Source organism: Mus caroli, unplaced genomic scaffold (genome assembly GCF_978045245.1).
Source record: "Mus caroli unplaced genomic scaffold, Mus_caroli_1 scaffold_13, whole genome shotgun sequence".
Classification (NCBI taxonomy): domain Eukaryota; kingdom Metazoa; phylum Chordata; class Mammalia; order Rodentia; family Muridae; genus Mus; species Mus caroli.
The window spans coordinates 33,581,702-33,652,946 of record NW_028227268.1 but is presented as its reverse complement, the minus strand read 5'-3'; the positions used below and the strand labels follow the sequence as shown (position 1 = coordinate 33,652,946).

The window sequence follows — 71,245 nt, the reverse complement described above, 5'->3', positions numbered from 1 at the left end:
CTTCATTTTCTTTTTTGTTTGTTTGTCTGTTTGTTGGAGGCGGAGGGGGTGGGGGATCGAAGCAGAGTTCATTTGTATAGCCCTGGCTGTCCTGGAATTCACTTTGTAGACCAGGTTGGCCTTGAAGTGCTGAGATTAAAGGCGTTTTGCACCACCACTGCCCAGCCTCTTGTTGTTTCCTTTTTAGATTTACTTATTTTTATTTTATCCAAATGGGTATTTTGCCTACATGCTTCTGTCTGCACCATGTGTAGTTGGTGCCCTTGTAGGTTAGAAGACAGCATCTGATCCCCTGGAACTGGAAATCCGAGCTGCCATTGTAGGTTCTGGGACTTGAACCTAGATCCTCTGTAGGAACAACCAGTCCTCTCAACCACTTGAGCCATCTCTCCAGCTCCCAGTATTTTCTTTTTAAAAAAAATGTTTTTAATCTTACGTGTATGAATATCTTACTTGCTTAGGTCTACGGGCACCAGGTAGATGCCAAACCTTCTTGAAGGCAGAGATTTTGAATGGAAGCGTCTGGACCATAGGAGGCTATCACAGTGGCAAGGAAATACTCAAAGGAGTGAAGTTTCAAAACACTGAGAAACTATGGAGGTGGCCAGCTGTCATGTGAGCCAGAGAACTCAACAATCTTAACTCTTATCCCAATCTACTGGTCCCTTTTCAAGTGACATGGACTGAAAAGAAAGAACTCAACGCCAAGCCCAGGATGGCCAGAAAGGACCTGGATCCTGTCTCCTTTTTCTCTTCCTACAAAATCCTAAGGGATGGAACTGACAGAAAGCAATGCCAGACAGGTGCAAGGAACCCTCATGTGACCCAGGGAGACCTGGATGATTATTGGCATGGGAGGTTCCATCCACTCTGAGCTGTGAAGAGACAATGGAACCACTGCGGATGGAGTAGGGCTTTTCTCGAACCCTGTGGGCAGAGTGTGGAACACTCACTGCAGAGTGAATAGGCAAACCCCAAAAGCCCAGACTGCACTTCATCTCCTGACCCGTCACCCTTTCCACAGGCTCTGCTAACCCCACTCTCAGATTCTCATATGCTTGGTGAAACATCTGTCCTCAGCTAGAGGGGACCCTCCAAGGGCTGGAGCAAGGACATAGTAGATTAAATGTCTGACACAGAAACCGGAGGGCTCGAGTTCAGAGTTCAGAGCACCAGTGTCCAGGTTTAAAAAGAAACATGCTGGTGAGATGGGAGAGGCGGCTCATTGATTGAGCGCCGATGATGCTCTCGCTGAGGACCGGGGTTCAGTTCCTGGCACCCAGATTAACATGACTCATGGCCACTTATAATTCAGAAGACAGGACACCATCTTCTGGTCTCCACAGACAACTGCATGCATGTACAAACATCTCCAAATGGACACACACAGGCATGACCGGATCCCCCCGCCCTGCCCCCCAGAGCTCACCAGGCTGGCAGTTCAGTCAATCAGAGAGCCCTGAGCTCAATAAGAAACCATGACTAAAAATATAAGGTGTAAAATTAACGGACACCTGAGGTCAGCCTCTGGTCTCTCTGTATACACGTGCACACATGCACCCACATGTGCACACACTTACTCCGTAGGCACAAAAACAAACACACACACACACACACACCTCAATTCATTAAGACCTAAAATGTCCCAGTTGCTCAGACTTGGCTTCTGCCAATGATGTCATCTGTTCTAGACCTAGGTTCCTTCCTCCTGCCTGGTCATTTCTCTGGCTACTTATGTCCCTGGCCTGAAGCATCTCTGTTCTGACTGTTCACCTCTTTGGTCCTGTCCACACCCAGCTAAAAGATTAGATTCACCCTTCTCTCTTCCCCACCCAGCACTCAGGGTGCCTCTCTGCCACAGTCCAGTCCTTTCTTGCCTTTTCCCTACCAGTGGTTAACAAGACTGCCTTTATTTACATTGATTAGCCCTCCAGGGAAGCTTCCCACCCCTGTAAATTAATGGGGCCAGACAAGGTCACAGATGTGGTCTGCAACAGCCCACAGCCCTATTTAGAGCATACAATATTTCTTTTATTTAGGTGAGTATTTTAAATTGGGAACGTCTACATTAAAGCCTTGAGCTCCATCTTCTCCAGGAAACCAGGGCAGCTTGGTGGAGCTGATGCATAGAGAAACGTTCTTTTTTATCTTCCTAAGATGGTAAAGCAGCAGTCACAAGCGTCCCTATTTCTTCAGTAATGAATCACCAGATTACAGTTCATCTTCCAGGGATGGAGAGATGGCTCAGTGGTCAAGAGCGTGTGCTGCTCTTGTAGAGGACCTGAGTTCTCTTCCCAAAGGCCAACTCGGGCCACTGACTATTATTCCAGCTCCAGGGGGATCTGTTGTCTCTGGCCTACCATGGGCATCTCCACATCCACACAGACACACACACGCACAGACACACACACAAGCACACACACACTTAAAAAAAATAAGATCTCATCATTGTAGGACAAGGGTGTGGCTCAGTGTTAGAATGCTTACTTATGCCAAGCTTACCCACTGGCTCACACCTTTAATCCTAGCACTCTGGAAGCAGAGGCAGACAGGTCTCTGTGAGTTCGAGGCCATCCAGAGCTACGTGGTGAAATCTATCTGGGGAAAAAATGTTTATTCATCATGAACAAGACTCTGGGTTACAAAGAGGGAGAGGGAGAGGAGGAGGAGGGAGAGGAGAAGGGAAGAGGGAAAGGAGGAGGGAGAGGAGGAGGAGGAGGGAGAGGGAGAGGAGGAGGGAGAGGAGGAAGAGGGAGAGGAGGAGTGAGAGGGAGAGGAAGAGGAAGAGGAAGAAACAGAAAGACTAGTTAAAGATCTCACCACGCTAGGACAGGGTGTGGCTCACTGGTAGAGTGCTGGCCTAGCCTGGACAAGATGCTAGGTTCTGTCCCCAGCAATGGGAGTCATGCATGGAACTGGAAAAAAAAATTTTTTTTAATCACCCTTATAAATAATTAACACCAGTTTTCTAAAAAGCACTGTTGCTTTTAGATTCTACCTAGAGAGCACCTCCCTCTCAGCAGTGAGCCGGGGACAGCAAACGCCAACGTGGAAAACACATCTGCAAGGTAATCCAACTGAACGTTGACTTCTGAACAGCATCATGAATACCTGAACAAATCCTGCCCACCTCCAACCATTTAGGCAATTTCCAACACATTTCCCATGCATAATTATGTGAGGACCTTGGTCGTAAAACATGCCGCTGAGAACTTCGGTGAAATCAGCGCAGATTAGTATTTGTAAGAAAAAGGCCTCCTTGCGAGGTAGGCCCGTCAGCCGCTTCTCAATGGGTTTCCAGCGTGCCATTTCCCACCTACCCAGTGGGCTCCAATCAGCTCACCCTCGGGTCTCTGGAAAAGCCATACAGAGCAAGCATCCAATCCCAGAAGGGAACTCAATTAGCATCTAGCTGGAACGGAGCGGAATGGCTCCCAAAGCTCAGGATTTTGAACTTGAAAGCAGAAGTCAGTATGAGACTGAATATTAGGGAAAGGGGTCCTTCATTTTCCTTCAGGAACCTGCGCCTGGCCTCACCTCCCTGGTGATAAGGAAGGTTCAGTGGTTCTCAGCTACCCCGCACGTTAGTACATTTAGGGGCTTTTAAGAAAAATGCCTGTACTTGGACTATTGAAGACCAATCCAGGCAGATCTTCAGAGAGGTCCAGCTGGCATGGTGTGGTGTGTGTGTGTGTGTGTGTGTGTGTGTGTGTGTGTGTGTGTGTGTGTGTGTGTGTACATGCACACAGGTGCATATGGAAGCCAGAGTTGATGTCAAATGTCTCCCTCACAAGATGTCACCCACACAAGTGACTCATGAAAACACCATGATGAGACCCAGTGTGTTACACAAGAACCTTACATTTTTTATTTAGACCCACTGAGATGGCTCAGTGCGCAAATGCACTCGCCACCCAGCCTGACAACCTGAATTGTATCTACAAGGATCCACACGGTGGAAGGAGAGAGCCAAGCCCCACAAGCTGTCCTCTGACCTTCACACGCCATGACACATATATAAAATAAACAAAATTGATTTAAAAAAAAAAAAAAAGAACAGCCAGGCTCGTTGGTGCACACCTTTAATGGCTGAAGTACTCTGGAGCCAGAAGCAAGCAAATGTCAATGAGTTCAAGGTCAGCCTGGTTTAAATAGTAAGACCCTGTCTCAGAGAGAAAGGGGGAAGGGGAGGGGGAGAGGGAGGGAAATTGGACAAAAGATATGGTTTCTCATTCCATTGGCTCTACCCCTTGTGTCATGTTAGGTATTTTGTTTGCTTGTTTCTTTGTGACAGATCTCATGCATCCCAGGCTAGCTTTGAACTCAGTAGGTAGCTGAAACTTTCCTTGGACTCTGGATCCTCCCACTTTCATCTCTTAAGTGAGAGAGAGAGAGAGACAGACAGAGAGAGAGAGAGAGAGAGAGAAGAGAGAGAGAGATACACACAGGAAGACACACAGAGAGAGAAGGTAGGCTTAAGGTAGGAAGATTGCTATGAGTTCTAGGCTAGCCTGGGATACAAATCAACATTTGAGTTAAAAACAGAGTCAGGTAGTAAAATATGTCGTAATTGGGCCTGGAGAGATGCTCAGAGGTTAAGAGCACCGGCTGCTCTTCCAGAGGACCCCAGTTCAAATCTCAGCACCCACATGGCCGCTCATAACTTCCTGTAACTCCAGTTCCAGGGGATCCCAGACCTTCATGCAGACATACACGCAGCCAAAACATGAATGCAAAACATGAAATAAAAATAAATAATTTTAAAAACAACGTCATGACTCAAGTCGCTAAATACCTATTCATGTTTGGTCTTTAATGTAAGTGAGGCCTGTTTTCAGAAGCGATGCTCACATGCACATACTTGTATAGGCACCTGCATCTACACACTACACATGCAGACAGCCAATAATAGGGGCTCTATGCAAAAGCCACATGGCTCCTGGCTAGGCCCACTGGAGTCCAGTTCAGAGCATTATGCTGCAGGCGGTGCACGTAAGAGCTGTAGGACTCTGTGTGCGTGATATCTTCTGATCCGTTTTCCCTGACAAATGCAGGGTTGAGAGAAGATGGGAGAGAATGAACGTTAGACACCTGGCACAGAGGCATAGTCAACACCAGCAAACCCAGAGGCTTCTGGGACAGAAAGCAAGCCCAGGAATGTGCTTGGACATAAGGGAGCAGCCCTAGGTGCCCGCTGAATGGAGCTCAGAAGCCTGAAGGATGGAGGTCTACATGTATTTCCCAAGGTGCACAGGGTGTTGCTGTCCCAGGGGGACACCCACTCCCTCATGTCTCCCTCTGCCTCATTCTTTCCTGGAGTAGCTTCTTTCCTCAAGACTTCATTACAAACCAGTTAAGCCTGGGCACATGAGGCTCGTGAGGAAAGAAAGGGTCCTCAGTCCCTGAAACTCCCTGAAGACTCACATGGAGTTTTCTTTCCAGTCCCCATGACATCCTCTTCAAACTCTTAAGACCTCAGAAAATAAAATAAAAACTTGACAGATCTCTGAAAAGCCACACATGCACAGAGCCACACACATGCATATAAGTAAACATAAAACTGTCTTGCAACAGGAGATAAACAGTCATCCTACAAGTTTAAATGCATATATTCCATTGCATCAGAGCTTATTATTACTCCATGCAAAACGGCAAATGTGTGCACAGATGCCATGGACCAGAAGACAAGTCAGACACAAAAGAGTATACACTGTCTTGTCCCATTGATGTGAAACTTGAGCAGGCAAAACCAACCAGTAACAATAGCAGCCCTAATGTTGTTATGTGTTGAGAGGTATGGGTGCTCAGAAGGGACAACGTGAGAAGATGGCGTGAATGCCAGAAATAGCCTGAGCTAGATAGTCATAGCTATCTATGTATATGTGTATGTATATAAGTATATGGTATGGGTATATGTATATTATAGATATATATGTATGTATATATACATACATATATATGTATATATATATATATACACACACACAGATGCAGACATATATACAAAAATATACTAAATCACTATACAAATCAATACTTGTTAAGCAAGCAGTTGAAGAGCTGGTTCTGTCGGAAAGGGCTTGCCATGCAAAGGGTAAGGACCTGAGTTTAGACCTCCAGCACTCAGGTTGGGTGTGGCAGCCCTTCTATAATCCCAGCACTCAGGAGGCAGAGACAGGAGGGTCCCTAAGGCTCCCTGACCAACAGTCTGGCTGATTCACTAAGAGATTCATGGGGAGTGACCAAGATGGCTCAGCAGGTAAAGGCATTAGTCCTACAAGCCTGGCAACATCCCTTGAAGGTAGAAGGAAAGAACCAACTCCACAAAGTTGCCCTTTCACCTCCATATGCGTGCTGTAGAAGAAATACACGTGTGGCCACAGAGACACACAACAGTTAAGAAACACTCTAAATGAAGTGGAGAGAAATGAGGAAGACATCTAGTGTTGACCGCTGGTCTCAGCATGTTCATATTCACACGCATGTGCAAGCAGATCCACACACAAACGTATATACACTCCAATTTTTATTTTTTTTTTATTATTTTTTTTTTTTTTTGGTTTTTCGAGACAGGGTTTCTCTGTGTAGCCCTAGCTGTCCTGGAACTCACTTTGTAGACCAGGCTGGCCTCGAACTCAGAAATTTGCCTGCCTCTGCCTCCCAAGTGCTGGGATTACAGGCATGCGCCACCACTGCCCGGCTCCAATTTTTTATAGAATAAAATTTAAACAGCGGTTCTTGCATTTTGACTTCCCAAAATGCAATGGCTAAACAGCCACGCATCTAGTTACAGCACAGCTCCCTGGGGGGTAAGGCATGGAATTCAACTGCTTGATCTCCGTGCCTCAGTTTCCAGCCAGTCCTGCAGAGGTAATGGCAGGACCACCCAGAAGGTGTTTAGAGAATCCAACCAACCCTCAACTCTGGGCTTGGCCCGTGGCATGTGCTTGTCGTGACACCCTGCCTAACCACGTGGTGAAGGTGGGTTATAGAGGTAGCAGCCTAGCAGTCCCGGGCTTCACATTCCAAGGGGCCCTGGGATCAACTCCCCTCACCCTGCTCATTCCCTCTGCAGTGCCCAGTCTGACACCAGCTGCATCCTTACACCCCTGGAGAAGTGTGTCCTCTGCTCATGAGAGCCTAGCCCCAGCCCCCAGCCCGCAGAGAGGGCCTGAAACGCTAGAAGGTAATACATCAGCTATGAGCTATCTCGTCCATCTTTGATTTGGGGTTCACTGAAGCATGGCCGATGTCTGGTTATCTTGGGTCCTGTAAGGCTCTCCGGTAAATAGACTTCTGAAGAAAAAAAAAAAAAGCCTGTCTTGGAAAAACTGAAAGAAATCTCACTACAGCGAGAGTGTATCGTCTCTGTAGCCCTTCCCAAAAACTTGGATGGGCTGGGAAATGCCAGGAACAGCCTGGTGGCTCTTGTTTGAGCTTTCTCTTGAGTTCAACTTTGGGAGCCCCAGTTTGTGCTCCTAAAAACCAAACTGCAAGTCCAGCCCCTACAACTGTGGTGTGGAGTATAGACATGGGGTGTGGGATGAGAAAGGGTGGGGTGATGCACATGTGTGCACGCACATGCGCGTGAGTGCATATGCATGCACACATACACACACACACACAGAGACACATACAGACACATACACACACACATACCAGCGACCTGGACAACAGTCTGGGCCGCTCTAGAATCTGGCATCCTCTGTAACTAAGGACAATGGTTCCCACCTCAGGGACAACCTAAGATGGCATCTGTGGCAATCACAGGACAGTACCTGGCTCTTAGTAAGTTCAGGAGACACTGCCTGCAGATCCACACAACAAGCATCACACCCAGGTATCTCAGACCCAGAAAAGCAACAGCGCCAGCTGTGTTACTGTTATTTAGTTCACCCCAGGGAGTGCACAATGGATGCAAACAGCTTCCAGAAGTTGGAGATTCATGAGCCGCACCAGTGGGAAGTCAAGAGCTACAAAAAATATGTTAATGAACTCATCTCTGCCCATCTTCCCCAAGCAAGGAAGATGACCACAGACCTCAGGGTCACTTTAACATGACAGCCCAAGAGGAACGTTGTAAGTCGGTGAGTTCTAATTGCACTGATATGATAGGAACTCAGTGAAGGCAAGTGACCTGCCCAAGGTCACACAGTAAAACAAGAGCTGAGCTGAGAAGAAGATGGCTTGGGGCTCTCGGCTTTGTGCAGCCCTGCCCCATCCTGCTACATCCCCTTCCCTCTTCTGCACCGATGGACTTTCTCCCAGGTTATAGGCTCATCAGACTCTTGGCCACGTTCTACCAGAGATCCATTTTTCTTACTGAATCAGGCCGCCATTTGGTCCTGAAAGCCTCATAAGTCTTCAATGGATGAGCAGTCCCCTTAATCTATTATCCCAGAGTCCTATTTATATATGTTTATCCATATGGCTATATAAATAGGGCTCTGAGACATATACGTGGCAGGTTATTGCTGTAGCGTGGTTGTTCTCCCCAAGAGGAAAACAAAGATGATGTACGGCAAAGGCTCCTTCCCGGCGCAGGCTCCTGGCTGATTTATTAAGAGTTAGGTCACAGTCACATGCTCTGAAGTACAGAATCCATTGCGAAGGGATGCAGGAACAGAACGCCCCAAGCTCCAGACACTAGGAAAACACAAGTTTAGGATGAAAGAAACAAGGAGCCTGAGAGCAGCCGCTCCTTAGCACCTGTCACTCCCAGGATACAAACCCATTGTCTTTTGTGTATGTGCACACATGTGCATTTGTGCATCAACATGTGTGTGCATGAATGGGAAGAACATCTGGTATCTTTCTCAATTGCTCTCCATATTTTTTTTAACTTTTTAAACATATTTATTTATTTATTTATTTATTTAGTATATAGTATTCTGACTACATGCCAGAAGAGGGCATCAGATCCCATTACAGATGGTTGTGAGCCATCCTGTGGGTGCTGGGAATTGAACTCAGGACCTCTGGAAGAGCAGCCAATGCTCTTAACCTCTTCTGGTGTGTCTAAAGACAGCAACAGTGTACTCATAGAAGTAAAATAAATAATAAATAAACCTTTTTTTAAGTCGACAGAGGGATCTGGGGTGTATGTGAACCAAGGGCAAGACTGGGGCTGATTGACAGTGGCCCCAACCCCTCTCACTTCTGCTTCTCTCCAACCTCAGTGTCACCTTCCTGCCTCCCTCCATGTGAACAGTTTCCAGGTGAAAGGTAACATAGTAGCTGACAAGTTCCTAGCTTCTCCAAGCTTCTCCCAAGAGCATGAGGCAGCATAATAGATAGGGTTTGTTGTTTTGTTTTGTTTTGTTTTGTTTTTGCTGTGGTCAAATACCTGCCAAGAAACAACTTCTGGAAGGAAGGGGCATCCAGTCTATCATGGCAGGAAAGGCAAGACAGCAGGAGCTGAAGGCAGCTGGTCACATTGCATCCAAAGTCAGGACTCAGGTGTCTTGGTTACGGTTTCCACGGCTACAACAAAACACCGAGACCATAAAAGAAAGTTGGGGAGGAAGTAGAGGATTTATTCAGCTTACACTTCCAGATCAGAGTCTTATCACTGGAGGAAGTCAGGACAAGAACTCAAGCAGGGCTGGAACCTGAAGGCAGACACAGATGTGGAGGCCATGGAGGGGTGCTGCTTACCGGTGCGCTGGTCATGGATTGTTCAGCTCCACCCACCATGAGCTGGGCCCTCCCCCATTGATCACTAATCATGCAGGCATTTCCTCAACTGAGGCTCCTTCCTCTCAGATGACACTAACTTATGTCAAGTTGACACACAAAACCAGCCAGGGCTGGAGAGATGGCTCAGCGGTTAAGAGCACTCACTGACTGCTCTTCCGAAGGTTCTGAGTTCAAATCCCAGCAACCACGTGGTGGTTCACAACCATCTGACACCTTTTTCTGGTGTGTCTGAAGACAGCTACAGTGTACTTACATATAATAATAAATAAATCTTTAAAAAAAAAAAACAGCCAGTACAACAGGAGTTGAAGCTGGGCTATAAAACCTGAAGGCCCACCCCTTACTTACTCATATCCTCTATAATAGACTCCACTTAAAGAGATACTAGAACCAGAACCTTCCCAAATATCACCACTAGCTGGGGTCCCTGTACTAGTTAGGGTGTCATTGCTGTGAAGAGACACAATGGCCAACACAACTCCTATAAAGATCAATATTTAATTGGGGCTGGCTTACCGTTTCAGAGGTTTGGTCCATTATCATCATGCCAGGAAGCATGGCAGCATCGGGGCAGACAGAACTGAGGGTTGTACATCTAGATCAGTAAGGTTGCCAGGAGGAGACTCTAATTCCACCAACCTCAGAGACCACCTACACAGTGATGCACTTCCTTCAACACGTCTGCTTGAAGAAAACCCTACCTCCTGATAGTGCCATTCCCTTTGGGCCAAGCATTCAAACACGTGAGTCTTTGGGGGCCAAACCTCTTCAAACCACCATAGTTCCTGTGTTCAAACACTTGGACCTTTGGGGGATGGTTCACATTCAGACCGGGTAATAATGACCTGGGCTCAGTCACTGCCAAACGTGGACTGTAAGGTTGGGTGCTGAGGAGGAGGGGATGCACGGCATGGGGCTGGGGTGTGCATCCACATATATAAAAATCATCAGGGGTTAGCTGGAGATGAGGGTACTGACCACAGACTCATGTAACACAGTCGTGGCAGCCAAGGCCTGTAATCCCAGCTACTCATGAAGCTAGAGCTGGAGGGTCACAAGATCAAGGCCAACCTAGGCAACTTAACCAGACTCTCTTAAAACAATTATTGAAAGGGGGCAGGGAATATGGCTCGGTAGCTAAAAGATGCTTGCTGTGCAAACCTGACATCCTGAGTTGGAGCCGAATGATGGAAGGAAAGAAATGGTTCTTAAAAGTTGACCTCTGACCTCTACATGGCTTGCATGCCCCACCCCAACATGCATATACAGATACCTAAGAATTTAGAATTTTAAAGTTACATTTGTGTGTTTGTGTGTGTGTACATGCACCTGGATGTCTTACAGCCAGCACCATGTTGAGGCCAAGCTTCAAGAATCAATTCTTGCTTTCTGACGTGGGGTCCTCACTGTCCAGGAGTACCGAGCTTTCTGCTCCTGCCTCCACAGCTGCTTCTGCAAACCCACCCTTGAAAGCCACAGTGCCGGCCTCCCCTGCCCAGGACCCTGAGTTTAAAAACTGCTGGAGTTGTCTCGTGCTGTCTGGATGTACACTTTCAGGGGCGGGCACTTACATCTACTTGGTGGCCAGGTGGCCCCTGAAGCAAGGAATGCCACTTGGCCCAGGCTCCAATAGCGCACATGGTCATCGGCGTCAGTAACGCCTGTTGGGGTGCAGTTGTTCTGGTGGACCCCAAAGGGAAGACCTACCGAGTTGTTTGAAAATACCTGCAGTTCATTGGTGTCTCCCATCACTGGCTGCGCAGCAGACAGACGAGCGTTGGCTTGGTGGATATTCTTTGCACACACAGGCAAGGATGCACTTAACTGTAGGATATCCTGAGAAGACCGTGAAGATATGAATGGTCATTCTTTGGCCATGGATGCTTCTGGTTTAACCCCTCTCAGGTTATAAATGGGGCAAATAAGCCCCCTGGAAGCAAGCATGGTTCTCTGTCTTGTCCAGGGAGGGTATGTGTAGTTCAAGTTATACTGAAAGATAATGTTTTGAGAACATATTTAAATGGGATAAATGATAGGTCAATAACGAAATAAACTTTTTTTTTCTTTTCGAGACAGGGTTTCTCTGTGTAGCTCTGGCTGTCCTGAAACTCACTCTGTCGACCAGGCTGGCCTCGAACTCGGAAATCTGTCTGCCTCTGCCTCCCAAGTGCTGGGATTAAAGGTGTGTGACACCACTGCCCGGCAACTATTTTTTAATAATAATAATAATAATAATCAATTCTCTTCTTCTACCACAGGGGCTCAGGTTTTCGGACTCAGGTGTAAGCTCTTCTATCCACTGAGCTATATGGCTCACCCCCCAAAATAACTCTTTAATTAAAAAAAATTAAAGAGGGGCTAGAGGTACAACTCAGAAGCGGGTGTCAGACACTTATCATCTCAGCGCTCGGAAGATGGAGCAGGAGCATCAGCCATCCTCAGCTATGTAGTGACCTTATGGCCAGCCTGGGCTATGTGAGGCTGTCTCAAAACAAAACAAAACAAGTCATATCTCAAAAACACGTTAGCCAGGTGGTACTGGCGGTGCACCCCTTTAATTCCAGCACTCAGGAGGCAGAATTGGGCTGGTCTGAGTTCGAGGCCAGCCTGGTCTAAGGAGTGAGTTCCACAACAGCCAGGCCTACACAGAGAAACTCTGTCTTGAAAAACCAACAAAGTTTAAACAATTTTAAAACTGTTAACAGGCACACACGTGAGCACATACACACACACACACATGTGTGTGTGCCCCCGTGTCCTTAACAAGTGTCAACCTGCAGACTTGCACTGCCCTAACATAGCATCTACTGCCCTTTGTACTGAGGACAGAACTGCCTCAGACCACAGGAAAGAAGCTGTTCAAACCTGCCGCCATTTGCAAAGGCCTGGTCAGGAGAGGCAAGATTTCTCTCAGTATTATGAAGTCAAGGCAAGGGGTAGCAGTAATTTGTTGGTTGAAGAAACTCCCTGCCATCCGGAGCCAGACCCTTGGAGCTTTCTTTGTCCGTTGGTGAAATCTATTCATGGATGTCATAAAGACTTGGAGAGAAAGCTTTTCTTGGTAGTGATTTCTATTTACAGAAAAGTGGCAGTTTCTAAGTGAGCTTCCCGGGCATAGTTTCCTCCTGACATCGCCACTGACTGTAGGCACAGCACAGCCCTCAGGGCTGAGAGCCATGGTCGGTTGGTCAGGCGAGCGGGCGATGCTGAGACAGGAACTAACTCCCTCATTCCTCAGGTTTCACAGCTTTCCCGGTGAGGGTCTTCCTGTTCTCAGATCCAACGCAGGCCATCACGTCACATTTAATCCATTTTATGTTTTCATCTGCCGCAATAATCTCCACCTAGTAGGTATATTCCCATACACATCAACATACAAATTTGTTTTATTCTTAACTTACTTTTATTTGCTGTGGGCTGAGGTCAAACCTCATGCGTGTTAGGTGAGTGCTCTTCCTCTGAGCTATACTCTTAGCCCAGGCATGTAAACTTTAACACAAACAAAATAGTTACCTTGTCTGTTTTTCATAACAGAGTTTGGGAAGATTTCTTGGAAGAAAGAAGGGATCCATTATACTTTTTAAAATAAATGTATTCACTGGGTATGGTAGCAAAAACCTTTAATCCTAGCATTGTGGAGGCAGAAACAGGTGGATTTCTAGTAATTCAAGACTAGGCTCGTCAACATAGTATACATAAAGAAAAGAAAAGTATAAATAATTGTATAAATAAACATAAAGTTAAAAAGTTTATTTACTGTGCTAGATGGTTTTATGTCAACTTGACAAAAGTTAGAGTCATCTGAGAGGAAGAACTTCATTTAAGAAAATGCTTCCGGGCAAGAGTGCCGATTGCTCTTTCGAAGGTCCAGAGTTCAAATCCCAGCAACCAGGTGGCCTATAACAAAATCTGATACCCTATTCTGGAATGTCTGAAGACAGCTACAGTGTACTTACATGAAAGAAAGAAAGAAAGAAAGAAAGAAAGAGAGAGAGAGAGAGAGAGAGAGAGAGAGAGAGAGAGAAAGAAAGAAAGAAAGAAAGAAAGAAAGAAAGAAAGAAAGAAAGAAAGAAAGAAAGAAAGAAAATGCTTCAATGCCGGGCATGGTGGTTCACGCCTTTAATCCCAGCACTTGGGAGGCAGAGGCAGGCAAATTTCTGAGTTCGAGGCCAGCCTGGTCTACAGAGTGAGTTCCAGGATAGCCAGGGCTACACAGAAAAACCCTGGAGAGAGAGAGAGAGAGAGAGAGAGAGAGAGAGGGAGAGGGAGAGGGAGAGGGAGAGGGAGAGAGAGAGAGAGAGAGAGAGAGAGAGAGAGAGAGAGAGAGAGAGAATGCTTCCATAAGACTGAGATATAGGCAAGCCTGTAGGACATTTCCTTAATTAATTAATTTCCTTAATTAATGATTGATGGGGGTGGGCTCAGCCCATTGTGGGCGGTGCCATCCCCAGGCTGGTGGTCCTGGGGTCTGTAAGAAAGCAGGCTGAGTAAGCCATGGGCAGCAAGCCAGTAAGCAGCCCTCTTCCATGGCATCCACATCAGTCCCTGCCTCCAGGTTCCTGGCCTGCTTGAGCTCCTATCCTGATCTCCTCCAGTGATGAGCAGCCCTCTGAAAGCATGAGCCAAATAAGCCCTTTGCTCCCCAGGTTGCTTCTAGCCAGGGCGTGTCACCACAGCAATGGTCACCCTAAGACCACACCCATCCATCTGTTCACTTTTGCAGGGCTGGGATCAGAGCCCAGGGGCTTTGGTGATACACACCTGGAGTCCCAGTACGCCAGAGGTTGAGGCAGGAAGATTAAAAGTTCAAGGTCAGCCAAGGCTGCAAACACCTTCCACTGGATTTTCAAGAGATTGCTGCCAGGCATGGTGGCACACTCCAGTAGTCAGGAATCAGAAGCAGGAGGACAAGCTCACCATTCTGATCTACATAGCAAGTTCTAGCCTAGCCAGGCCTAAATAGTAGGACCATATCTATACCTACCTATATCTACAGCTACATCTATACCTATAGCTATTATAACTATATCTATATCTATTATAGCTATATTTATATTACAACTATATCATCTATATTTATATTATATATATATATCGTCTTTATCACATATATTTATCAATATCGGTTATTCAGAGAGAGAGGGACAGAGGCAGAGAGACAGAGATTGCCGCAGGCCAGGCTAGCTGAAAGCACCTCTAATACCATCTACTCAGGAAGACTGAAGCAGGAGATTCTTTGTTTGAGAACAGTCTGGGAAATTTAGCAACAATGTCTCTTAACAACAACAACAAGAAAAACTAAAAACGAAGGGCATGAGGCTGCTCCCGCCAGCCAGCAGCTGCACAGAGCCTTCTCCTGGGTCCAGCGGCCTCTCCTTACCCATCACCCATCCCAGCCTTCTCCTTTCCTACTCCCCTTCCTGTCCCCTCCCTCCTTGCTGCCCCTCCCTACGGGATCCCTTCTTTTGTTCCTCCAGCGCAGGGGTGTCTTGCAGGCCTAAGCTCCCCTCCTAAACTCTCAAATGCTTGATAGAACAAAAGGCTAACATGGAAGGCAAGCCAGGACTGCTAATGCTGTTTGGTTTCCTTGTCTTTGGTCTCCCACACAGCAGGTCTCTAAGTAAGTGGAGTGCGCCTGTCTCCAAGTGTATTTACATGCACACTCCCCCCCCCCCCACCCCCGCCCCCACCACCACGAGAAGCAGGGCCTGAGTTGAGGCTAACTCTCTTGTCCCCTCCCCTGCTTCCCTTCCTCACCCCACTCCCTTCCCCTGATCTCCTTCCCTGTCCCCTCCCCTCCTCTCCTTTCCTCTTCTTCCCTTCCCACTCCCCTCCCTAAGCTCATGATCCCAGTCCTGGTCCCATGGCCCTGGGAATTCCTGTCTAGCGCCCTCCTCCTCTGAAGTGTCTTACTTCCTGTCCTAAACTGTTGCTCTGAGTCCCCACGCATCCCCGTGCTTTTGCCTCGGAGGGCCTCGTTTCCTGACTAAGTAGCAAGCCAGCCAGTACAAAGGCTGAATAAACAGTCAGTAGAAATTAACTTGAATGTTCAGGGAGAAGAACAAAGACTTCCGACGTGAGCCAGGGAAGGAATCGTAATTGCCAGAGAGAGAGGGGCGGCCCTGAGCTCAGACTTGGGAGACTTGGGAGCGCGGATGTTGACAGTGGCGGAGACAGGCAGGCGCGATGCTGACTTGATAAGTGGAAGAGTGAGAATTCTAATTCAAGGAAGATGCAGATAGAGAGGAGCACGGGAACAGAGAGGAGGGGCCGCTGAGGGGTCCAAAGGCAAAAGGCAAGGTCCCCCTGCTCCCGGCGGGGTATCCTTGCCTGGGCTCCCAGCCCAGAGTAGACGTTCTCATGGGGACACCAACAGTAGCCAAGTACGCATACAGGGAGACTCCAGGATAGGAGAAAGGCAGAGGCAACTGGCATTGTGTTTCCAGGGTGAAAGAAATGACGGAGTCCTATGGACCCAGAGAAACAGAGAGGGCCCCACCCTAGGCCATGGAAGCAGACCCATTTAAGAGACTTCTACAGAGAAGCAGCTGGCACGACCTGTCCTTACCTGACCCCGCGTGGCAGCTTACAGAGGGGTGTGAATGCTCAGAGCGATGCCCTGGAGGAAGGCGTTGCAGGGTAGCATTCTGAGGAAGTGCACCTCGGGAGAAGGGTCCTAGGAGACAGCCTGCGATGAGAACACAGGCCTCTGTGCCTTGAAGGGAAGGAAAGGGAGAAAAGGAAGAAAAGGAGGCGGGAGACCGAGGAGGCTAGATAGATGCCAGGAGACTTCCGAGGGAGGGGAGACTGGTTGGTGGTTCCAGAAATGGGATAAAGGGGAGTTTCCTGGAACTTCTTCCCTGGCAGAAAGGAGGCAGCTCCCAGGACCCGTGGTTGGGTCTCTCAGCCGAGTCTGCACAATCTGAAAGGCAGCGTTTGCTGGAGAGAGACTATGACAGACCACCCAACCTCCAGAGGCCACGAGGAGGGACAACCGGGTCCCTGCTGCCACTGGTGTGGACACAGCACATGTTTGTGGCTGGAAAGCCAAGTGACAGCACAGAAGCCTGGGAAGGATCCAAGCAGGACACCAGGCTTCCATCCTTGAGTAACTTGTGCCTCTCAATGCTAAGTCAAAGCCCCCAGGAAGGACCAGTCCTTTGAAAACCCCTAATTCAGCTGGGCGTGGTGGCGATCGCCTTTAGTCCCAGCACTCCGGAGGCAGAGTCAGGTGGATTTCTGAGTTCGAGGCCAGCCTGGTCTACAGAGTGAGCTCCAGGACAGCCAGGGCTACACAGTGAAACCCTGTCTGGAAAAACCAAAGCAAAGCAAAACAAACAAACAAACAAAAAACACCCCTGATTCTTTTAGTTGTTTGGCAAAAGACATCTCCATGCTCTGTGGCCTCTTAATTTCGTAGATGGTGAAAGGCAGAGAATTAAAGAATCAATGGGCAATTAAGGAGGTACTGGCAGGTTCTGGCCAAGAGCATATTATTTATTTATTCAGCCAGCCACACTCATTTTTAAAGAGCTAACTTCCATTTTGTTTCTGACACCAAAAATAAATCAAACTAAAAACTGTATACATCATAACTGAAAAAAAAATACATATTTGCATGGTATGTCGCCCCTGTGAAGCCTCAGCTGCGACCTGCAAAAGGAATTTTTGTGTAAAAAATGAGAGAGATGAATTCATTCTGCACTGGCCTTCCCTGAGGGTACAGATGGGATCGAAAAGACAAAAATAAGGTTTTAATTCACTAGTGATTTTCCCACCCCATCTCAAGCTTCTTTTTGATTCTTAGCATCCATTTTCCTGGGTCGTCTTGGGAGGGTTGCAAGATTTCAATCCATTAACACAGTAGTAGGCTGGTGAAATTTCAGAACAGGCTGAGACGAACAGCCACAATGAGGACACAGCTGCCCTGGGGCTCCCGGCAGAGAACTCAGACAGCCTATGATTCAGCTCCTAGCCCACGATCTGGCGCCCTAAGGGAGGGGATCTCTTTGAAGAGCCCTCTTTTCTCTCCTCTACTTCCCCTTACCTGACTTGGGAGAAAACCAGTCTTGCCCCCTAGTCCATATCAGCTCTCAGATTTTGGAGCAGCTCCTTGGCACTAATTATACCTGCACCATTGACTGTCTTCCACCCTCCCCATCCCCCCTCCTCACCAATTCCCCTCCCCGCACCCCACCTCCTCATTTCCTCCCCTGCAAGCGCTTTTGGCGTCCTCCAGGTATCTTCCCAAGCTACCCCAAGGTTGATTCTAGGACAATGGCTCTCAAACTTAAGTCTGCATCTAAACTACGTGGACAGAGTGCTACACGGTTCTCATTCAGTAAGTCTCCGGTATGAGCTGGGGGTTTGCATTCCTATTAAGTTTAATACTGAGACAGTGCTTGGAGAACCTGTTTTCTGGGATGAGGCAAAAGGAGGGGATACCCGTAGTCGCTTGTGCTGTGGTGCCATCTAGTGGACATAGACCACAATAGCAGCAGTCTGCCCTGTGTAGTGCACAAGACTTCATTCCACACCTTTAAACACTTCAAAAACACATTCTCTTTTACGGCTCTACTTCCTAAGGTGGGCCTTTTACTGTTTAAATGCTCTCTTTCAACCCTCTGAATAAGACCATTACAAACTATGCCCTGCCTAATATGGATGAAATGAAACAGGAAACTGGGTGTTTTGAAACTAAACTGCACACCCTCATTTTGATAACTGTCCCTCAGATACATCTGACCTAAGGCACGACACGGCATACATGGCAGACAGCAGGCCGTCACCCAGATTACACAATAATTAGCTCTAACCCCAAACCAAGTCACCACAGGACCCAAGGATTCCATGTTGTCTCAACCCAGGGGGGAAGCACACCACTTTAGAAGTAACCCGACAACCCTGAGGACGTGGCTGTTGGGGAGAACTTATCAGAGCACACTCGAAACCCTAGGTTCTCTCTCCAGCATGACCTGAACTGGGTATAGTGGTCACACCTGTAATCCCAGCCTGGCAGTTGGGAGATCGAAATGGGAAGGTTGAAAGCTCAAAGTCAGCCAGGCGGGGGCTGACGGACAACTTTAATTCCAGCACCAGGGGAGCAGAGGCAGGTGGATCTCTGTGAGTTTGAGGCTAGTCTGGTCTACAGAGCAAGTTCCAGGATACACAGAAAAACCTTGTCTCAAAAAAAAAAAAAAAAAAAGAGAGAGAGAGAGATGATGGAGAAGGAAGAGAAGAAAGGGAAGAAGAAGAAAGTTGTTTAAGGTTATTCTTCTAGTTTAAAACTCAAAGAAAAAGGAAAAGACAGGGTCACAAGTTCAAGGCCTGTCTCAGCCACCTGGACTATGGCTTGAGTTTAAGGCCACCTTGGAAAACTGTCTCAAAATAAAAATGTAAAAAGGGCTGGCAATATAGCCTCGTGATAGAACACGCGTGAAGGCCTGTATTTGCCCCACCCCAGGATTGAAAAAAAAAATGTAGGTTTCAAAGTCATTCTTAAGAATCTCTGGTTCAGCCGAGCGTGGTGGCGCACGCCTTTAATCCCAGCACTCGGGAGGCAGAGGCAGGCGGATTTCTGAGTTCGAGGCCAGCCTGGTCTACAGAGTGAGTTCCAGGACAGCCAGGGCTACACAGAGAAACCCTGTCTCGAAAAACCAAAAAAAAAAAAAAAAAAAAAAAAAAAAAAAAAAAAGAATCTCTGGTTCAGTGGGCCTGGGCCCAGCCACTTGCAAGCATTATAAATAAACTGTAGCAAACACTTGAGCCTCTACTGTGAGACAGCCTGCAGGGCGGTGACCTCAAAACCCTGTTCCCTACCTAGCACTATCCAACAGAAACAGTCTGAGCCATACTCAGACTCGTGACAATACATGTTCTGAAGAGGTGCCACAGTGGTTCAAAACATCACTGGCTGTACTTCCAAGGGGTTCAGGTTTGAGTTCCCAGAACCTACATGGCAGCTGCCAAGCATCTGGAACCCAGTTCCAGGGGTTCTGACTCCCTCTTTTGACTTCTTCAACCATCAGGCAGGCATGAGATACACAGATTATGCTCGCAGGCAAAATACCCATCTACAGAAATGATCATTTTTGTGGCAAAGGAGGAGCCAGGAATGTGGTTTGGTTAGTAGAGAACTTGCCGACCATGGAAGAAGACCTAAATTTGGCCTGTGGCCCTGCGTAGCTGGGCATGGTGGTAAATGCCTATGCTCTGAGCACTTGTGAGGATGGAAAGATCAGAAGTTCAAGATCACCGCTGGCATGGGGAACTCAAAGCCAGCAGCGTAGGCTACGTGAGATCTTATATTGAAAACTAAACTAGACTGAACAGGGCACAGGGGACCTCTAGGACCCAAGATGCATCCTATGCTCACCTTTTGAAGGTCATCTGGGATATGTGCATATTCGAGAAGGCATCACATTCTACACTCCAGACTCCCATGCATTTATTATGATCTAAAGGTAACAATGGGGAGGTAATAGCCTAAAGACAATAATGCATGTGAGTGCTGTGTCCTCCGGGGCCAGAGACATCAGACCCCCTGGAACTGAGTTTCAGGTGGCTAAGAGCCACCTGATGTGAGCACTGGGAACCGAACCCAGGACCTCTCCAAGAGCACATGATCTTAACCGCTGAGCCATCTCTTTAACTCCCACGCCAGATTTTTTTTTTTTATGTAGATTCTGAGGTTGAGATTCTCATGCTCGTACAAGCAGTAACTTTACTGAGCTATGTATGTAGCACATGCACACCCCCAAATACTAATCTTTTAAGATATGGATCTTTATTCTGTGTGTCTGTATGTATATGTGCATGTGAGTAGCCTCAGGGGCCAGAAGCATCAACCCTTCTGTAGTTTGGGATTACAGGCAGTTGTTAGCTGCCCAGCGTAGGTGCTAAGAACCTGACCCCAGTCCTCCAAAAGAGCAGCATTCTTTTTTTTTTTTTTAAAGATTTATTTATTTATTATATGTAAGTACACTGTAGCTGTCCTCAGACACTCCAGAAGAGGGCGCCAGATCTCGTTACGGATGGTTGTGAGCCACCATGTGGTTGCTGGGATTTGAACTCTGGACCTTTGGAAGAGCAGTCGGGTGCTCTTACCCACTGAGCCATCTCACCAGCCCAAGAGCAGCATTCTTAACGCTAAACAATCTCTCCAGCCCCCAGATGGTAAGAATGTTTAATCATCTCTTAGTGAGTAGCTTCATCAGACCAGTTAAGTCTGCTCAATTTGGCCGATCTCAAGTAAGTGTTAATACACAACCAGGGTGGACCATCGAAGCCCCGGGAAGGACCTCAATCTTTGATGAACAAAGGAACAGACTTTGAGTGATTAAAATGAGGATCAATATCCAGGTACAGTGGCTTGTGCTTATGTGGCCCAAGTTACTTGGGAATTTAGGCTCCCAAGCACCCAGAGAGAGCAGGGAGCATGGATACCAGAAGACACAGGTTCAAGGCCAAGTTCAGCCTATTGTGAGCCTAGTCCCTCCCTCCTGAGAGTGAAAGACTCCAAAACTCCCAAAGGGAGGCACTTACTCAAGCCTCGGGTCAGCCGCGCACCCAAGAAGACACTGAGACCGAACTTAAGATGTATAGAGAGCAAGATTTAATACAGCAACAGCAACGACAAGAAAGCACATAAAAGCACATATACCAGATATCTGGGGTCGAAACTCATGCAAGGTGCAGAGGAGATTCGGCAATTAGCCCAAACTTTTCACAAGCTTTTATAGGAAATAGCCAGGTAAAAAGTACAAGTTTTACGTCACCAAGGTGTTCTGCCAAGGGGCTTTACATAACCAAGGGGTCGTGTCCTATATTTTGGCAATGTACTCGATCTATTGGAACATTCTGGGACAGTACCAGGAGGCCCCTATCTCAAAAATGTTCTTGGCATAGTCTTCAGTTGGGAGGGGTAGGACTAGGTTTTTTCCAGGAGACCCCTTATCTAAAAAATGTTCCTGGAGCAGTTTCCAATTGGGAGGGGGTACCTTGGGGTAAAAAGTTCAGGAGTGCTCCGGGAACTATCTCTGGATGGGAGGGGTAAGAGAACTCTGAGCTGAAGAGTTCATGGAGAGTTCAGGTGTCCAGTAATTAACTCTTTCATTCCCCCCTTCTTTTAGGGACAAGCTCTAATCTTAGAGCTGGGTACCGGCTTCCTGAAAGACCCGATATTTTTGCCTTAATACCATAACCTGCACTGCATTTATTCTTTCTCTGATAAAAGCCACTAACTTATTAAGAATGCAGGGGCCAAAAATAAGCAAAAGCATAAGTATAATTAAGGGTCCTGCTATGGAGGAGAGGAGAGTGGTAAGCCAAGGGGACTTATTAAACCAGCTTTCGAACCATCCTTGTTGGCTTTCTCTCTCTCTTTTACGCATATCTAGGCGTTCTCTAAGTCTGGCCATAGAGTCTTTGATTACTCCTGAATGATCAACATAAAAACAACATTCTTCTTTTAGGGCAGCACAAAGTCCTCCTTCTTTAAGGAACAATAAGTCTAATCCCCTCCTATTTTGCAGCACTACTTCAGACAGGGAAGTTAAAGATTCTTCTAATTTAGTTATAGACTGTTCTATAGTTCTAATATCAATGTCCATAGCTGTACGTAATTCTTCATAGTATTGGGGGGTCTGAATTAAGGCAGCGGTCCCTGTACCTACTCCTGCTGCTACTCCCAATCCCAAAAGTACTGCCAGGGTTAAGGTAATGGGCTCTCTTCTCCAACGGACCCGATGATCAAACTTATTTAAAAAGGAGCTATCATCATGATACAGGAGTCTAGGAATAAGCTGAACCAAAATGCAGAAGTCTTTGGAACTATTAAAAACAGATAGAGATACACAAGGAGTGAGACCGGTATTGCAAGCCCATACTGTGTCTATGGGGGGCACCAGATACTGACCACTTTTGCTAGGCTGGATGTTCTGGGTCTGATTACAAAGGTGCCGTTTATCCTGAGGCGCCTGGCCTAAACAGAGTCCACTTCCTGAAACTGCTTCCAGAGTCAGCTTTCTGTTTTCTCCCCAAAGGCATTGAGAATGATCTGAAGTAGTATTATAAGTCCTGATCTGAGCAATTCCTTCATAATAAGGGGGCCTAGAGGCATAGCATAACCAACATGATTGAGTCATATTAGGATTAGTCCTATTCAACACTAAAAAAGCTCCTTGAACTAGACTGACCAGACGGCTTTTTGTATCTAGGGGCGGTGGGGAAACTAAGGTCATCCTCATGAGGGAAGTATTAGTCCCTAGGGAGGGTCTTGCTGTTCTGGGCCGTGGAGTTGGTGGAACTGGTACAGCCGGGACTTGTGGGGGAGCTGGTACTGTTGGGGGACCCTGTTCTGTCACAGTCAGCCTGATTGTAAAAATGAACCCAGGGTCTCTCGGTGGACTGGATACACGCCAACCCCACTTATTTCCTTTAAGCCAACTTAAACGATTTTGTTTTCCTTTTTCAGTGAATTTTATAAGTAGGGGGTTGCAGTATTTACCTTTGCATGGTCCTGGGGGGCTGTTTTCAGTAGCACACCCATAAGCTCCTATGGCGGCCTCATCTGGATGGAGGTCGCCATAGTTTGGATATTTATGGGGATCTCTTTCTCCTTGATATGGCTTATCATAACCACTACCTCGTTTTACCGTGATTAGATCCCAGTCAGAGGAAGGCTTCCAGTAGGCATCCCCTGTCGTTTCACATGTCCATTTGCCACAGAAGTAATCTGATGCCCCCCCACATTTTTGTTGAAGCTCTTTGTTTTGACCCTGACCAGGGCAAACATAAAACTGTGCAGCTCTAAGATTAGCTCGGTAGAACTGCCCTGAACACCCATACATGTTCCCTATTCCACCTGAAACACACCGCTGTTCAGGGGGTGGGTTACTAAGATCAGTATGGTCAGGGAGGTCCCAATTGGGAGATCCTGCTACTAACTTACAAATGTCAGGTGTGAGATCAGGCCACCAAGTCCAAGGGGGATGTGCTGCAGTGATTGCCCATACAATGTTTCCCTCCCCATTAAGCACTTCCCATGACTGTTGAATCGGGGCAAGAGGGTTGTCGTTCCCTAGGCTTAGGGTGGCCCCCACGACACAAACGAAGTTTAAGAGGATTGTCAGTAGTTGCCACCGTCCAGTTGTCTTCATGGTTGCCTCTACCCTGGCTAGGAGCCTTCTTGACGTGGGAGGCGTGGAGTTGTTAACAGTATCAGATATGGTCCTTTCCACCGAGGCTCAAGAGCGCCGGTGCGATGTCATCTGACAAGGACCGAACTGCTGTAGTCTCAGGTGCATGAGCTTCTTTGATCTGGTCCCAGATCTGTGTTCTGACAACCTCCAAGGCCTTTAAATGGGTAAACAGAGCAGAGGGTGAGAAAGAGTCAACACAGGGATCCAATATCCTGCTAGACTCAGTCAAAGAAGTAAAACGTCCAGGTGTGTTTCGGACTCTGAGAAGCACAAAGGGAAGGAGGGTCACCCAGTCTTTACCGCCAGTCTCAATAACTAATTTAGTTAGGGTCTGGGCATGACGCAGGTGCACGTAGATCAGATCTCTGGCTGGAACTGGTGAGATGTCCTTGGGGTATCCAGCTCGTTCACTGTAACCAGTTGTGACCAGACTTTTTCTGTATCACCTGCAAGCCCTTTTAACTTAGCATACAGAGCATTATTAACAACATAGGTTTAAACACATCATTTGAGACTATGATGGGCATAGGAGTTTCATAAAGGATCTTAAACAGAGTAAAACTGAATCAAGAGATAGGACATAGGGAAGGAACACCAAGTCCATGCCAGTCTCCACGATTAATTTTGTCAAGGTCTGTCTTAGAGTTTTAAACTAATTTTTATCTATCCTGAGCTCTGAGGTCTATACACACAATGTAATTTTTATTTGACCTCTAAATGCTTGGCCACACCCTGACTTACCTGGGCAACTATTGCTTTTGGCACTCTGAACCTTGGAAAAAAATTTTCTTTAATAGTCTTCTTGATGACTATGTGAGCAGTATCATTTATCCATATTGAGAACGTCTTTTTCTGCAGATGTCAACAGCTTTCTTTGTCTGCATATTGTTCCATACAGTGGCAAAAGCATACCCGCTGTCAGTGTCATTTATAAAGCTTGTATCAAAACCACAAGTTCAGCTTTTTGGGCTGAAGTCTCTTTAGGGAAGCTGCTGGCCTAGATCACCTGCTTTTTGTCCACTGCTGCACTGCTGTCCCCGCCTTCCGCTTACCTTTAACCATGAGGCTACTGCCATCCGTGTAGGGTAAAAGGCTTAGTCAGATCTGGCAAAGCCAGAGCGGGGGCTGCAAGCAAGGCTGCCTTTATGCTGTCAAAGGCTTTTTGGTGTTCCTCAGTCCAGGTGAATGGGACTTTTTCTTTAGTCCAGAATCTGCAAAAGCCCACCGTTCCCAGAAACTCACGTGGCGCGGGGTGGTGGGGGTTGGGATCAGCATCACAGCCTTTTCCTTGGCTTCGGTGAGCCACCGCTTTCCGTCGTCGGCACCTCGGTACGACATAGCTGAGCTTTCTTAGCCGATACCCGATATCCCAACTCACCCAGTTCATTCAGGAGCTTCTAGGAGGGCCAGAATTTTTTCTTTGTCTTTGATGTCTCTGCCTTCAGCCAACCGCAGGGCTTGGGTTAGCGCCAGGAGTTCAGCCTTCTGAGCCAAAGTTCCTTCGATGAGTAGGTGAAGACTCAGCAGGTTAGCAGGGGAAGCAAAAGTCACTTGTTCTGTCAAAAAAAGCTCTAATAATGTGTCCATCAGCCAGGGAAACAATTGAATCATGTGTCCCTGACCAGAAGCCACTATATGCAGACAAGCAGGCCATCCCTCAGTCACCAGGTCTAATTTTTCAAGTGCCACTGGTCTTTTAGGGTCCCAATTTCTGAGTAAGAACCTCTTTGGCAATACTTTTGTTCTCAGTCACATTTAGGAGTCCCAAAGTTGGGGACAACATTAGGGCAGTCTCAATAGCATCTAAGGCCATCCAAGGTTGTTCTTTATTTCTTATACGAGGGGCTGTTTATCTTTTTAATGCAGCAGAACCTGGGATCCACAGTTTGCAAGGACCTGTAGTGTCCAGGAACCTTTTAAACTTGCTTTGCATTGGTTAGTGGAGGAATATGAAAACACAGTCTCTTTTTAGTTGCATCAACAGGTAGACCACCGGTCTCTTTTAAGGACTCAGCTTCTGTGTTAGCACCCCTTCTTCTATCTCTTTATTTTTAGCCACGAACAGGTGAAGGGTTTTGTCTTGAGGGGGGGCTCTTCTTCTTTTTGTTAGGACAGTAAACACTTTGATCTTTAGCCAAAGGCTTGCTTTTGTTGCCAGGTACTAAGTTTTCTAGTCTCCCTGACTTTTGTGACCAGCATTTCATTTCTCTTATCTTTTTTTTGAAAATTTTCTGGCTCCTTATTTCTTACAGATCATCTCTAAGTGCTAGTATTATTAGCAAGTGTCACTTTGCTAGGTTCTAGTCTTTGTCAGTTATCTCTCTTTGCTCCTGTTTCTTAACTGCAATGGATCTAATTATTACATCTATATTCTGTCACTTAACTTTTTCATAGTTTACCTCTTTTTACTGTTAGGTCAGATTGTCGGGGCACTAGTCCCACAGAGACGAGACCTCATCAGAGCCTGGCAACTAGACCCGTAGGTGCTCCTTACCTTGTATGTCTCCCTCACCGGAGCTCAGAACAGACTCACTGCCAACAACTCAGGGCTGTGCCTGAGAAGAGAAAACACATGGGGCAGAGAAGGGAGTGTAGCTCTTACATCTGGCTGCACACTGATATCTCAAAATGAACACAATTTTTTCTGTTTACAAGAGACAGGATACAGGGGGCAGGAGAATGAGCCTTTCTCCCACCCAAGAGGCAGGCAAAGGCTGAAAACAAACCCTTTGATGCGAAGAGCCCAGAGCGGAGTCTCTGCTGCGCGCCGGAATGCGGTGTAAACTCCTGGGAGTGGCAAACAAACGCTGGCAGGCAGGCAGAGGCAGCAATTTAACTATTTAACTACCTGATAGACGCCCTGTGCTCTCTGCACTGTCTTTGGGGAGGGAGCACGCAGTCAGGCAGGCACAAGGGAGTGCGGGTAGACTCTGGGGGGGCCAAAGGAGGGACGGCGGCTGTAGTCGGCCCCTCCCCAGCTGTGGCAGGCTTCACGGCCACTCCGGGACCGGCAGGCGGCCGCACTCACCACCAGCATAACTGCGCCGCCAAAGCCGGCTCTGCATCTAGGTTCTCTTTTGAACAGCCTGGGGCTCCCCAGCCGAGTGCGGACCGTGCGCTGCCCCTGTCGCCCCACGATGGCCCTGCAGCAAGGCCGGCCGGCGCTGCCCGCCCGCTGCGAGCCGCTGGCACTGCCTCGCCGAGAGCGCGGTGGGCAAGACCGGCCTGATGGTTCTTTTTTCTCTTTTTTTCCTTTTTTAAAACCTTTGCTGACAAATTCTGTCCTGACGTCAGTCCAAGTCTACAGTCGACAAAGGGTTAACACACACACACACACAGTCTTGTCATGTGGCCACAAACAAGCACACTCGTCCACGCCTGGACTTACACAACCAGCCAAACACTTTTTTCTGACGGGGTCGGATTCTACATTGACTCCTTTTCCTGATAGGGGTGGGATTCCACATTCACTCCCGCTCTGGCAGAGGGAACACTCTCTCTCTTTCACTCTGCCAGGCAACAGCCAGGTCTTTTTTGACTGTTCTGTACCCTGGGCACTCCTTCCAGGGTCTCCCTTGGAACATCTCTTTTGGGGTGCGGACCGTGAGGCCATAGACAGTCGTCCTCTCACAGCCACTGTCAGAATAAACCCACAATCTCAGAATACACAAATGCAGCAGTTCCACACCTACACACCCAGCAGATTGTCCCATTTCTAGAATAATAGCAGACACGAGAGCAGACACGAGACTTAGACAAAAGAAAAAACCAAAGCACGAGGTGGGACTCGAACCCACGATCTCGCAACCTGGAGCACGAGGTGGGACTCGAACCCACCCGGTCTCCAGAGGGGTCCACTAAGCGTCCTTAGTCCTCCCCTTGTCCTCCTGGGACGTCTCCCAGGGCGCACAGACGGTGGACACCTGGACACGTCTGTCTGTCCACACCCTGCGCTCCTACCCGGAGCGCGGTCTCACTGTGCACATTGCACACTGAGCGTCTGCAAAACTGAAACCGCGATCGCGCCAGATACAGAACAGCCTACCTGGCCTCTCAGAAACTAACAGAACACAGACACCAGACCAAAGCAGAACAGTAAATCTTACTTCTGAGTGGGTCCAGGACTTCTGGGTAGTCGCGCTGATTCCCGGCCAATGCACCAAATGAAAGACTCCAAAACTCCCAAAGGGAGGCACTTACTCAAGCCTCGGGTCAGCCGCGCACCCAAGAAGACACTGAGACCGAACTTAAGATGTATAGAGAGCAAGATTTAATACAGCAACAGCAACGACAAGAAAGCACATAAAAGCACATATACCAGATATCTGGGGTCGAAACTCATGCAAGGTGCAGAGGAGATTCGGCAATTAGCCCAAACTTTTCACAAGCTTTTATAGGAAATAGCCAGGTAAAAAGTACAAGTTTTACGTCACCAAGGTGTTCTGCCAAGGGGCTTTACATAACCAAGGGGTCGTGTCCTATATTTTGGCAATGTACTCGATCTATTGGAACATTCTGGGACAGTACCAGGAGGCCCCTATCTCAAAAATGTTCTTGGCATAGTCTTCAGTTGGGAGGGGTAGGACTAGGTTTTTTCCAGGAGACCCCTTATCTAAAAAATGTTCCTGGAGCAGTTTCCAATTGGGAGGGGGTACCTTGGGGTAAAAAGTTCAGGAGTGCTCCGGGAACTATCTCTGGATGGGAGGGGTAAGAGAACTCTGAGCTGAAGAGTTCATGGAGAGTTCAGGTGTCCAGTAATTAACTCTTTCAAGAGGTTCCAGGACCCCATAGAAAAGTGGGGAAGGCCCCCACTTAGGCATGTGCCATCTGTTATAGACTCATCGGCACACTTCTGCAGAGTACTTCCTGAAGGCTCTGGACCTGTCTCAGCTTTGTAGCCCTTAGCAGGTTTGGCATACGCATACAGGCACTTGGTGCAGAAACCCACAGGAGCAGTCACAACGCCTTCCCTGTCATCCTGCCAGGAAGCCTGGAGAAAGACAAGAACTCCATCCCAGCTCAGGGAGGAAGTATCAGCCATCCTTGCCCAGAGCACCGGGGGTTTCTCCAATGCCGTCTGTCTCCACCAGATGTCAGCTGGGCCTGCTTCTCTAAACAAGCAAGCCAAGATCTCAGAGATTTTCTTTGTAAAGATACAAGTCGACCTCCTTAAGAGGAATCTTCAATTGGCCCCCGTTTGCCAGATTACCCCCAAATCAAACCTGGCAAGCCTGTTGAAATCCACCTTCACTTAAAAATATCTAGCTATCGTATGATGTGCGCCTTCACGACATAAAGCCACGTTCATGTATGCGTTCACAAGAGCAGGAGCACACGTGAACAACTTCAAGTGTTGGTCTTCATCTTCTGCCCAGAGATGGGTAGGTTTGCACACTGCCGCACCAGGCTTGCTGCCCCGGGAGCTTTCTGGCGATTCTCTTCTGTCTCCTCCTCCCTCCCTGGCACGCTACAACATGGAGCTTTTTGTGGGATCTGAGGACCCACACCTGGGCCCTCATGCTCACACTTGCCACCTTTTGTTTTTCTATTTATTTACAAATCGAGGGTTATAGGGACAGAGAGCAAAGGACTTGTAGCCAGTCAGGCAGAATATGGCGCACAGGTGGCCCTGGGGCCAGAGTGCTGATTTCCAAGTAAAGGTGGGGGCTGTGGTGGTTTGAATGGGAAGGGCCCCCGAGGATGCTTGGTCATTAGGAAGTGTTGCTACTTGATAGGGATTAGATGTGGCCTTGTCGGAAGAAGTGTGCCTCGCTGGAAGAGGGTTTTGGAGTTTCAGCTGCCCAAGCTGAGCCCCGGTGGCTCTGGGTCTTCCTGCTGCCTGCCAATCCAGATGTGAGACTCTCAGCAATGTCTCCAGCCCCATGTCTGTGTGTGCCACCATGCTGCTTGCCATGATGACAATAGACTAAACCTCTGAACTGTAAGCGGGCCGCAGTGAAAGGTTTTCCTTTGTAAGAGGTCACGGTGTCTCTTCACACCAATAAGACACTGGCTAAGACAGGGGCCTAAAGCAGCATCACTGAGCAGGTTACAGTTGACACGCAAACCTCATCCTGGTGGCTTATGACAATTCTGCCTCACCCCTACCTCCATCCAGGGTTAGCTAAAGCTCTTGTGTATTGTCTTCACTCTGAAACACGGCTGACACTGGACAGAGGACGAAGGAAAGCAGCCCACCCTCGTAACTGAAGCCCCTTGACACATAGCACCCTTACCTCAGAATCAGGAGGAACCTTAAGTCCAACAGGGCTGAAGGTCACACTTTGTGGAGTAGACAGGATTGTTGGCAAAGGCCACACCCAATTAACCAGAGATACCCAGCCAAAATAATGGTGCCTGTCAGGTCAGGACAACACACTTCTCACACTTAAGGGCTTCATATGTCCTGATCATAACAACAAATCAGACAGTCCAAAGGGAAGATTATGTCAAAACGAAAATCGCAGGGGCGCTGTGTGAGACATGGGTGTGCAGTGAAGATAGCAGACAGTTGGATCAAAATGCATTTTATAATGTTGACTGGTTTTATGTCACAATTCAGAAGCCTGAATTTCTAGCACCCAGGAATCAGAGGCAGGATTGAAGTTTGACGCCAGCTAAGTCTACATAGCAAAAACCTCACACCGAGACACTTTTAAAAACACTTCCCGCAAACATGCTTTTAAACTACTACACCTGTGTCCAACATGGGCGCACGTGCTGACATGCATGCATGCAGAGGTCAGAGGACGACTTTGCGAAGTGGTTTTTCTACGTTCACGGTGGATTTTGAATTGGGCATTGAACTTGGGTCATCAGGCCTGCACAGCTAATGTCTTTACCTGGTCTAAAGAGCCATATCCCATTCTGCAATCTTGTTTTTGACACATTACCACCATACACAGCCCAGGCTGGCCTCATTCCTCTTGCCTCTGCCTTCCAAGTGCTGCTTGTATGGTAACACCTGGTCAATCTATAGTGTTTGCAGTAAGAAAAGGTCTGTGTAAGGGTGCTGGTACTGGTGGGTGGGTGGTCCAGTGTTGCTGTCCAAGACAGGAGCCACAAGCCAGTTGCTTTCTGGGGTTTACCCCAGAAAGTCCACACCAGATATCCAACTGTGGACTTCCTCATTAATGTTTCCCTTATATGCTTTAATTGAACAATATTGATTTTTTTTCTTCTTTGGGGGCTGGAGAGATGGTTCAGAGGTTGAGAGCACCAACTGCTCTTCTAGAGGTCCTCACTTCAATTCCCAGCCACCACATGGTGCTCACAACCATCTATGAGATCTGATGCCCTCTTCTGGCACGCAGGGGTACATGCAGGCAGAACACGGTAAGTAACTAAATCTTTTTAAAAATTTTCTTAATTTCGACTTTTGGAAAACTGCCACAATGATGAGTCAGGTTCTATTTTTTTTTATATCTAAATTACTGTTGTACATGCATTTCTGTTTTGCCTACCTGTAAGTGTGTGTGAGGGCATCAGGTCCCCTGGAACAGGAGTCAGTTGTGAGCTTCCATGGGGGTACAGGAAATTGAACCCCCCATCAGGGTGCATATCTACTGTATTTCACCAGACTACCCAAAACCTGCCAATGGAGTTGAGTTTTCCTTCTAGGCCATCCTACATGAAAAGATTCATCCTTTGGCTCAAACATAAACGTCTCCTTGCTTGATTCATGTTTGACTAAAGTCTCTCCCAGAAGCAAAACCATGGATGGCCCTGTATCCCTCTTTGTTCCCCTATGATCTAAAACTATCTCCCTGGCTGACCATTTAAGTACTGGAACTTGTCAGGGGACATAAACCCAGGTGAGTGTCTTAGTCAGGGTTTCTATTCCTGCACAAACATCATGACCAAGAAGCAAGTTGGGGAGAAAAGGCTTTATTCAGCTTATACTTCATTGCTGTTGATCACCAAAGGATGTCAGGACTGGAACTCAAGCAGGTCAAGAAGCAGGAGCTGATGCAGAAGCCATGGAGGGATGTTACTTATTGGCTTGCTTCCCCTGGCTTGCTCAGCCTGCTCTCTAATAGAACCTAAGACTACCAGCCCAGAGATGGTCCCACCCACAAGGGGCCTTTCCATCTTGATCACTAATTGAGAAAATGCCTTACAGCTGGATCTTGTGGAGGCATTTCCTCAACTGAAGCTCCTTTCTCTGTGATAACTCCACCTTGTGTCAAGTTGACACAAAACTAGCCAGTACAGTAAGCAAAGTGGCTCCTTGCTTAGAAGTGGTTAACAGGGCTGGAGAGATGGCTCAGTGGTTAAGAGCACTTGACTGCTCTTCCAGAGGTCCTGGGTTCAATTCCCAGCAACCACATGGTGGCTCGCAACCATCCGCAATGAGACCTGATGCCCTCTTCTGATGCATCTGAAGACAGCTACAGTGTACTTAGATATAATAAATAAATCTTAAAACAACAAAAAAGTGGTTAACAGCACTTAGGCTGAGGAGGGGGGCTTTACGGCTTAGCTCTGCTCTGCTAAGTAGCTCAGCCAGGAAGTCTTCCTGCCTCGCTAGCGTGTGGATTATGATGGGAAGTACCCTACAGCTTTTACCTTACACCTGTGATAGCTGTGGCTCCAGTTCCCAGGAGCTGGATGCGGATCCTGGTATAACCAAAGCTGTCCTTGCAGTAGCAATGACCTAGAACCTAGGCTTCTGTAATGATCCGCCACTGAGAGACACAGGGCTCAAAGGACGCTGACGACTGCAGTGAACTGGAAGAAACTGTCACATCGAAGCCCAGCCCCCCAGGATTCCACCCCTAGCAGTTGGCTGGATCTCTTCTTCCACAGCCTGGTTCAGGTTAAAATGCCTCTGATCAGGAGTCTCAGATGAGCTTACCTGGAAAACTCCAAACACCTGCTCCTCTGTTTGAAGCCTATGCCTTCATAGTTGGCCCTCCAACCTGCTTTTCCTCCCCAATTCCCAACCACGTCCCATGGGATCACCCTCCGAGGATGAGACCTTAAGATCTGAGAGACCAAGAATCTACATCCTCCCCCAGACCCTACAGCTCTGGCCAGAGGAGCCCGCCTCAACACCTAGCCCATCCCAAGGGAGGCACTCTGGTGTCATCAGGCCTGCAGAGGCCTGAGTCTCTATCTTCTACATCCTCTCCCTCCACCACACCCAGGGTTCTCTGAATGCAGGAGCCAGAGTAAGCTGGGCTGCCACCTGGTGGGGGCAGGGGGAAGAGCAGGCCAAAATGTCTTCCAAGATTTTGGGTCTTCTCTTTCTTTTATGATGGCCCTTGGAGAGTCACAGCTGGCCACACCACTCTCAACCACCCTTAGTCCCAGCCCCAAATCTTTGTCACCACTCTTCTGAAGAAAAAATGGACTCAAGGTTAGAGTTTATACAATTCAAGATTTATGTAAAGTCCAAGATCCTTAAGTTATTCTTAAATTGCACAATGCTAAAGACAGTCTATAAAAGAGTCAACACCACTGCAAGGTAATTCAATGACATTTCTTTTCTTTTCTTTTTTTTAAATTCGTACAGGAAAAAAAAAATCAAATTCCCAAATGACAGTCTCCCACACAGCTTCCTGTCTGCACAGGAAGCACAGGGGCCCTGGCTGGAGCAGCAGGGGCGGTCGGTCCCACTCTGTGGGACGGATGGACGTCGTCGATTTCCTCGGGAAGAATGTGGAAGAGTTTTGAGTTCCCTTTGTTCTCCAGTGTGTCTTGTACAAAATATTACATTTTTTAAACATACTATTTACAGAGTTCGAACAAATAGAAAATGGTTACAAATTACAACCAGACTTGGCAAGATAACAGCTGCCCCTCCCCCCCACTCACTGGGGTCAGGTGTGACAAACTGTTCCTTATTTACAGCTATGTTTAAAAAAGTCTGAGTTCCTAGAGACCTGGAGGAAGTATATAAAAACTGCTAAACACCATCAACTCATCCAAGCGAGCTATCCAGGGAATCGATACCAATTAGTCCATGTCTCACTCCCTGAATAAAGACTCCTAAAATTGATCCTCTCAGCCAGCCCCACATCCGCCCTGGCCTGCCTGCTGCAGTGTGGGGTTTGGGTGGGGAGAGGGGAGCGGATGGAATGGGGATAGCCTGGCTAAGAGGCCTTCCTGCAGCTAAGCCAGCTGGCCGGTGTAGCGCCGCTCTAAGGCTTTGAGAGAACACATAGGTCCTCCTGGGGAGGACCCCCTGCTCCACAGGACTACAGAATGGGGAAAGAAGACTCAGTGAGAACAGTGTGTGTTACTCTGCTCTTAAATCTCTGTCCTGGGTGCCAAACCCACTCTCAACAGTGCAAAGAAGACCAAAGCAACTCAGGAGCCAAGGTCAGAGGCTGGCATAGTAGCTGTCGACCCACTGTGCAAGGCCTCGCTCCACCAGCGACCGGTTTATCAATACCACCTGGAAAAAAAGAGAGACAATTCCTGAGAACTCTGCATGGCACCCAGGGGCTAGGTCTCAAGTCAGCGTGGGGTCTTTCAACCCAAGTCTCTAGTCATCAGCCAGGGAACGGGTGCAGACCTGGAGCATAAAACCACAACAGGGTTCTTGCTCAAATGTTGTGCCCTTTGGCACAGGCTTCTAACATCCTGAAGAAACCGAGTCTTGATGGTAAGGATAGGAACAATGGACAGAGGTCCTGGAAGGTCTAGAGTGGGGTCTCCCCCGCTTGGAACTAAGGGTACTTTGTGTTGGGAGAGACTGTCCCAGAAGTTGCATGTTCAACAGCACATCTAGCTCCATGACACTACATGGCACCATCCATTACATGACACTAATATCATCACCCCCAACCATGATGTGGCACTGGTCCACAATCATGCCAACAGTGGCCAGAACTAGTTCCCAGTCAGGATCTGGGACCAAGGGGGCAGACTCACTTCATCTCCAACCACACTCCATAGCTGAATCAGAGGAAGGCCAGTCGCACTGTAGCTTGTCACCTGGAGGGACATGGGGCATAGAAAACATATTAGGCTGTACACACTTAAAACTTGAGACAAGTTTTACTATGTAACAGACAGGCCTCAAACTCAAAATCTTCCTGCCTCAGCCTACAGAGTGCTCGATTAAAGGAGTGTGCCAGGCCTGGCTTATGCACTTCTTCACGACTGCAGGCCACTCCAGGCTCATGATCATAGGGCAGGAAGAATTTAAGTGTCAGGTCTCAAGAAGTCTGGACACTTAGTTGCACTACACACACACACACACACCTGGGCAAACGCACACGCACACGCACACACACCTGGGCGAGCCTCCTGTCCCACACACACACCTGGGCCAGCCTCCTGCCCCCCACTCCCCCCACACACCTAGGCCAGCCTCCTACTCCCCCCCCAACACGGGCCAGCCTCCTCCCCACACACACAAATACACACACCTGGGTCAGCCTCCTGCTCCCCCCCCCCCCCCACACACACACCTGGGCCAACAGTGCTGTATTGCCTGTCATCTCACTCATGGCTGCGTCTGCCTCTGGTGAAAAATGATCATCATCTAGAAGGAAGAAAAAGACAAAAGAGTTCAGATACCCTCTGGGGCAAAACAGGCTCGTCACCAATAGGCTGCTCCAGACCCTGCAGACTGCAGAACTGTGTGTAGGACAGCCACCTTGCCACCCGAGCCTATGCCTCTGGTGACTCAAGTGGGTAAACACAGGGGAGCCCAGGCTGCATGTGTTCCCCAAGGCATAGGGCGTACAGAATGGGACCAGCTGTGCTGAACAAGTTTGTGTGATTGCAACCAAACCAGCAATGCCCCCGAAGATAGGAGGGCATGTCTACTTTATAGGAAAGGCTGACCCCCAAAGGGAGACTTGGACCCACGCTGATTTGAGACCTAGCCCCTGGGTGCCATGCAGAATTCTCAAGAATTCTCTTTTCCAGGCCACTGGTGGAGCGAGGCCTTGCACAGTGGATAGACAGCTACTATGCCAGCCTCTGACCTTGGCTCCTGAGCTGTTTCGGTTCTTCCCACTGTGCTGGGATTGGAATTAGGCAGCATTCTAGCCCCAGCAGTGGGCCCAGTATGGGTGGATACCCTCTGATGGGCAGGACTCGAGGTGGCTGACTTATAAAAGTAACATCTAAGAAAAGAATGTGCCAAGGCAGGAAGTAGTGGGGTGGAAGGCGAGGCCTAGAAAGTGTGGTGGCGAGTCTGTGACAAGGCAGGGCCTGTTCTCCTAGGTCTGGTCAGATTGTTAGATGGACAGAACAGAGAGAAAGGTTAGGAAGAGAAGAGGGAAAGACGGAGCCTGCTGGAGCTCTGGCAGGAGCTCAGCTGGACTTCAGCTTCTGTTGCTCATGCTGGCCTCAAACTCATGGCAAGCCCCCTGCTCCGGCCTCCCGAATGCTAGGATTTCAAGTGTGCAACACCAAGCCTGGTTACACTGTGGTAAGTCTTGAGCACTTAAACTGCTCTGGACACAGCAGGATCGGAAGGGGCCGGCCTGAGAGAGGGCGCGGGTTAGACAGACTTCCCTACGGCTTGAGAGCTGCGATCTGACCACTTCCTACATCAGTACACGTGCCTCTCACAGCCTCCCTGATGTGCAGGCGCCATCCCGTCGTGCCAGAGGACAATGCTAAAGGAGGCCAGCACCCTCTCTAGCAATGCTCTCGGTCTCAGACACGCGGGCTGGCATAGTCCCCACACCGCCAGGCGATCTCTCGGACCAGCGTGCTGACCTCGGGCCTGTCCTCTCCAGGCCACACTCTGAAGGACCTCACTGGAGCCGCTCAGGCTGGCAGCTGGGTAAGGGGCAGACAGCAGCAGACCCTGAACGAGGCCACAACAGCACTGGCTTCACCTGGGGACTTGCTAGGAATCTGAGATCCCAGGCCTCAGTCTAGACTATTCAACCAGAAGCTAACAGTGACAGCAACTATGTCTACACAACAGACTATAGGCGAGAGCCCCGTGCGCCAGTGTTCCTCACCCTCTTCCCTCGGCAGTTGGGGGTTCGCCTGTTACCTGACAGAGGAACCACACTGTCCAGAAGGACTTCTGCTCCTTGGAATGGCAGGGTCACAAAGTCAGACCTGGAAAGGCAAGAAAGGGGTGGGTTTGACATGGCTGACAGTCCCCGAATCTACCCAGCACACCCAAATGCATGCAAACAGCTGCAACAAGCCTGACTCAGAGGGAGTCCTTCACCAAACTCAAGCGTCTCTCACACTTTTGAGACCTGGCCCTTGGGGCTTCTCCCACAGAGCCGCTCTCTAGTACTGTGTAGCCAAGGCAGGTCATCACGCTTGTCTACATCTGACTGTGAACGTAAAGTTGGTAGCAGGAGGGAAGACTCTAGCCCCATCTGAAGCTGGGTAGAACTGAGCCATGTACCCCACGCCATGCAGGAGTGACTTGTGGCTGGCCAAGGAGTCCCACTCACCTAATTTGCCGGAGCACGTCGACTTTCACCCTCTTATATCCACCATAGTCCACGTAGCGAATCTCCACCTCATTGGTCTCCTCATAGGAGGCCACTACTTGGGCTCGCCACCAGGCCCCATCCGCACCAGGGGCAGCGCAGATAACCGTGACTGCAGGGTGGGAGGACAAGTGTGTGGGACACGTCTGGCCTAGGGCAGGGCTGTGAGGGCTCCCCTGGTCATCGCTCCCCACCCTCCCGCATCGTCAGAGGCATGCATCTTCCCCGGGAGGAGACAGGGACAACACGAATCCTCCACAAAACCTATCCCGAAGCCAAAGACAAACAAGGGAAAACCCAACACATTGGAAACCCAGCTCAGCACATCCCCAAAGCTGCCCAATAATCCTGAAGGCCCTTCAGTCTGGGCCGCTGACTCGGAACTATAGCCTAAAACTAGTACAAAACTCAGCAAGGGCCTGCCCTATATGTGTGTGCAGAGGCCGCATATGACCTTAGCGGCCATTCCTCAGGTATTGTGTCGTTCCTCTGATATTGGGCCTTTTTAAAGAAAATGCTGGCTGGCCAGTGAACTCCAGGACTCTGTCTATCCCCTCCTCCTCAGTGCTGGGATCACAAGCATATACCACTACACAGATATCATTCATTCATATTCTCTCTCTCTCCCTCTCTCCCTCCCTCCCTCCCTCTCCCTCCCCCTCTCTCATAACTAGAGGAAATCAAATTCACATCCTATGACAAGTGTTTCACTGAATTACCTCCCAGCCCCTGGGCCTAAGGAAAGGTCCCAGGGAGACCCAAGCACCTAGGATCTGGTCTACTCGGCCTGACGATGGCTCACACCATCCAGCCTCCGCCTTGGGAAGTACAGAGTGGCCCCAGGCAGGAGCTGGGAAGGGTCGGGGAAGGGTCACAGCAGCACCTCCAGGATCTCCAGTAACTGCACTTGGTCTTGATCCAGGGGCAAAGCCCCAGTGCAGCTGGCTTCCCTTCCAACTTCAGTTTGAGTTTGACTTCTAGCTAGATCATTAGAGAATCTGATGAAAATTATAAATACCTCATTCTTCCAAAGGGGGCGGGGCAGGGCGGGGCTACTACAGATAATGTCACAGCCCACGAGGAGATGGGGCAAATGTTTTGCCCACTGATAAACGCAACAAAGGTACCCCACCCCTGCTCACGTGCTGCCTGAGCGAGTCCCTGGTTTCAGAGACAGTGGCCTCACCTGTCATGTGCCAACAACCCAGACCACCGCACAGGAGACAAGTCACACCCGACGTGCCCCATATGACACAGACAGCAGATCCACTCTACTTCCTGGTGGGCAAGCCTGGGTACCACCTGGTATCACCCCACTTAGAAGACACAAAGCCCAGTCTGGAGAGGTGGCTCTGGGGTTAGGAGGACGTATTGTTCTTGAGAAAGACCTGGGTTTGATTCCTAGTACTGACAGAGTGGTTTCACAACCATCCGTAACTACAGTTCCAGGGGACCTGACGCCCTTTCTGACTTCCATGGGCACCAAGCACACAGGTGGTACACATACATACACACAGGCAAAAATACACGTCACATAAAATGAATAAATCTAACCTTAAATAAAATGTTTAAAAGAAGAGTCCGCCCGTCAAGACATCACTCCAATCTGTACTGCTTTGGCCGGTCAAGCTAACAGTGGCTAGCCAGAAAACTCAAACCAGTATAACTCCATAACAGTGCAAGAACTTATGGATGCTGGCACACAAGGGAGTCCTGAACAAGTCTTTTCCTGGTCCAGACCAAGGGTAACGTGGACAACCCTCCTTGCCTACATGTCTTGGAGAGTCCTAACCAGGCACCAGGACTCTCCCTGACTCTCTAGGTAGCACTTACTTTCCACTGGGGTGGGCAAGGTGGGGATTCCAGGCTGAGAGTAACAGAGGTACATCTGCTGGTCCAGACTGCGCAGTGCGTGGAAGGTGGGGTGTGTGTGCTGCTGTACAAATAGGTGCCCAGCGTTGACCTGGTTGACCACGATGACTTCCACAGTGATACCATCAGGCAGCATGAGCTAGGGGACAGGAAGAGGCAGTCAACACTGTTATTCTCGTGTTTATGTCCCAAGGCCCCAGGGCAAGCCCATGAACTGGCACAGCCATCAGGAACATGGCACCCAGATAGCAGAGGTCTGTAGGATGTTGTACTATAATACCCAGACCTGCCTTTAGAGGAGATCTCACCTTGAGATAAGATAGGGGAGACCCCTAGCCCAAAATAGGCAGCCAGAGGCCAACTGTATATGCAGTGCTGACTGACTCTGTGACAAGGGTCCATCTCCTGGAGCATGCAATCACTCCAGTATGGATATTTTGCACGCACACGCGCGCATAGCTACAGACAATTGTGAGCTGCAGTGTGGGCACTGGGATTTGAACTAGAAGAGCAAGCAGTGCTCCTAACTGCTGAACATGAGTCTGTAAGTCAAGGAAAACGAGTATGGAAGTAAGCAGTTTGCTCAGAACAACATGCCTAAGAACACTGGTGGGCTGCCTCAGGCCTCTTTGGACCTGCAGTTAACTCTAGAAGAGCACCCAGGAACCTCAAAAGCCAGGTCCCCTAGTGTCCTAATTACTCCTCTGTGCCTTCTACTTGGCCCCTAGATTGATCGTATCATATCCACCTCCGCCTGTGAGACAGGGTCTGTAGGTGTGTTCATCTGCTAAGGCACTGTACAGCAGGTCCTGCAGAGCTTTCTAAAAGCCCCCTGCTCCAGTACCCTTTTCCCTGCCACTAAGCTATGGGCGACAAAACAGGGCTCCACACACAGGAAGGTTTGCACTACACCTTCAAACCTGGTGACCCAAGAACATCCTTTGACTTCTATGGGACCCCGCAGCCCTGCTGACTTCAAAGTACCTGGAGTCTCCTCTGCAGTCCCACTGAGCTAGCAGAACACAAGAGAAGGGAACCACCCACACTAGCTACTCTATTATTTAAGAAGAGAGGCTACAGCCAAGCCTTCTGGGACAACCTCTAACTCAGAAGTGAAGCACGGAGTGGGACCCACGCTATTCCCTAATGCCCAAAGTGAAAGACCCCTGCCTCCACCCCTACAGCACAAGGGTCTCTGACTGGGGAAGACTGAGCTGAAACACCTACCATCCTAAACAAAACCCAAAGGGGCGACTTTCCTGAAGTGGCTGGCCCAGCCCGTCTGAAATGCAGTAAACAGAATGTGGCCCACAGAACTGAGCATCTACTCCCAGCAACAGGGGGCCCAAGGAGCACCAGAGGCATGGCTGCTGCAGACAGCACCTTCTCTTCTGCTAACCTCCTGGGCTTCCAGGCTAGGGACTCTGCCCTTACCAACTAAAATCCAGGCAGTTCCCGAGGAAAGGGAAGAGGAGGGAGTCCTTTGCCAGGGCCGCTATTCAGCCCAGCTGACTAGAAGAATGTCCATCTAAGTCTCACACAAATCCTTACTGGCAAATCCTACCCAGGACTCCAGCGCTGGGGAGTGAGTGGCTCTAGGTACAGCCCCAGTGTTTCAGAAGGCCCACACCCAGTCACCTAGCTCAGTCCTCTATAGTCAAAAGCCTAGAAAAAGGAAAGCATGCCTGGGGGGCAGGAAAGCATGACCCTCCCAGTGGGGTCAAGAGGCCCCGGCTTCTTGCCAGCGCTCTATCCTGCCTTCAGGGAACACACCAGCAGAACTGCGTGGAGGCCAGAGCAGGGAGCACATACACCCCTCGGCCCGCTTGGCCCGGATGCCAGGAATCTCTCAACTGGGATACGTTTAGGGAAAGGGTCAAGAACCGAGATCCAGCCGGACGTGGTGGCGCACGCCTTTAATCCCAGTACTTGGGAGGCAGAGGCAGGCAGATTTCTGAGTTTGATGCCAGCCTGGTCTACAAAGTGAGTTCCAGGACAGCCAGGGCTACACAGAGAAACCCTGTCTGGAAAAACAAAAACAAAAACAAAAAAAGAAAAAAAAAAAGAAAAAAAGAACCGAGATCCAGTAGACCATGCTCACCCAAGACGTCATCGGCAAGGAAGGCAGTGCCAGCGAAGGCAGCGGCGGCGCGTAGATATTGGTGAGGTTCAGTTCCTTAAACTTCTTCCCAATCAAGTTCAGAGCTTTGTCTACATGGTGCTGAGAGCCTACGGGTAAGGACAGAACACACGGCCTCTGTGGGTAGAAGAAAAGTGACTGCAAACACCCAACCCCACCCCCCAGGCCTCCTCGGAATCCTCCCGTGCAAGGGTCTCTAAGATGCCAAACACGTGGCTTTGCTTTAGGAACGAAGTCACGTAAGTCCACTCCCCTCTGGTACCTTTGCCACGCTGACCCATTGCTTTGAACACACAAAGAAGCTGGCAGAGGGGAAAGGCACAAGTGGACTCAGCCAGAAGGGACCTGTGCACTGTGAGGGAAATGTGGATGACAGGCGCTGGGACCCAGAACCCTGGCCCTGTCACTGAGCACCCATCCTTATCCTGGCCTGACAGAGACACGGTGCAGAGGGGCAGAGTCTCCCACAAGCACCTGAACTGGACAGGTCTGATGGGAAGACACCCAGCATGCCCTCCAACTAGAAACCCACAGTTTCATTTCTATTTAGAGGCTAAACTTCCAAATGGACAGCTGCAACCAGGGTGCTGCTGCCTTGCGTTTCAGGGACAGGGGGCTAAGCAAAGGGCCACACTGCCACTAACCTTCTATGTGGCAGATCTGGATGTTCTGTGTGTAAGGCAGGGTGGAGATGTAGATCTTGGCACCAGACGTCTGCTTCAGAAAACTCACATACCGTCCCTGCTTGCCAATCAGTCGACCGACTAAGTGCTTCCAGGGAAAGAGAGAGATGAGGGTGACAGGAACCCAGCTCCTCGAGGCCCGAGGACCAGGCTCAGTCAAGCCCACACTGTTACTGTCAGCATGTAGTTTTTCAGAATCGTTCTAAGCACTTACACTCACTTATAGGACCTATGGACAGACAACTTTATCATCTTACACATGAAGAGAAACAAGCTGGGACATGCTCCGGAACCCACCCAAGACCACACAGCTGCTCAGCAGCTGAAAGGGACAGCCTGGCCCGGGACTCAGCATCTTATCCCAACCATATGGCCCAGACCCAGAATATCACAGCACCCCTCCTACGCGCGTGCGCACACACATGCTGAATGATCCACTGCTATAAGAGTTGACTCAAATTCTGAACATCCATCCCTGCCCCTCACTCAGGGCCACAGACAGAGAAACTTGGTTGGACAGTGAAAGCCCGAGAACATGCAACGGCTCCCAACCCTACCACTAATAGCATATCAGGAACAGCCCAGTGCACCAGAGTTCACGGCAAACAGAAGACGCCAGCCGTAAGCATAATGTAAGACAAGCTCCTCAACAATTCTTAATGACCCCAGCCCTGGAGGGTGGCAAGGGACACAGTCCCTACTCACCCAGGGCCTCCCTCACTATTTCCTCTGTGACCACTGAGGGCAGGATTGATAACAAGGTCACTAGGGAAGGAAAACTACCATGGGAGCCAGCAGCCCGGGGTCAGCGGAGGAGTCTTGACCCAAAGTTCAGACTGAGTCTGGTCCCCAGCTCAGCATGGAGCCAAGCGCCCTGGGATTCAGTAGTCTGCCAATTACTTCTGAACCCCAGCGATAAACACTAATAAGTTGTTAGGTTCTAACAGCAAGGGGCTGGAAAACTACTCAGGCGCTGGGGACTGGTGAAGCACCAGACATTCATACGATGCACAATGCAGTTAAAACAATGTTTTTAAAAACCAGCACGGGAAAATTAAATTGTTAAATATTTAGAAGTATTAATTAAGAAACAACAATCTTGGCTTGTTTAGTAATCACAGGGTGTGAGGTGAGGGGAATGAGCGTGCTCACACACAGCCGCTCAGGGCTGCCTGCCTGCCTGCCTCTGCTTCTGCCCCGGGGCTTTCTGGACTCTACAGCAGCTGAGCTCTGCTCAGTCATCTAGTCACCTTTACAGTGAGGAGCAGGGAGGCTCTGGCGCTCACTCCTCCAACTGACGTTTTCTAGCATTCAGGGAAGACCGAGCCCCAGCCCACACAGAGCAGCCTGGAGGACCCAGAAAGCAGGGGAGTGAGGGAAGATGGTCTCCCTGCAGCTTCCCAGCTTGGTCCATCTAATGGAATTCGCTGGCATCCTTTAACCCTGGCACTGAGGGAACTTTGAGCTCCCACAGAATCCAGGGTACAGGGAGGTCACTGCCCTTACCTTTGGCACCTCGATCTCCCAGATGATAAGGTCAACCTTCTTAGGGTTGGAGCCTGCCTGGACACTCTGGGGGCTATCGGGCTTGGTAAGCCCGCAACAGCTATCCACTGAATCCATACTGTTCCCGTCAGAACCTGCAGGGGAGGAAGTGACATATATACACACACACAGACACCAGCTCAGCCGTAACTATCAAAGCTTCCCAAATTTACAATTCTGGGGGGCCCTGCACACATATACCCCTCTGCAAGCTTGGCAGACACCACAGACTAGAAGGCTCAGGCAACCCAATGAAAGGAGGCTTAGCGTACCAAGACACCTAATTTTAGCCCGTCACTAAACAGTCCTGCTTGCTTATCTGGCAGCCGTGCCTAGCCACAGCTGCTGGGACAGACACACACGTGGTAAGCTAGGAAGAGGTACACTCTATACCCAGGGAGGGGCTTATACAGGGTATATCGGGGAAGGGAGCCAACAAGATGACTCACAGATCTACATAGTTCCAGAAGCAGGCCTTGACCTTCTTGTCACGATCACCTTAATCCCTTTCCAAATGTCCCAGCCCCTCAGACCAAGGATCTCTAGTCTCCAAGGCCAAGGCTTGGGGGAGAGGGTGTCCTGGGTATGTTGGGCAATCACAGTAAGATAGCCTTCTGAGGGTCCCATTCTCAGGCCTGCTGAGGGCCTGCTCATCTCTGCCAGGTAAAAACAAAGGCCTCCTTCCTTTCCCTTTTGGGACAGGCTTGTGAAGCTCTGAATATGGGGTGGTTCAAAAGGCCCTTGGTGAGAGAAACCAACGCTTACTCCAAGAGAACAGTGGAGAATGTGACTCTGGAACCAACTTAGGCCACTCAACTCTTCCATAGGACATGACAAAAGGAAGAGGAGAAGGAAGAAGAAGAAAAAGGATGGAGGAGGGGGAGGAAGAAGAAGAGAAGGAGGAGGAAGAGGAGGAAGAGGAAGAGGAGATCAAATAAACACCAGGGACCATCCAGGGCAAGTTAGGAGATGCGGTCCTGACTGAGATACCAAACTCAATGGCCTGAAACACATCACTCCTGTAAGCCTATTTCCCACCTGGCTTCCCCAAACTCAGGACATGATTCTTTTCCAAGCAATCCATATACTGGATATAAAAGACTATGCCTCAGGTGGATTTCTGAGTTCGAGGGCAGCCTGGTCTACAGAGTGAGTTCCAGGACAGCCAGGACTACACAGAGAAACCCTGTCTCGAAAAAAAAAAAAAAAAAAGACTATGCCACTCTCCACCCCTAGACAAGGAAGAGACCTCCAAGGTGATCTCCCTCAAGTGACCTCCCTCAGCACGAGGCTTCCGGCAGAGGACGCCACCCACCCACCCAAGAAAGCACCTTGGGTGGCCATCTTGAAGTAAAATAGGCTGGTGGGGGTTTTTACCACAAAGCCCCTAACCTCTGTCCAAGAGAACTAGACTAGCCAATACCTGTGTGTCAGTGGCTCCCAGGAGTAACTCAGAACCAGGCCAGGCCTTTAGCAGGCTGCATTCAATCATGTTACCCTGTTCCCACCCCAGCCCCATACCTTCAGCCTCTAGGGAAGCACATAAGCAGGGTTAAGGCTAACCTGAAAACACCAGTGTGGCTTGGCACTGCTGAGCACTCCCCAGTTACTACCCCCAGGCTATGACTGATGGGTGACCCTGCCTTCCCACCCATTGATTAAGGTCTCTTCTCTAGAGCTATGCTCAGAAGCCTCAGGCATCCGCACAGCTACAATCTGTCCAGAGCGGCCACAAACCTGAGGGGCTCATTCATTACAATAATGGGCATCAGACAAATAGAAAACTCTTTATTCTTTATTCTTAAAATATTTTTAAAAGCCTTCCCCTTTTGCCCATTTTAAGATGCGGTTCTTTCTTTCTTTCTTTCTTTCTTTCTTTCTTTCTTTCTTTCTCTTAGCCTTTTAGCACTATAGCATAAGATGCATAAGATGCATAAGACATTATCTGGCCTCCATAGTTACACTGGCAGAAAGAAGGTGCTTCCTTTCAGAGGTATGTAAAGTCATCATGGTCTCAAGTCTCAAGCAACAGCATCTTGAGTGTAAAAATCCCGACGACGCGTGGTACCCCCACCCCAGATTCTAATGACAATAGTAAAACACCCGAGACAAATGCCCAAGCTTCCTGGTTGGGAACACTCCAGGCCAAACAAGCCATGACCTGCTTGGAGGTCACTAGGAGATAACACACCCCAGGGAGCTGCAAAGCAGGGTCAGGAGCTGCTGCTGACCTGTAAGTTAGCGGTATGAACTGTCTACGCTGGCTGGGGTCAGCACTCGAAAAACCCAGTGCACCCTCCGTTACCAAAGTGCCCTCTTTCCTGGGGTGGAGCTGCAACTGCACAGAGAAAGGATGGCTGAGGCTCTGCAAAGGAGGCGATCACAGCAACAACCCCAGACAGCTCGAGCCTCCCACCAGCGCTCGAAGCTGCGGCTGTCCTGGGAGAACTTACCCTTCGAGGGCTTCTGAGGAGAGCAGGTGGAGACACGGAACAAGCACATAAGTAAAGGAAGTCAGCCATTAAGAGATGCTCACCCATCCCTGGCACTTGGGAGGGACCACTAAGGAGGCCCCAAAGGCCCCTCCTAGGGCATGTGTCCATAGGAGAAGAGGCACTAAGGCTGACTGGTGGACCCAACAGACGGGGTCCCTTCTAAAGGTCTGGGGAGGTTCCCTGGCTAGTGAACCCACAGACAACTCTCATAGCCATTAGGGTCTCATGTGGTCACCTGACTTTTCGGGTATCCATCTGTGCGGGTGGCTGGATAACACAGAGATGGGCTGCATCGTTTTGCTGCACGAGTGGCAGAAGGTAAGGGTGGCCAGTAGCTTTTTGCCTACTAGCAAATAATGGGAGCCCTCCCAGATTCACCAAGAAAGCACCCCAAGACCTTCCTACCTCCTGAGTGATCTGCTTCTGTATCCATGGTCCATCCATCCTCGGTCCCTAAGTCTGACAGCTCCTCCTTCAGCACCCCGTTGCTGAAGGGCTGAGTACTGACTGGCAGTGGTGGGGTGATAGCTTTGTCTCCGGAGCTTGAGATGGTCTCTGTGCAAGAGTCTTCAAGCCCCGAAGTACTGACAGGATCTGAGCACTGCCCCAAGGAGCTAACTGAAAGGACACTCTGGTTGTTGTTGGCCATACAGGTGACAAAGTTGTCATCACCTCTCGGGTTACTTGCCCCCTCCAGAGACTGCCTCTGGGGGGTGACTGGTGGTGGGCAGGGAGCCAGGGAGATGTGACGTGCAGAGTTCTTTGGCTTCTGGTCCTTGGTGGGGCCTGACAGAGGGCTGCTGAGACAGCTTACATAGGTCTTTGGTGGCAGGGCTTCTGCTGAAGGGCTGGCAGTGGCACCTGTTCTGGTGGAAGCAGGATCTGGGGTGTCTTGTCCCAAGCCAGTTTCCTGGCTGGCTGGGACACAGCTCTCCTCCTTCCCCTTAGGCTGAGTGGCCGAGGTTGGGTGCACTTGTGCCACAGTCTTGCCCTCTGTGGTGGCCCGCAGCTCTTCAGTTGCTTCCAAGATCACCTGGGAGATGAGCTGGAAGGCAGCCTGCTTAATCTGGTCAATTTCAGGCAAGGTCTCGTCTTTGTCCAGTTCTCCAGCCAGGTCTCTATCCGAAGTATTGCTGCTATCTTTGACCTGGGGTTCCAACGCATCCTCGTCCTTAACCAGCTCTGAGTGAACTGGCTCCACAAAGCCACTTGGCAACTTCCCAACAATATATTCTTCCTTCTTTAAAAGCTCAGCTACCTGTGGGGGGCCATGGCTCACCTTCTCTCCCCCACCTCCCCCGGGGGCCAGGATTGGAAACTCACTCTTCTCCACTTCTGAGACACACTCCTGGGACAATAGGCCTTCCTCAGAAATATTTTCCCCCAACACAGCATCTCCAGTCCCCTCTGTCCCTCCTGTCTCTCTCGCTTTCTCTCCAGAGGCCGCATACGGGCTTGGCCAGCCTCTTCCAGGAGTCTTGCCCAGTGCAGACTCCTGCTTACACCCTTCCACTGCTTCATAGGGGAAGGACGCATCCTTTGGGAGAAGCGGACATCCAAGAGGAATAGATTTGGCTTTGTCCCCCATCAGGGAGAGTTCCACTTTGGCGTTCTCATCTCTGCACGGTCCTGGCTGCGACCTCGTGTCTGCAATGCTGGGGAGGTTGCCTGAGGACTCTGATCTTCGTCGAACCTGACGAGTCCTCGGCAAGGCCAGGGGCTCTGTAGAAGGCTTGTCCACAGAGCGCTGCTCTTCCCTTCCAGGAGGCTGTGTGACAGTGGGGGCCACAGACAGGACTCCAGGACAGGCCTCTTCACTGAGCCGTCGGTCCTTGATGGCAGGGCCAACCTTCAGTGTCTCCACCTGCTTATCACTGCTGCTGAGTCGATCTTTTTTACGAGAGAAAAACCACCACCAGCCAAGGAGGGCCAGCATTCCAGGCAACGCCAAGGGGAAGAGCGAACGCAACTGGATTGCCATCTTGGAGTCAGTCGATGTGAAGTAGCTACACCTAGGAAAGTAGAGAGAGAAAAGGAGGTATTACAGAAGCCAATGAAGAGTGTAGTACGCTGGCTGGGCATGGTGATGATCCCCTTTAATCCCAGCACGTGGGAAGCAGCGGTGGGTGGATCTACCAAGTCAAGGTAAGCCTGGTGTGCACAGGGTGGTTTCCAGACCAGCCAGGGCTACATAATGAGATTCTGTTCCAAAACACAGTACAAACAAAACTAATGTGGGGGTACAGGAACCGCATGTACACTGACATGGCACAGGGATTTGTGTATGGTTGCAGAGTCACAATGTAAATACCTCAGCACTCGCCGGCTGGCTCTGGGGTTCAGCAAGGTCAGGAACCCTGCTGTACAGCTCCTGCGTCTCGAAGGGTGGACCAAAGCTGCTGATCACACCTGCCCCAGTACCTGCTCCAAGTGCAGCCCCCCTGAATCACACTGGCCCTTTAACAAGATTCCCCAGGAAAACTCTAGGCACACTACAGTCAGGAGGAATCCTGACACCAGGAGACCTAGCTACCCCAAAATGAACAGCATGACAGGGGCGTAGTCAGGGGAGGTCATTCCAGAAAGCCCTTGCAGCTGTGAAGACGGACATCCTTCACTAATATCCAAAGGCAAGAGAAGCAAGATGGCTATGAGCAGTGGCCAGGGATCGGGTGATTTGTAGATACCCTGTGTAGATACCCCTTCCATGATGCTACCTACCTGTGGCTTCAGATTCAAGCAGGATCCCCAGCGTCGCTTCATTCTCAACCTACCCATCCATCACTACCCCGGTGACTACATAACTCAATGTAGTGCAGCTGAGGAATGGGAGCCTGGCAGCCGACCTACTACCAGGCGACCGGTTCATCGGGGAAGACGCAACTGAGTCAGGAAGGCGGTGTCCCATGCTACCCTTTCAGAGTAACAGCCCAGGAAACCTGACGCCTGCCCTATGATCCGGCAATTCCACAAAAGCAAAAATAACTGTGCTAGGCAAAGGCTCCTAAGAACCCCCACAAGGTTATCGTTTGAAACAAAGTTGGGATGAGCCTTTTTCAGAGCAATGACTGGTAAATACACTTGTATAGTCAGCACGCCGAGGCTGTGCCAGTGTTACAGATATTGTGCACTGGCAGAAAACACTGTAGTGAAGAAACCGAAAGCCATATGGGGAGACTTGACTTGGACCAAGCCCTTGGCTGGGGGAAAAGGGCAGTTTCTGCAAATTGATTTCGCATAGTCAAATATGAACGCTTATATTACTAGAGTGGTCTTTTAGTAGATTCTGTCTATAACCAGAGAGCTTAGAGTTGTAGTTTTCCAACTTGGATCTACACAGATCACCGAGGAAGCATTTTCTTAAGATTCACCTTATGTTTTGCCTGAATATATGCAGTATGCGTGCCTGACGCCCTCAGAGGTCGGGAGGCATCAGATCCCTTGGAACTGGACTTACGGCTGGTTGAGTCACCTGTGGGTGCCAGGAATCAAACTCAGGCCTCAGACAAGAGCAGCAAGGGCCCCTAACCACTGAGCCACCTCGACAGCCCCCTCACGGAGGGAAGATTGTTTTGTTTTATTGGCAACCCAGGCTGGCCTTGAACTTTGAGTTCTCTTGCTTCAGCCTCTCGAATACAGTGACTGCCACTGGGGTTATAAGCGTGAGCCACCGCACCCAGATGCTGAGGAAGCTTTCCTGAGCCCAAGGCCAATGTGGCCCTCAAACCAATAAAGTCAGAACCCAAGGGGCAAGACTTAACACCAGGCTCGGTTTGTTTTAAACCCAGGTGACCCCGGTATTCAGTCAGGTTTGAGGACCTCTCATCTGCAGCATCCTACACACGGCAACAAAATCAGTGAGACTCACTGGGTCTGTGCTCAGTGCCATCCATAGAAAAGAACAAGAGCAACTTGAGACTGTTAAGGAGTAAGTCCGCATGCTTGGAACAGGGCGGGAACCCACAGCCTAGAGTCGGGAAAGCATTGCCCAGCAGGCAAAAGATGACAGGAAGTGGCCATAAATTTCTGTCTGACTCCTTACTAACTTGGAATCCCTTCCCCAGCAAGACTCAAATTTGTGATTCCTAGAGAACTGTAGAGGTCTTCTGGACTCGGGGGGGGGGGGGGGGGAAGAGTTGGTAGAATGGGATACACAAAAACAAAACAAAACAAAACAAAGAACCCACAATCTCTCCAACAGAGAGCATCTATCCCTTCTAATATGCTAGGGCCACAACCACAGTCATGTGTGTGATGGATAGCTTGGTACCTAAAACAAAAATGGCTTCCAGTTCAGCTGTGAGTAATTCTGCCCTTTGAAACTAAATCAATGCCCACAGTCCCACCCTCTACCTCAGTTACAGATCACCCCACTCTATCTCCCCAAACCCCTGAAGCGTCCCAACAGCATGCTCTCTAGTCTGCTTCAGTCCAGCACCTGGCCAATCCGCAATGTCTCCGAGGCCCAGGCCAACCAAGCCAATGGCCTCCTCCCACCACTTCACCAGCTGTCCCACCCAAAGCTCAGACACAACCCTGAGAAGAGCCAGCAGCCCTGCCACTCTGAGTATCCTGTCTACCTAAGCCTCCCTGCTAATTTGTTCCCCAGAGACTGGGACTCCAAGTCTCACCCCTACCCAGTGCAAATCAGTCTGTTGTAGCGGAGGAAACAGTGGTAGTGACATTTTCCAGACAGACTTCCTGTCTTGTGCCAATCAGCCTCCTAGGGGGTGATGAACACTGCTAACCTGGGACCAGCCAACACAAGGAACCTAGAAGAGACGCACAGTGCCCACTGCTCCACAGCCCAATCTGAGCTGGGTCTAAAGACGCACTACTGAGGCGGCTCAGGACAAAGCCCCTCTCTCCAGGACGTTTTCCAGACAAAGCCGAGATCTGGGTGAGGGAGTTCCCCAACAGCCCTGTAGAGGGCAGGATTTGTTTGTCCCCTGCTTCCAAGACAATGGGTGAGATTAGAGGCAGCAGCTATTCTCTTCCCAGAGGGCAGCCCCTGGACCAGCAGCTACAGGGAACACAAAGGATTTGAATGCAATGCACCAGGCCTAGGAATGTCATCATCTTAAGGGATCCGGTGCCAGGGGGCACCCACGGGGGGCTCTCCGAGGCAACTGATGCCTCTCCACCCCACTCCACTTCCTACCATCCAGGAAACAAATAGCCCACTTCTTCCTCACCCCAGGCAGTCTCATGTCAGCCACCCCACCCCAGACTTAAATGGTCTGACAGGTCAGTAAGAGGTGGGAGATGAGGCACCAACCTGCTGTGTCCGAACCTGCACACACACACATATACATACACACACCCTTCATCCTCACAAGGGCTTCCCACTACCTCCACCCCCGGCAAAGCTTGCTAGTTGTTCTTTGTCCTAAACACTTGGTTTTTAAACTTGAACTTCCCAAGTTGTGAGTGGACCGAACACTACAGGTCCCAAAGGCCCCTACACCCACATGCTAACCAGAAACTCTTCCGAGACCAGTTTCTGGCCCTCAGAAGCAGGCTGCCTGCAATCGGGGAAAGCCCCCCACAAGGATGCTTCAGAGCCCTGCCCCAGGCTGATGAGGAGGACACTCAGCTATTTTGAATCTGCTGGAATTAAACTTCTGCCTGCGTATTTTTAGCAGGTCCATTTGCCCAGGAATAGATGCACACTGGCTGGCAGCCAAGCGGTCACACAGAGCAGAAAGCAGGCACGTGCTACATCAGGCAGCCCTTTGCATGCATCTGCTCACTCCGGGTTCTAGAAGGATCGATCCCTTCTCTTTCCACAAGTACCTGTGGCTTCTCAGAAGGCCCTCTGGAGAAGTAATGGCCTCACTCCCCAACCAGCCGACAAACCTGTAACCCAAGTCTAGAGCCTTCTAAACAAGAAAATAATCCCCAGGAATGGCACAAAACAGTGCTGGCCCTAGTGACTAAATCAGTTTTGGCTGCAGTTACTGGGAAAAAGGGGTTGCATGTAATTGACAGGAAAGGCAACCATAAAAACTGCAGCTTAGGGGCCAAGAGCCCAAGTCCACTCTAGGCTTGGCCCTGATGGGGGGAGGACCCACACCACTTTGTGTTCTGGACAGCTGTTCACACACCCTCTCCGTCGGAACTAGAACATTCCTCCCATTAGCCCAGGGATGACCACCGGGGAAGTGTGTGCCCCAGCCACTCCACCTCCAGAGCAAAGCACAGCTCGCTCTTGATAAATGTGCCTTCCCTTCAAGGGTCTTCCCCTGGGCAGGCGCTCAGAGCCCCAAACCCAGCAGTCCTGCAGGCTCTCCTGTACTTCTGTGTGGAGAGCAGAAGCAGCCTTGCTGGCCTCCATAGGAAGTTCCTTGGCGTGGGAGTTAAGGACATACAATTGTGATTCCCTGCCTGGCAGCGAGAGAAAGAGCCTCTAGTTTCTGTCCCCAGTGGTTTCTGAGCTCTTGGCTCTGCTGCTCCTAAGGAGCAGATCTTCTACCAGAAGCTCAAGGTCAGTCTACCAGAAGACTGTCTCGGAGACACTCTCTCTCTCTCTCTCTCTCTCTCTCTCTCTCACACACACACACACACACACACACACACACCCCTGCTCAAGTCTCGGTGGAGCCCAGAAAAACTTTTTCAAAGACTGGATTAGGACTGGAGAGATGAGCCGGGCGTGGTGGCACATGCCTTTAATCCCAGCACTTGGGAGGCAGAGGCAGGCAGATTTCTGAGTTCAAGGCCAGCCTAGTGTACAAAGTGAGTTCCAGGACAGCCAGGGCTACACAGTGAAACTCTGTCTGGGGGAAAAAAAAAAAAAGGACTTGAGAGATGGCTCAGTAGTTAAGGGTACTTCTGCTCTTCCAGAGGAGGACATGGGTTCAGTTCCCAGGACACATAAGGAAGTGTAAAGCCATCAGTTCCAGGAGATCTGACCCCCCCCTTCTGGCCTGCCTAGGTACCAGGCACACATGCAGTGCTCATATATATATATTCAGGCAAAATGCTCATCTCATACATATCAAATAAAAATAAGCTAATCTTTAAGGCAAGGATTTCTATAGGTTGCAACAGATACAGGGGAGAGGTGACCTTTTTATGGTTCTGATGTTTTTAAGGGTAGGAGAAGGGAGCAAAGTCCCTGGGCAGAGCCTGAAGGTGTCCTAGGAGCTGACCTAAAGAGCTGGTGAGAAGGCCTGGCAGTCTCGTCAAGTGGGGCAGATCACCAGAGGTAACCGCTGACTGCGGCCATCCCCATGTGATTTCTGGCCAACACTGGCAGTCAGGCACTTAGCCATACTGAGCACTGAAGTATGACAAATGTGACTGAAAAACCTCAATGTCTAGTCTTATGTAAAGTCAGTTTAAATATCCACTCGCTGGTGGCGACAGCTTGGGTGAGAGCAAGTGCTAGAAGGTTTTCCCAGAAAATCCCAGCACATGAGAGGTCCTGCCCAGCACCAACCTTGCTGGCAGAGTGCAGTTCTGCCACTGAGGCTGGGGGTGATGGTGAGCCTGGGCCACTCTCCCTCGGCAGCATGGCTGAGGCCCCGGGTCACAGAGATGGAGCCATGCCTCAGGCCTGCTGGTCTTAGCCTAGCCCGGGTGTTCCCTTCATCCCTGGGGGTCTGAGCAAGCTGACTCATGGGGGCACCATCAGGATTCCGTGTTAGCTCATAATGGGCTGGCTGGCCCGCCCAAGGTTAGCCCTACACCTCTATTGTGATGGCCTTACAGGGCAGCAAGCCAGCCAGTGCAGGCATGCAGACTGGCAGGCAAGACAGACAGATTCACCCTAGGTTAACTAACTCCTTGCACAGGTACAGATGGGCCATCTACCCAACCAACACCCTGGAACACTTTCTCAGCCTGCTCCACAGCAGGAGGGCTTCACAGCAGGAGGGCAGAAGCTCAACACCCGCTTGGTGAAACTTCTCTGGCCAAAAAGGAAAGCTAAGGTCTAGAACTGAGAGGCCCAGGTAAGAAGAGCTGGAGACTAAAACTCCCATTCTAAGCATGGGATCTTCCTTGCCAGCACAATCAGTAGTTAACTAACTTCCAGCTTAAAGAATCTGGTTACAAGGGCTTAGCTGTTGAGAGCACCGGCTGCCCTTACATAGGACCTGGGTTCAATTCTCACTACCCACACCATGGCTCAAAACCTTCTTAGACTGGAGTCCCAGAGGCTCTGATGCCCTCTTCTGTCTCCTGAAGGCACTGTATCCACGTGGTGCACATACACACATGCAGATAAAATACCTACACACATAAAATAAAAATCCCTTGGTAACACAAAGGGACCAACCAACCAATCATGTCTTAGTCAGGGTTTCTATTCCTGCACAAACATCATATAACCAAGAAACAGTTTGGGGAGGAAAGGGTTTATTCGGCTTACACTTCCATACTGCTGTTCATCACCAAAGGAAGTCAGGACTGGAACTCAAACAGGTCAGGAAGCAGGAGCTGATGCAGAAGCCATGGAGGGATGTTCTTTACTGGCTTGCTTTCCCTGGCTTGCTCAGCCTGCTCTCTTATAGAACCCAAGACTACCAGCCCAGAGATGGTCCCACCCACAAGGGGCCTTTCCCCCTTGATCACTAATTGAGAAAATGCCTTACAGTTGTATCTCATGGAGGCATTTCCTCAACTGAAGCTCCTTTCTCTGTGATAACTCCAGCTGTGTCAAGTTGACACAAAATTAGCCAGTACAAATCAGGAACAGAGTGTCCACCTCTCCTTGCGGACAGGCCCAGCGCCTCAGTCCTTTCTAGTGATGCAAGAAAGCAAACTCTCCTACAGTGGTCTCCCCAGTTACTTCATCTCAGGTAGGGGTGTGGTTTGGGGGTTTTATTTGTTTGTTTGTTTTAAGCACAACCATTTATTGTTACTGTTGTTTTTTAATATTTTTTTTTCAAGATAATGTTTCTCTGTTGTAGCCCTAGCTGTCCTATAGACCAGGCTGGCCTCGAACTCAGACATCCACCTCTGCCTCTCTAATGCTAGGATCAAAGGTATGCACCACCATGCCTTGCACGGGGGTGTGGTTTTTGAAAAGTTTGAAGGCTGTGTTCAGTCCCTCTTGGCCCCCATCTTGGTCTCTTCGTTATTACCTAGCTTTACGAGAGAATTCTGTCAGGCTCTAGGGGGTGACTACAAAGCAGATTCAGGAATGCACTTCTGGGTACATGGAGTCCTCACCTCACCACAGAAGGCACCACACAGGCCTGCTCCAAAGATATGAGCAGTGACCTGACAACAAGCTTACTTAAAAGACAAGAGGATCACGAGTTAGAGGCCTGGTCTCAAGACCAAGCAAATAAAAACCAATATGGTATGTGGCTTCACAAGAGGTAAGGAAAGATATTGATGTGTGGCTAACGATGCCAGCAACAGAGAAATCATAAAGGCAGAAGAGAAAAACTCTATTCAATAAATATGTATTGACAAGTCCAAGTACCAAGCAGTGTAGGGCAGAAATGAGTGAGAAGCTCTGAACCTTCCACAACATTTTTGGAGGTGAATACCCGTGACCTCTTCCCTAGTGAGCTGCTCTGCTGCCCACGCTGCCACTGACTGGTCCAAGGGGCAGAGGAAAAAAAAAAAAAAAAAAGTCTGGTGGTTGGAGGAATGAGCAGAAAACAGAGTACCATTTCCCCAAGCAAGGATGCTCCAGTTCCTTGTGCAGGGATGAGAGGCCTTTAGACTGTGTGTTGAAGAGCCAAGCATACCTGGGCTGCACTCAGTGACCACTGTCTCCACCACCTGGGAGTTCAAATCCAGGTCTCGTCTCCTTCACAACTTCCAAAAGGTAAAGCCTTCTGTTAGCTTGGGAGAAGGAGCCTCCTGGCTTGGTTGTCCTTGCTGAATAGTCCTGTGTTCAGTCGCATATTCCCTAATGCCCACTCTCAAAGGGACCTGCTCTCCTGCACATATCAGCATGCTTGATAGCTACCCACCTGTGCACGCACACACACACTCTCAGCAAAGTACTGGAGGAATTGTTCTCCCCAGACAATGGAGTGAATCTAGAAAGGAGGGGAGTATCTGTAGGCATGTTGTTATTGTGCGCTGTGTAAAGAATATCCTTGTATTACTCAAGTGCTGACTTCCGGGCCCCCATATCTGGTAGCAATTTTTATTCTAAGAATCTCCTGTTTCAATATTGTGTAAATATTGCTCCCCAATTATTCTCTGAATGGTCAATAAAGCTAGCTGATCAGCCAATGACTGAGCAGGGTAAATAGGGCTGATCTCTTTCTCCCAGCTAAGAGAAGGAGGGGAGGGAGGGGAGGGAGGGGGGGGGAAGAGTCCAGGCGGCTTCATGAGAAAAGACCTGGAGCCCAGAGAGTCAGATCAGTACTAAAATGCAAGTATCTCTGGGATTTTGGCTGGGAGGTAGCCAGATCCGTTTAGAGGATTAAAATAAAGGCATACTGCTGTTCAGCTGTTGTGCCCTTAAAGTTTGTTAAATAAATGTAATAGTCCAGCAGGTATCACATCCAAGGAACACATCAGACAGAGAAAATCCCCAGGAGGAAGAGGAGGCAGAGCCAACAGAAAGGGGTAAATCCCCAGAGCAAAGTGGAACTCTGAGGAGGAGCTGGTAGGCAGAACCACAAAAGCCTCTCCACCAAGGGCATGATGCCTGCCACAATGATAGAGGCTAGGGGGGAGCGGGAGCTAGGAAAGACACAGAAAAGTATAGAAAGGGGGTCTGAGGTACGAAGATGGTGAACACCAGACAGTGGGGGGGGGGGGGGCGGGGGCAGAGGGAGGAACAAAATTATATCTATAACCTGAGAGCTCTGTAGACACAGATGTTTATGAATAGCAACCTTCAAATTACGCTACCTCTATATTATTGAGAAACTGAGGAAGAAGGTGTAGGGATGAACAGAACATTTACAGTAGAAAACCAGTTAGTGTTTTCTGAAGAACAGAAGGAGGAGGAGGAGGAGGAGGAAGAGGAGGAGGAGAGAAAGAGAAAAGCAAGCAAGCGTTCAGACTGGAATCAGATGAAAGTCGACTGACAGGACAGCTAGAAAGCGCAAGCAGTGCCAAGCATGTACTGCTCTTAAAGAGGTGAGTTAAGGTCCCAGCCCCCCACACTAGGTGGCTCACAACCACCTGTGAGTCCAGCTCTAAGAAATACAGTTCCTCTGTCCTCTTTAGGTGCCTTCATACATGGCAGACAGGCAGGCACACACAGGAGCACACACACACACAATTAAAAATAATAAGTAAGGGGGCTGGAGAAATGGCTCAGCCGTTATGAGCACTGTCTGCTCTTCCAGAAGACCTGGGTTCAATTCCCAGCACCCACATGGCAGCTCACAACTGTCTGTGACTCCTGTTCCAGGGGAATCAAACACCCTCATGCATGAACATGCAAGCAAAACACTAATGTATATAAAATAAAAATAAATAAAATATTACAAATATATTTCTTTTAAAAAGAGAGACAGGGCTGGAGAGATGGCTCAGTGGTTAAGAGCACTGACTGCTCTACCAGAGGTCGAGTTCAATTCCCAGCTACCACACGGTGGCTCACAACCATCTGTAATGGGATCTGATGCCCTCTTCTGGTGTGTCTGTGTACTCATATACATAAAATAAATAAATCTTAAAAAATAAAATAAATAAAAAATAAAAAGAGAGACAGGAAAAGGAAGGAAGGAAGAAATGTTCCAAGTAGCTTCCAGGATGCTCTCACAGAGCAAAGGACTGTCTGGGGAACCAAACCCAGGTCTGTCAGGTGGATTCTAGGCGAGCCCTGAGTCATACAGCCCCAGCAAAGGACTGCGTTTTCAAATCTGAACACTGCCAAGGCACTGGGTCCAACCCCCAGAACAACAGATAAGCAAACCTCTCTTTCCATAGGCAGTGCTGACAGTGTTGATCTGGGGTTTGGGTTTTGAGACAGGTTTTCATTATGTGGCTCAAGCTGACTTGAAATCTTTAGAGCATAAACTTCCTGCCTCAGCCTCCCAAGCCCTGGGATTCCATGCACATGCCACAATGCCCGGCCAAAACTCCCTACAAAGGATACTCTATTTCCACAGTATGTCGTTCCTGCTAACCAAGGTAAACATGTAGTGGTGCCAACTCGCACAAACAGGTAATGATCTTCTCTGATAACTGGTGGCACCTTACTTCAGATACCCCTGAAACTAACATAGTAAAAAAATCAAGAAGAGAACGTGCTCACCAATAGAGCTTTCTTTGGGGAACCATGGCAGCAGGCTCTCCAATGCTAAGGTAGCAGGACCCATCATTTAATAAAGGTATCAATGCCTACTGCGAGCTAGTACCATGGGGACTGGGGACTCAAACTTCAGGTAATAAGACAATGCAATGAAGAACTTACTGTAATTTGCCTGTAGTCTCTGAACTGGTTGAGAGCACAGAGCCCTAAGGCACCCCTGGCATATTCCCCATGCATGTAAAAGTAACGGGAGGGTTAACAAATGCTTTTCTGTGGGCCCTGCGGTTGAAATGAAAAGGGCTATGGAGAATATATATATGGGATGGGAAGCTGTATGCAAAAGTGTGAGAGAATGCCTCCTGGAAGAAGGGCTGTCAGCACCTCAGAGCTCAACAGTGGAAGCCATGCCAGGAGGAAGGTGGTACAGAGGGGGAGAGAAAAGTCCCAGGCAGAGAAAACAACCCAAGTCCTCGGGCCAGAACAAGCTCAGCTAGCTCAAGGGACAGCAAAGAGAGGCCAAAAAGGGGTCAGAGGAATGGCTGGCTCCACATCCCCCACAGAAGCTGAACTTCAGGAATCACGGGACTCAGAAACATACTGGAGCATCCTTCCAGAGGGACCACTGTCCTCAAGTGTCAAGGAGCTTTGAGTTATAAGCTGCCTCCAGAATCTATTCCAAAATCGTGACACCCCTGGCTAGAAACATAACAGGTATGCTTTGTGGGTAAACCAGTTAATTACTTTTACCCGGAACCTCGGCAAACATGCTTGCCAGGAAGTCCTGAAACCACACTACATATTAGCTTAGAGCCACTGCTGGACCAGTATCCTTACTCCTACCCCTCAAACTGGGTCTAGCCCACTAAAGGGCGCAGCCCCTAGTGGGAGGCGCACCTATACCCAGTGCACACACCCGCACATAAGCCTCACCAGTACTCTGAACAGATCTTACAACAACAACCCTGCTTTCCAGCCAACAGAAACCATAGGCCACACAGGGCCTTATATGGCTTGAAGCTTTCTTAATCAGAAACACATAGATGGGCTGGAGCTGGCAGCTGCGTTAGAGGGAAGGAGGAAGGGGGAGAGTGGAGAGAAAAGGATGAGGAGCAGGCAAACTTGTCAAACTCCTTTTTCATCCCTCTTCCGCCTCATTGGCTTCCTCCCAGCAAAAAAATTCCTAGTGGGGGTAGGAGGTGTGGGATGCAGATGTAACTCAGAGGTAGAATCTAGCATGCACAAGTTCTTGGGTTATACACACACACACACACACACACAAACACCCCTATCTACCTACTTACCCTCCTACCTAGAGCCTTTGCCCCCCTCCTGTGTTGGTATTTTGGTGAAAGCCAGAAGATACCAGTAACTGGACTGCCAGTCAACACATAGTTTCTTCAGACCTTTTTTTGCTACTTTGTGGCCAGCCCTTAGGTTTGGGCAACTTCACCAAAAAGGCAGGGACAAGATGGGGAGTGGTGGTTAATATGTTTTTCCGGGAAAATTAGCTAATGCGGTAACAAGGGATCCTCATTTCCTAGTACCTGGTCCAGCTCCCTAGCTCACTGCTGGTCTCAGTCACATGCCTGCCTGGCCCTGTCCTGAACTCAGAATAGAAAAGGCCACCTCGTGGCGCACGCCTTTAATCCCAGCACTCGGGAGGCAGAGGCAGGTGGATTTCTGAGTTCGAGGCCAGCCTGGTCTACAAAGTGAGTTCCAGGACAGCCAGGGCTATCAGAGAAACCCTGTCTCGAAAAACCAAAAAAAAAAAAAAAGAAAAAAAGAAAAGGCCACCTCGGAGACCTCCCGAGCAAAAGCGGCTACAGCAGTTCCTAAGGCCGCTCTCGTCTCCTCCATCCCCTGGTTAGGTAGCAGTGGCCCCCGAAGGACCTGTCCTGGACCCTTGCAATCACATGCACTTGACTCCCCTGAAGGATGCCACCTGCTAAAAATAACCTCAAGCTTGGTGGAGTGGATGACACCAAAGCCAAAGGACAAAGCCAGGGAGGTTATTCTCAAGAGCTGGTCTCTCTCCAGGGCAGCTAGACAAGCTGGGGTCACTGCCTGGCCTCTGCTCCAGTGACAAGGAAGAGATGAACAGCAGGCAAGAGCTAAGAGCTGCCTCCAAATGGAGTGCTCTCTCGTCCCCACAAAGGCACAGCAAGACCAAGGCTGAGAAGACAAGGGTCTGGGGGCTGCCTGGCCAGATCTTTGCAGTCTCCTCCTCTCTTGGGTAGCAGCCTGCTGAGTCCAGGGGATGGTCTCATGACCTCCATGTGAGGTCTGACAGGCAACGTTATTATTAGAAATCTTGAGTGACTTCAAGGTTGTCTTGAAACCTGCTCAGCTCCCCAGCCCTGAGGGCTTTCTTATTCAGTAATTACTTGTGCATTTCAAAGGTGCACTTCCCTAATGGTGACAGGGCTTTGTAAAAAGTTAAAAGAGTAAGATCTGAACTTCAGTATCCTGTGAAATGCAACCCAAATAGCTCACAGGGTTGTAATGAGGTTTAAGTAACTCAGAAACACTTAACAGACTCAGTCTGTAGGATAAACTTTTAATTCTTGAAAACCCCAATTTCATATTGTAGCTGACAATATAGGAGTGATAATGGAGCAGGCCAGTAGATGGGGAAGTAAAAGATGCACCATCCCAGATCCAAAAGCAGACCAGCCCATCCAGTGTTCTGGAAGTCACCTTATTTATCTTATTTGGGGTCTCAGTTTCAACGAGAGATACTTAACCTCCTCAGAGACAAAAGGATAAAAACAATGTTGTTTAAAAAACAAAACAAAGCCGGGCGTGGTGGCGCACACCTTTAATCCCAGCACTCGGGAGGCATAGGCAGGTGGATTTCTGAGTTCGAGGCCCGCCTGGTCTACAGAGTGAGTTCCAGGACAGCCAGAGCTATACAGAGAAACCCAGTCTCAAAAAAACCAAAAAAAAAATAATAATAATAATAATAATAATAATAATAATAATAATAATAAAAATAAAAAAAAATATAAAACAAAACAAAAACAAACCCCAGCTAGGTAGATACAGTGGTATGCACCTGTAGTCTTAGCTACTTGGGAAGCTGAGGGAGGATCCTTGAGCCCAAGAGCCTGGGACCAACCATGACAACACAGTAAGACCCCATATCAATCAATCAATCAATCAATCAATCAATCAATGTAGAGTATAGTAACAGGTATGCAAAATGTAGACTGAGGCATCAAGTTCAAGGCTACTTTGGCAAGGTCCAAACAAAGCAGACCCAGGACCAGACTGCTGCATCAACAGTTTCTTCCTTCTGGTGCATCTGAAGACAGCTACAGTGTACTATGTATAATAATAAATATTTGGGCCAGAACAAGCAGAGACTGAGTGAGTGGAGTTGACCAGAGCAAGCAGAGGTCCTAAAAATTCAATTCCCAACAACCACATGAAGGCTCACAACCATCTGTACAGTTACAGTATACTCATACATAAATCTTAAAAAAAAAAAAAACAAACAAACCTCGGGACGGTGGTGGCGCACGCCTTTAATCCCAGCACTTGGGAGGCAGAGGCAGGCAGATTTCTGAGATCGAGGCCAGCCTGGTCTACAAAGTGAGTTCCAGGACAGCCAGGGCTACACAGAGAAACCCTGTCTCAAAAAACCAAAACAAACAAACAAACAAACATTCCATCCTGCAGGGGAAACCACTTAAACAAGGAGGAAAACTACTAAAATTAGCTAAGAACTCCCTGAAACTGAACAGATTCACTAGGCTCCTCCCTGCCAGAGTAAACTATAAAAGCTGAAAGTCCCTCTCAGAGGGGAAAAAAAGCTGAGCCACAAAGAAGACAGAGAGGAGAGCTGCAAAGACTCAGACCAGAACAGCTGCCTAGAAGAAGAATACCAGCCATGCTGCCTGGAAGAGGTGTAGACCAAAGAGTCGAGTCGCTGGGAAAGGATCTCTCCAACCTGTTGAGCTGCCTGCAGGCTGGGCAGTGACTTCCAGGTTCCCAGCTCGGAGCTGTGACCCACGCTGGGGTGGGCCGTGGTGATGCAGCTGTCTTTGAGTCATTTCTGCTCCTGTAAGTAACCCCTCCCCCATATTCCTATAAGTAATGCCCTTAAGACTCACTGGTTCATTAAGCTGGACTTCGGTGGTCTACACATTAGTCTGTCATGTGATCCCTAACTGGGGTGAGTAGACGTGTGTCGCGTCTCCCCGGAAAGTTTTGTCACATAACATGGATGAAAAGGGTCATCTATATAAAATCCACTCTCCACAAGTGTATCCTACACCAACATGGCTGGATGTACACCATGGCCACTCTTTTCCCAATGCCTTCTGTAAAGGACACCTCCTGACGTTAAGATGGGCTACCGGGAAATCAGATACAGTAGCTCATGTCTGTAACCCCAGCACTTGGAGGGTTCTGACAGAATGATATGAGGCCAGCTAGGGCTATACAGCACCTGCCTAAGCTACACAAGCAGACCCTGTTACTGACACAGAATGAAAATTCAAACTGGTTTAGCAGGGAGGTTTCATACTGAGGCCCTCTGGAAGCTCTCGGGCCTGGTAATACGGCATTGGCAGACCAAAAACCATGAACACACAAAACTCTTTATGGTGAAGAAGCGTCGCCTCCCCAGGGTGACAGGCAACCACATTCCTCCAGCAGCCCCCTAGGTACAGAGTCAGCACACTGTATAGGTATAAGCCTGAGGCTTGCCCGGCTCTCCCTCCTGCCCATAATCAAAATACTTTTAACACCTTTAGTTCACCAAGTGTCCTTTACCAATTGGAAAAAAAAAAAATAGGCCCAATGGCCAATCGGCTGGTAGGAGCTTAGAGAACTACAGCAAGCCCTGACCTCTTGCCAGCCAAGGCCAGCAGTGACAGGTGTCCTCTGTCCTGAGCACTGCAGGCTTCTCCTTCCTCCAGAACTAACCCCCTTCCTTGCCTTGCTCCCAATGCAAATGGGCATCAGTGACAAGGCTAAGTGAACACAAGCCACCAGTAGACAGGGCAGGGGACAGAATGTTTACTAACAAGAGCTTCAGGGGCGTCCAAATAGCAAGGACCTGGACAGAATGATGTTGCTGAACCCCTCCCCCACCCCACCCCACCCCCAAAATCGTCCCAGCGCTGGTGGCAGCACTCCTCACTGTCACACACCATCAGGAGGAGGACAACAAAGCTAATGACAATGAGGTGATAGAGGTTATGGTGTGTGCCTGTAATCCCAGCACTTGGAAGGGTGAGCAGGTCGTCTGTGTGTTTAGGTAGGCTTCAGTACACGGCATGACTCCTGTCTCAAAAGGGGGGTGTGGGAGGGGCACACTCGAGCCTGAAGCTCAATTGTACAGTACTTACCACGCATAAGCCAATCCCAAGTGCTTGAGAGACTGACTACACCAGGAAGGAGAAACAGAATTTGCCCTATGAAGCAAGATTTAGGACCTAACACACCCCATTGTAGAGATTAGCAAAACTTGAAATGAGATCAGTGGCACATGGGGCCCACAGAACCTAAACATCTCCCCTTAATAAAGTTCCTTGGATGACAAATGCCAGATACAAATCTCACACACACAGGAAAAGACTGAGCCACAGAGAAGCCCAGGCATGGCAAACTCACAAGGGATATTAGGAAGGAGTAGCCAGGGAAAACAGGGCAGCTCCAGGGCACATGAACTTCGGTGTCGTAAAATGCTAGAGCGACCAAGACATGTTGACCCAGGAGGCTAGGTGGCAAAGTGTGGATACACCAATTTGTCTTCCTTCTAAGTTACTAGGTCAGAGGCTAGGCGAGGGAGTGCTTTTATATCTAATCAAATAACTAAGTCAAACAGGGATTCCTTGGGAGTGAGGGATACCATACTTAAGTGCCTAGCATAAACCAGGAACAGTCCCAAGTCTTTATTATTATTATTATTACTCCATTTTTTTATTAGATATTTTCTTTATTTACATTTCAAATGTCATTCCCTTTCCTAGTTTCCCCTCCGAAAATCCCCTATCCCCTCCCCCCTCCCCCTGCTCCCCAACCCACCCACTCCCATTCCTGGACCTGGCATTCCCCTATATTGGGACATAGAGCCTTCCCAGGACCAAGGGCCTCTCCTCCCACTGATGACCGACTAGGCCATCCTCTGCTACAAATAGTCCCAAGTCTTAAATATGATCTCCATCCATGTTTAGGATGAGAAGAAGAAAACTGGAAGCTAAAACTACCTTCCACACACTCTAGCTATGACCAGCCTGGGGCCCAGGTCCACATATAATCTGGGTTACCAGGTAGCAAGACAGATTGTTTTAAAGTTTCGATGCTCAGACACATCACTTCCAGCATCTGAGCAGGCAACAGACAACCGATACCTGTATCTCTGCTGTCACCCAGCAGAGGCTAAGGGTGAATGCAATTCCTACAATTAGCTGGGAGATGGGAGAACTCCCCAAATCGTGGCAAACTCACTAGATTTACATCAGGTCTCACCCACTGGGTTGGACAGCTACTGACCCACTCTACAGAACAAAGCTTTCTGATTTAACAACCTAACCAGAAGCTGTAGTGATTTGCATACACCCTTAGGGTAGGAGAAGGTCCTCTAACCCAAGGCCATTCTTTCTATTTCACAAGACTACACCCAGGAATTACCCAGAACCTACAAAACTGGTTAGAAGTGGGAAAAAAGGCTCAACATCAAGTCCAAAAAGCTCCCCAAACATAACCTCACTTGTTCCTTGGGCTCTAAAAGAGTCCTAAATAATCTTAAGGTGAAACACTTAAATGCCAATCAGAGAAGACTCTGGCAGGAGAGCAATTCGTTCACAGAGTTTATAGATGCTTTGTGCCTTTAAGAGAGGAATGGGTAGGAAGCCCTGTAGACTCTAAGCCTCGCTTTCTAAAGTTAAGCGTTTAAAACAAAACCAAAAACCCCACGGTTACTAATTTGGGAAGGGCTCTGCAGTTAAATGAGCATGTAAGATTGATTTCCTGAAGCAATAGCAATTGTAATTGCAACACACGGATACAGAGGGAGGTAGCACACCAACGGAGATGGTTACATTAGGTCCAGCAACCCTGTTGTTACTGCAGGCGTTAAATTTAAACCCCAAGCAGCCTCGACTTCAGTAGCGGAAAGATAGGCAGTTTAAACCTCACTAATTGCCCTACACATACACCCGACCTTACCGGTTTGAGAAGCCTCCACTCTCACCTGGAGCGAAGTCCACCGGGTTTGTGTTAACCACAGCCCAAGGGTGGAAAGGTACTAGTTGCTCGAGGCATTTCCCGGAGGGGAAAGGTCCGGTTAGGCACAGGGCGTCTCAGAGGTCTCTTCTGCACAGCCCCTGACTATCAGCACCTTCCCTCCCGGAGAAAGGAAACAGGAAAAGATAGGACACAGCAGTAGTTGACACCAGAATGTAGGCTCCTTGACACGTACGGAGGCTTCTCTACGCAGGTTTTTACCTATAACCCCGGCAAAGTCCCCCTACGCCCCATGACCCCTGCAAAGTCCCTCCAGATCACTGTCCTGGGACGGGAAGAAAGGTGGGGCGCGACACGTGACCCTGGACCTCCCCACCCCCGCAAGAAGTCAGCGGGCACCTCTAGCTAGAGGTCTCCCACCTCTTGGGACATGCTTATGGGGCCACAAACTCTAATCCCCCTCGGACACCCAAGCCCACGACCTCCCGATCCTAATTGGTCTTATGGTCTCTCCACCGCCAAAAGGTTTGGGACCTGTCTTGCATCCCATTCTCCCCGCTACAACGGCAGAGTCCGCTCCAATAATTCGCGGCACTGAACTCCAGGAATTGTGTTTTCCTGCTCCGGTTTGCCACCACTGCCGGGCCAACCCAGAGTCAACTGGGCCCAACAATTAGGAAGTTAGGAAGGGAAGGGGTCCCCAAGGACCTCCTCTCCCGCCTTGGGCACCGGGTCCTTGGCAGAGACCGCCCCAGTGCCTCCTCTCCACGCGTAAACTGGGTACACACGACCTTTGAAAAGTAAACGCTAGCGAGACTAGACGACCTTGGTTGGGACGCGCTCGGGCAGGCTACCCAGAAGGGTGAGCCAGCATTGGGAAAGTTGCGCACCGGAGCGCCCAGGGAATTGCGCCCTCACCTCCATCCCAGAGGCCAGTGACGTGAGGGGGGATGGGAGGGGAAAGCAGCGGCTTAAAGCAGCGCCCCGAGCTCAGCGCACGCGATCTGTCAGCAGCAGCAGCCCTGGGACCGGGAAAGACCAGCGGGGCGCACGGGTCATCAAGGCACAGACCCGCCCGCTTGACAGCAGGCGCTGTGCACAAGGCTCTCGGTCCCCGGAGTACCTGGCGCGCGCGTCGCACCCTGCACCTGCACCCCAGGCTTCCCCATCACCCCAACTCGTTCTCCCTCCGGGCCCGGCGGGCGGGTGCCCGTGCCAGCCGTCACTTACCTGCTCCTGGGCGACCGTCTAGGCACTCAGTCCTCCCGCCACCGCCCCCTGGCCCCCCACCTAGCCCAGCGGCCCTGCCCCGCAGCGCTGCACGGCGCTTCGGCCGCTCCCCCACGTGCTAGCCCAGGCCGGGCGAACACAGAGACATTAAATACTGAGGACGCGCAACGACGTGCCCGCGGCGCGACGCAAGGCCCCGCCCCTCGCCCTCGGCTCCCTGGCGTGCCCCCCTCGCCCGCTCGCTCTCCTGCGCGTGCGCGCCATCGGCCGCTCCCTCCCCCGACTTGCGCGCGCCTCTCTCCCAGCTGCGCCAAGAGGGGCGCGGTCAGGAGCACTCCGCAGACTTCCCGGAGCTGCTCGGGCCCGCCTTGCTGGCGCTCTCGCGAGAGTAACAATATTCACGGCGAGCGTAGGAGATGGCCCCTAGGTCCCACACTCGGGCTGGGGTGGGTTCCTGGTGTCTGGGTGCTCGGCACAATGAACTTGGCTCGCACGGGGGCTCTGCTTCTCCGGGGACAGAGAGGTGTCAGGCAGGTTCCTGCCTTGGGATGGTGCCTCCCCTGGAAAAGGCTGCTGAGGCTGGTGAGGGACGATGCTACATTGTTCCCCTTGCCTAGGAATTTAGCTTTCCGGTAACCTTGCGAGCATAGCATAGCTTTTCGAGTATAATAGGTGGCCATTGGTTGATCAGTAATGTGGATACTGTGTAGCCCTCAAGGGCAAGTTGATTTCTCATTTTCGCAACTTTAGTGATGTCGAAGGGACTTTTCTCTAAATGATCTGGGGTTTTGCAAAGTTTGCCTTGGAAGAAATGGTCACCATGAGTCACTGCCTCCCCCAACGACTTGAGAAAACCAAACTACCTGCAGATAATTGTATCCGACAGAGGTTCCACTTGCCAACCAGCCCTGCTCTGATCCTTAAAAACTAGGCACTTTCCTTTTCTTGCTTATTTATTTTGATATTCTGAGACTGTGTCTCATGTAACCTACACCGGCCTCAATCTGGCAAATTCTAGGCTGACCTTGAACTCCTGATCCTCCTGCCTCCACCTCCCTAAGTGTTGGCATTGCAAGGGCACTTTCAGTGCACATTTTTTGAACGAAATATAGGAAAGGTACCATACTATGAACCAACCATTACTTGGGAAAAATCTTCACTGGTGATCAAATGTGAATTTTAAGTTTTAAAAAGAGACTATGCGCCGGGCGTGGTGGCGCACGCCTTTAATCCCAGCACTCCGGAGGCAGAGGCAGGCGGATTTCTGAGTTCGAGGCCAACCTGGTCTACAAAGTGAGTGCCAGGACAGCCAGGGCTACACAGAGAAACCCTGTCTCGAAAAACCAAAAATAAATAAATAAATAAATAAATAAAATAAAATAAAAAAAAAGAGACTATGCATACTGAATATAATTTTGAGTATCTACTGCCTAACTCATTTTTTTTGTTTTTTGTTTTTTGTTTTTCGAGACAGGGTTTCTCTGTGTAGCCTTGGCTGTCCTGGAACTCACTTTGTAGACCAGGCTGGCCTCGAACTCAGAAATCCGCCTGCCTCTGCCTCCCGAGTGCTGGGATTAAAGGCGTGCGCCACCACGCCCGGCTTCATTTATTTCTTGAGCCAGCACTTGGAAGGCTGAGGGAAGAAGATTACCACAATTTCAAAGCACCCTGGGCTACAGAGTTGAGACCTCAAAGTACACCACCCAAATTGTTTTTAAAGATTATTTTTATGCATGTGAGTGTTAGCTGCATACATGTATATTTATCACTCGGGTCCCTGGTGCTTGTGAAGGCCAGAAGAGGATGTTGGAGCTTCTGGAACTGGAGTTCCAGACCAGTTTAAAGCCTCCATAGGAGGCTGGGGACTGAACTCTGGTCCTCTGGGACATTGATGGTGCTCTTGCCATGGAACCATCTCTCTACCACCACCCTGCCACCCAAATTTAAGTCCCACCATACCTGTTCTGTAAATAATAGTGGATTAGTGACTGACTGTGGCAGAAGGGAGCAAGCAAGATGCTTCAGCAATTAATTCACTTGAGACTAGATATTAGCCTGAACTAATGACCCATCACTCAGTGACTCTGAGGGGGTGTTAGAGGGAGAGGGAGGCTCACTCACATTGTTGTGGTTAAGGAAAGGACAACAAAGAGACTGGCGAGATGGCTCAGTGGGTAAGAGTACTAACTGCTCTTCCGAAGGTCCTGAGTTCAAATCCCAGCAACCACATGGTGGCTCACAACCATCTGTACTGAGATCTGACACCCTATTCTGGTACATCTGAAGTCAGCTACAGTGTACTTATGTATAATAATAAATAAGTCCTTGGGCCAGAGCAAGCAGGGACTGAGTGAGCAGAGGTCCTAAAAACTCAATTCCTAACAACCACATGAAGGCTCACAACCATCTATACAGCTACAGGGTACTCACATACGTAAAATAAATAAATCTTTTTTTTAAAAAGAAAGAAAAAAAGAGAGAAAGAGAAACAAAGAAAAAGAAAGAAAGGAAGGAAGGAAAGAAAGAAAGAAAGAAAGAAAGAAAGAAAGAAAGAAAGAAAGAAAGAAAGAAAGAAAGAAAGAAAAAGAAAAAGCAAAGCAAGCAAGCAGAGAATGACAATCCCTTTGGCTTGAGTTACTGTGAGAACTGAGAATACTGGTAGACAAGCAGCGTTTGGTTTAGTTGGGGCCCATTAACTTTGTTTTTGTTTGTTTGTTGTTGTTTTTTAATTTTCAAATAGCAACTGATTTGGTTGTGCAAATCTGGAGATCAAAGGAGAAGGATAGGGAATACAAATATGTAAAAATTGTGTAAAAGGGGAACACACACACTTCCATACGTACTTAAGGATGTTTTGATTTTGCTTTGCTTTAAATCAGTTTTTACTCATAACTCAGACTGGCGTCATAGTTGTGATTGTTTTGTTTTGTTTTTTTGGTTTTTCGAGACAGGGTTTCTCTATATAGCCCTGGCTGTCCTGGAACTCACTTTGTACACCAGGCTGGCCTCGAACTCAGAAATCCACCTGCCTCTGCCTCCTGAGTGCTGGGATTAAAGGCGTGTGCCACCACGCCTGGCTAGTTGTGATTGTTTTATGTTGGTCTTCCTAGCACTATGATTACAGCTCTGTGTCACCATACCTGGCTCAAAGTGGGGAATATTTTTAAGAAGAGAAGGAGAAAAGCAGAGAGAGGAGGCGGGATAGAAAATAAGGGGCTGGAGAGATAGCTTCAGGGGACATGCAGTAAAAGCTGTATGGGCATGAAGACCTGAGGTCCGCTCCTCAGGACCCACGTTAAAACTAGGTGTGTGGGATGAGATGGCTCAGAGGCGAAAGGCAAGGCTGGAAGACCTGAGTTCCATTTCCAGAACTCACTTGGAAGAAAATAACCAAATCCTACAAATTTTCCTCCTCCTCCTCCTGCTGCTGCTCCTCTTCCTCTTCTTCATCCTCTCTCTTTTTTTTTTTAAGATTTTATTTATTATATGTAAGTACACTTTAGCTGTCTTCAGACACTCCAGAAGAGGGTGCCAGATCTCGTTACGGATGGTTGTGAGCCACCATGTGGTTGCTGGGATTTGAACTCCGGACCTTTGGAAGAGCAGTCGGGTGCTCTTACCCACTGAGCCATCTCACCAGCCCCTTCATCCTCTTTCTTTTCCTTTTTCTCCTCCTTCTTCTTTCTTCTTCTCCACTTCCTCCCCCTTCTTCTTCTTTCCCTCTCACACTTCTACCTCTGGAATGCTGGTATCTTGGAAGTGCATGATAACCCTGCATGATAACTCTAACTCACATGAGAAACTAAAACTCCCCAACACTTAATCCCTAGCATGAAGTAAAGCTCTTTGTCCTAATCCACCAACCTCGAAAGCTCTTATTATAATGTCTTCCTGTTTCATATCCCTTGGTCCCACACAGCAACAAAGTCAAAATTTCAACCCAAACTTTCTGATTCAGAATTGATTGACTGACTGGCTGGCTTTACTACAAATAGAGACCTAGGGCCTCCAGGGGCAGTTTTTACACACAGAAATACGTCTGTTGTGGGGGAAATTGTGTCATCTAAAAAAAGATGCACTCAAGTCTTAAACCATTTTATCTCCAAGGGCGTCCTGATTTTCCGGCTGTTGCAGGTACTGAGTGGAGGCCATGCCTCTATTCCAGTAGGACTAGGGTTCTTCTAAGACAGTGATTCTCAACCTCCCTAATGCTACGACCCTTTAATCACATTCCTTATGTTGTGATGACCCCACACAGACTCACCATAAATTTATATTGTTGCTACTTCATAACTAATTTTGCTACTGTTATGAATCGTAACATAAATATCTGATATGCAGAAGATGTAATATGTGAGACCCCCAGGGGTTGTTACCCACAGGTTGAGAACAGCTGTTACAGGAAGAAATACTAATTCAATCTACTTGGTGGTGTGATCTACTTTGCCAGTCTCAGTTCTAATCTATAAGAAGATTCACAAAGTCAAAGACATCATGTGAGGATGGAGTGCCAAAGAAGACTAAGAGCTAGCTTGGTGGTAGAGCACTTGCCTAGCACATACAAAG

The 71,245-nt window shown here is 49.2% G+C and overlaps 1 protein-coding gene and 1 pseudogene across 3 annotated transcripts; one reads left to right on the top strand and one right to left on the bottom strand.

Annotated features, from left to right (window-relative positions):
• The first annotated feature begins 11,051 nt into the window (after positions 1-11,051).
• Positions 11,052-11,418, top strand: LOC115032339 (distal membrane-arm assembly complex protein 1 pseudogene; annotated as a pseudogene).
• A 21,844-nt stretch (positions 11,419-33,262) lies between these two features.
• Positions 33,263-66,841, bottom strand: Akap1 (A-kinase anchoring protein 1). 3 transcript variants are annotated; one of them, XM_021176099.2, is made up of 11 exons: positions 66,680-66,841; positions 46,471-48,077; positions 43,532-43,665; positions 41,987-42,113; positions 41,304-41,431; positions 39,164-39,341; positions 37,292-37,442; positions 36,874-36,941; positions 35,324-35,397; positions 34,782-34,844; positions 33,263-34,302 (listed from the first exon to the last, which is right to left on the bottom strand). In XM_021176099.2, the coding sequence occupies exons 2-11, from the start codon at positions 48,044-48,046 to the stop codon at positions 34,228-34,230; spliced, it is 2,574 nt and encodes an 857-aa protein (XP_021031758.1). In that variant the 5' UTR covers positions 48,047-48,077; positions 66,680-66,841; the 3' UTR covers positions 33,263-34,227. The 3 variants fall into 3 exon arrangements, with proteins under 3 accessions (XP_021031758.1, XP_029339337.1, XP_021031756.1); XM_029483477.2 differs by lacking the exon at positions 66,680-66,841 and adding an exon at positions 65,457-65,714; XM_021176097.3 differs by lacking the exon at positions 66,680-66,841 and adding an exon at positions 53,510-53,688.
• Positions 66,842-71,245: the final 4,404 nt, after the last annotated feature.

Excerpts from the sequence above, each read along its gene's own strand:
- Akap1 (XM_021176099.2), bottom strand. The coding sequence starts at position 48,046 with ATGGCAATCCAGTTGCGTTCGCTCTTCCCCTTGGCGTTGCCTGGAATG. Across the intron at positions 34,845-35,323 it reads ATACAGCACTGTTGGCCCAG|GTGACAAGCTACAGTGCGAC; the intron begins GTGTGTGTGTGG and ends ATGTCCCTCCAG. Across the intron at positions 34,303-34,781 it reads GGAGTGTGGTTGGAGATGAA|GTGGTATTGATAAACCGGTC; the intron begins GTGAGTCTGCCC and ends CTTTTTTTCCAG.